The following is a 64058-nucleotide window of genomic DNA, read 5'->3' on the forward strand; positions in this document are numbered from 1 at the left end:
TTCACCAGTTTCAAAAAGCCTTTCCCCTCCACTCTGGTTCATTAAGCCTTCCCTTCAGTCTGCCCATCATCCAGCCATACTTCCTTCCATTCACATCCAACAGGGCAAACATCACAGTACTTCCATACCATCCATTTTTCTATCTTTGTCCTCTGATACACTCATCCTACACTTCTCCGTTCCTCTCTCCTACTGGGCATCCATTTAGCCATCTATCCACTCTTTGATCATTATATCCTTTCATCCATCTCTCAGTGCATTTATTTCTTCATCCTTCCCTTCACCAGTACAGGCAACCTTCTACATATTTGCCATTGCCACCCTCCCATTCACTTATCCATCAATTCACCCACATCCCATGATTCTTCTCCATTTGTCCACCCATCCTGCTGTCCATCCATCCATCCCCCCAACCATTCATCCTCCTTTCCATCATTCGGTAATACATCCTTCCACCCAGTCTTTGTTTGAATCTATCCCTACGAGCTTTGATCCTTCCCTCTCTCCATGTCACCTTCATCAGGACATTCCACACTAACTGATTCACTTTCCCTCCCTTTCAGTGTGACCCTATCACTGAGTCCTGAGCTATCTTTTTTTTTTTTTTTTTTTTTTTTTAGGAATGAGAAGGTTGAGGTCTGGTCTCTTTGTCCAATTTTAGAAGAAAAGAGGAAGAGGGGTAAGGACCAATGAGCTGGGCTCTTATGGGGAGAAGGCACAGCAAGAAGAATAAAAAAACGGGATTCCAGGCGGTTCCAGATGACCTAGGCTGGGCTTTTCCTCATCACTCATACACCGGTCTCATCCCAACACATATGCTCACTCCCTATCACTGCCTGAGCCACCACTCTATGTTCTCTACTGGAAGGGCTCCTATCCCGGGTTTCAGCCTCCTGGGCTGTGAGGGATAGAAAGAGAGTAAAGAAGAAGGGGCCCCCTCAAAGATCTGATACAAGGGTCTGTCGCTGCCCCCACTCCACTCTTCCTACAGCATGGCTGGCCATGAAGCTGGGCACATGAAGGAAAGAGGGAGATTCCTAAAAGAAGAATCTAAGATAGCTCCTAGCATGTCCCCAATCCTGGCTTTTGAGTGAGAAGAAACAAAACCAGACCTTAAGGTGCTAGCAGATGCAACTGGTCAGCAGGGAACATGGGAAGATCTTTCACTATTTCTTGAATTTTCTGCAAAAAATTCAAGAAGAATGGGGAAAAAGAGCAGATCCAGGAGGAGGCTGGTTTCCTGCTGGAGGTGTCCCAGGAGACTATGTGCATGGGGTGCAGTAAAGGGTCAGAAGAAGGATATGGTATTGTGTTGGGTTGAATAGTACATATCCTCCAATTTATGCCCATCCAGAGCCTCAAAATGTGATCTTATTTGGAAGCAGGGTCTGTGCAGATACAGTTACTTAAGATATGGTCCTACTGGACTAGAGTAGGCCCTAATCCAATGGCTGGCATCCTATAAGAAGAGAAAACAGAGACACAGACACAGAGAGGAGAATACAATGTGTAGTCATGCACACACAGGGAGAATGTCATGTGATGATGGAGGTGGAGATTGGAATAATGCCAAGGATCACCAAGAATTGCTAGCAATCACCAGAAGCTAGGAATAGTTAAGCAATAATCATCTCTTAGGGCGTTCAGAGAGGACATGGCACTGTTGATACCTTGATTTTGGTTTGTTTGTTTGTTTGTTTGAGTGTAGTATATAGTGGAGTATTTTTGTATATTCTTTTATTGGAGTTCGATTTGCCTACATATAGTATAACACCCAGTGCTCATCCCATCAAGTGCCCCCCTCAGTGCCCGTCACCCAGTCACGCCATCCCCCTGCCCACCTCCCTTTCCACTACCCCTTGTTCGTTTCCCAGAGTTAGGAGTCTCTCATGTTCTGTCACCCTCTCTGATTTTACCCACTCATTTTCTCTCCTTTCCCCTATAATCCCTTTCACTATTTTTATATTCCCCATATGAGTGAAACCATAATGATTGTCCTTCTCCGATTGACTTACTTCACTCAGCATAACACCCTCCAGTTCCATCCACATCAAAGCAAATGGTGGGTATTCATTATTTCTAATGGCTGAGTAATATTCCATTATATATATATATATATATATATATATATATATATATATATCACATCTTCTTTATCTGATACCTTGCTTTTGGACTTGCCTCCAGAACTGTGAGAGAATAAATATCTGTTGTATTAAATCACCTCGTTTGTAGTACTTATTAGATAGAGCATGCCTAGGAAACTAATATAGGGATTATGGGTTCAGCTCTGAGAAGCTTAAATCACATGATAGGAGTCCCATTGAGTCTGAGGCAGGCTGATCTCTTGGGAAGTTCTGGGCTGGTGTTCCTAGATACAACCTAGAGCCCCTGGCTGCCTCTTTATAGGAGAGGTCATTAACATTCCTCTTGCCAGGAAAATATTTACCTAGGGTCCATAACTAGAATTAGAAGGTCTCTGTGGAATCCCTGAAATTGTGTGCAAAACCCTCTTAGCAGAAATACCCATTGATGTTATGCTATATGTTGGCAAATTGAACTCCAATAAAAAATTTAAAAAGAAAGAAAGAAAGAAAGAAAGAAAGAAAGAAAGAAAGAAAGAAAGAAAGAAAGAAATACCCATGCAGTCCAGTTTGGAAATAGTGTCACATTCCGGAAAGCATCATCCTGCTTCAAAATAAATTAATAGCATGTTGAAACTATTATTTATCTTTCTATCAGGACAGTAAAAAAATACCGTGATGAAAAGAAAAAGAGGGGCACCTGGGTGGCTCAGTCAGTTAAGCATCTGACTTCAGCTTAGGTCCTGATCTCAGGTCCTGAGACCAAGCCCCGAGTCAGGCTCAGCACAGAGTCTGCTTATCCATCTGCACCTCCTCTGGCTTGTGCTTTCTTTCTCAAATAAATAAAATCTTTTTTTAAAAAAGAAAATTATGAGGGGCCTGGGTAGCTCAGTTGGTTAACAATCTGCCTTGGGCTCAGGTCTCAGGTCACAATTCTAGGGTCCTGGGATTGAGCCCCACATAGGATGCCCTGCTCAGCAGGAAGCCTGCTTCTCTCTCTCCCTCTGCCCTTCCCCCACTCTTGCTTATGTGCTCTCTGAAATAAATAAATAAATAAATAAATAAATAAATAAATAAATAAAATCTTTAAAGAAAAGAAAAGAAAAAGAAAAAAAGGCATTGTGACAGAAATTGACTAAGTGTTCACCAACCCCATTTCTTTCTCATGGGTATATAAAGTTACATTGCCCAATATCCTTTGTAGCTAGCTTAGGACCAGGGACATCAGAATGTGTTTCATGTAAGTAAGAAATAAACCTTCTTGTCTTGAGTTAACGAGATTTTGGACTTGTTTGTTACAGCAGCGAGGGGAATAACTTGCAGATCCAAGCACATAGCCGTTTGGATCAAAACTAGCATTACTTCCCACATAATGGTTATGATATTTAAAAATGTAAGTTTTTATTCAATTAAATTGAATCATTATTCTGAAAAACTTTATTTCAATAGTAATAATGTCTTTTGTATGTTATTTTGAAGTAATTTCTGAAGTCTTGAAACCTTGGACTTACATTAAAATTTAATGGATAGTCACAATCTTGCTGAAGTGGTTACTAAGCATGATTGTAAAAGTATGTAAATTTTATTTTTATTTTTATATGCTATGGAGCTATTATGACTTATAGCCACTTTATTTTTATTTTTTTAAAGATTTTATTTATTCATTCATAACAGACAGAGAGAGAGAGAGAAAGGCAGAGACATAGGCAGAGGGAGAAGCAGGCTCCAGGCAGGACTCGAGCCTCGACTTGACCCCGGGACCCCAGGATCACACCCTGGGCCGAAGGCAGGTACTAAACCTTTAAGCCACCCAGGGATCCCCTTACAGCCACTTTAATAAACAGGTTCATTTTGTAACTTTTTAATTTTTTTGAAGTAAGTTCCACACCCAGTGTGGAGCCCAACATGGGGCTTGACCTCCAAATCCTGAGATTAAGACCCTGGGATCAAGACCTGAGCCAAGATCAAGAGTTAGATGCTTAACCAACTGAGCCACGCTGGCACCCCTGTTTTGTCACTTAAAAAGATGTAAAAGGGATGTACAGCGTTGTAGGAAGTTGTATTGAAAGCTTTACTGATCGGCTGAAATGCCGATATGAGAGAGACAGTTCTCAACTATCTCTTTCCCCACAGCCAGTTTTCTCTGTGAAATAGACAGTAGTTGCTTTAGTTAAAAATTAGAATTAATATGAATAGTTCGGACTAGGGACAGTAATGACAGAGAAATACAATTGTGTATGTGTTTTTGGGTGTTTTTTAGGGAAAAAAGTAATTTTGTTCAAAAGCGATGGTTCTCAGGTTACTATTTATTTAGTCTCTTACTGAGGAACCCAAAGAGCTTTAGTTTATGTGGGTGAGGTCTATTTTTATTTACTGTAGTGACAATTGAGATGGAGAAAATTTTAAAATATTTATGAATCCATTTAAGATAACAATAATGAGAGCATTACGTATTTGCATAAATAATATCTTGGTATTGTTTGACCTGTGGACCGCCTCAGAGAGACTTATTGTCTTCAGTATCAGTTTGCTCCAGAATAAAATCTTTTTAAAAACCAACTCTCCATTTCTCCTTTCCTTAAAAATTATTTTAATTTGAGTATAGTGGACACACATCATTATGTTAGGTTTCAGGCGTACAATATAGTGATTCAACAAGTTTATATATTATGCTATCCTCACCATGTGTACAGCTACCATCTGTCACCATGTATCACTATTACAATTTTTGCCTTATTTTTTTTTAAGATTTCATTTATTTATGCATGAGACACACACACACACACACACACACACACAGAGGCAGAGACACAGGCAGAGGGAGAAGCAGGCTCCATGCAGGGAGTCTGATGTGGGACTTGATCCCAGGTCTCCAGGATCACACCCTAGGCTGAAGGCAGCGCCAAACTGCTGAGCCACCTGGGCTGTCCTCTGCCTTATTTATGAATGATGTATTTGCTATATATAGAATTCTTGCCTGACAGTTTTTTCTTCCAACACTCAAAAAGGTGTCCCTCCATTTTTTTCTTTTTTGCATGATTTCTAAGAGAAGTTTGTTATGATACTTATCCTTGTTCCTCATAGGTAAGGTGCATGTTTTCTTCTGGTTACCTATAAAATTTTCTCTTTGTCTTCGGTTTCCTGAAATTTGAATATAATATGCTTACATGTGTTTTTTTTTTTTTAATCCATTGGTGGTTTTTGATCTTCTTGGATCTGTGGTTTGGTGTCTGTCATCACATTTGGAAAAAACCCAACTGTCCTTCCTTGTAATATTACTACTGTCCTATTATGTCTCTCTTCTTTGTCTTCCTTTGGCATTCCAGTTGTGCACATGTAACACTATTTGATGGAAGGAGGGATAGAGGAAGGAGGAGGAGGAAGAAAGAAAGAAAGAGGAGAGAAATGACAAAATGAGGGAAGCAGTACATTGAGAGAGTGAATTAAGGAAGAAAGAAGGAAGATAGAGAGGGGAGGGTATTTGAAAGAGGAAAGAGAGGGGGAGTAGGGGATAGAGAGAGAAAAAGATGAGAAGAAAACAGAGGTAATAGAGTGAAGAGGGGAAAGTGAAGGGAGACAAGAAGGAAGAGAAGAAGAAAATGAGGGAAATAAAGGAAGGATAATTTTCAAATGATAAAAACATAATTCTCAAAATAGATGAATATGTGCCAAAGATTATTTAATCCATTAGCTAGGGAACTAGATATAAACAAAGCTGATTCAAAAGACAAATGAGGAATGCTTGGGTAGCCCAGCAGTTGTATGTCTGCCTTCAGCTCAGAGCGTTATCCCGGGGTTTTGGGGTGGAGTCCTGCATAGGGCTCCCTGCAGGAAGCCTGCTTCTCCCTCTGCCTATGTCTTTGCCTCTCTCTGTGTGTGTCTCTCATGAATAAATAAATAAAATCTTGGGATGCCTGGATGGCTCAGAGGTTGGGCATCTGCCTTTGGCTCAGGTCCTGATCCCGGAATCCGGGATCAAGTCCCACATCGGGCTCCTTGCATGGAGCCTGCTTCTCCCTCTGCCTATGTCTCTGCCTCTGTCTCTCATGAATAAATAAATAAACTGTTTTTAAAAAAATAAAAATAATAAAATCTTTAAAAAGAAAAAGACAAATGAAACACTAGGATTTTTTATAGGAAAAAAAGAAGTTCTGAGTTAAATATAAAACTAGCTAATGTCTGATTTAATGGCATTATTATTTTTTAAAATTTTGGTGGAAGGTCACCTTCTCTACCAAACAGAAAAGATAGTCATCGTGACTTAGCAGTTTTGCAGAACTGTAAAAAGCGTAGACCTTGATTAATTGTGCAAACAAAGTAACATTCCATTTTGGGGATGAGATTATCTTTAAATGGGCCTGTTAGAAAATATGCCTAACTTGACATGAAAAGGGCCCATAAATCATTTTTTTCTTTATTTACATGTTTCAAATAATTTTTCTTAGCAGAAGGAAAGAAATTTGGAGCTCCATTAACTATCCTTCCCACTTTCCAATAGAAAAAATGATCTCTGTGCCGCATTCACCATCCAGGATTTGGTTCCAGAGATTCTACAAGTTTATTTTGGTTGTGACTGAGAACAACAGGTATGTACCTGCTGTACCTTTCTGCTCTGATGAAAACATCCAGAATGGAATGAGAGGTCATCCTTCCCCTTTCTCCACATTCCTCCCTTTTCTTTTAGGATTTTATTTAGTTATTCATGAGAGACTCAGAGAGAGTCAGAGACACAGGCAAAGGGAGAAGCTGGCTCCATGTAGGCGGCCCCACATGGGACTTGATCGCAGGTCTCCAGGACCACCCACCAGGCTGAAGGCAGGCACCAAAAACTGCCCAGCCACCCAGGCGTCCCAACTCCTCCCTTTTCTAAAGCTCATCCCTACTCCCAGAATCTATACACTGAAAGCTGAAAATCATAGAATTCTGGAATCCTCAAACATTAGAACAACAGATTCTGAGAACCATGGAATCTTTAAAAAAAAAAAAAAAAGCCAGCTTCAAGAAGCTCAGTCTTGGAATGATCCCATAAAACATCTCCTATAATGGGTCTTCTTAGACAATGCATGAAATTCTCCAGGCCCTAATCTTATCTCCTTAGAAAAAAGTATTCAATTCTAGGTACTCTCCCTTGTACTACAGCCAAAAGAGAGGCTAATAGATTTCTTCAGGTTCCCGTGTCCTTTCTCCACTCAGCTTTTCCTACTCCTGGCTTCATGCCCAGCGGCGCTCTAATTTTCATTTGAACTGATATTTATTAAGTGCTTGTTGTGTGCCATAACTCACCAAGTAGTCCCCCAAACCCAAAAGATCAAACAATCATTTGCCCCATTTCCTAGATAAAAAAACTGAGGCACAGATACTGTCCAAGGTGTATTCAGGGAATCTTAGAATCATGCCATTTTATAACTGCAGATGATGCTAAAAACTTCTTTATCCTGGGCCAAATTTTAAAAACCCTATGAGGGAAGTACTATTGTCATCTCCCAAATACAGAGGACAAAGGCTCCAAGAGGGAGGTTCACTTTCCTAGGGGCTTCATGTCTGTCAGTCTCCAGACACATTAGAGTGCTGCCCCCTGTATAGCATTGTCCATATGCCCTATCCTGTAAGCTGGACATTTGCATTAGAAGGTACCCTGCTTGTCAAACACACAGCTCAGTGCCTGGCACAGGATGACAATAAATAAATAATGACATACTCAGTAGCATCACGGTATTTCTTGGTCCCAGAGGAGAGCCATGTGACTAGACATAAAATGATCCAGGCTCCATTTCATGCTCATATCCCATGAACCACAAATCATTCTCTCTCCATTCACTTTGCTCTGTGTTTGTCTCTCTTCGTATCTCTTTGTGTCTTTGTCTCTCTCTCTCCCTGTTCATCTCTACCTCTGAGTCAATGGTTTTTTAATAATGAGAGAGGGAGGAAAAGAGGAGAGAGAGCACTAGCTCTCTGGGTTCCTCTTGTCTCTTCTTCCTTGACCATATGTCTCTTTCTCAGTCTCACTGAAGCTTTTTTTTTTTCTTCCTGCCCTATATATATTTTTTCCTGATTGTGTCTCCCTCTCTTGGTTTCTTTGAATTTTCTTTGTCTCTGTGTCTTCTTTGATACCTATCTTTGACTCATTCTCTCTCCCACTCTCCCCCTCTCTCTGCTCTATTTTGGTCTCACTCTAGTTCTAGTTCTCTGCACACTTCTTTTCTTTTTTTTCTTTTCTTTTCTTTCTTTTCTTTTCTATTTTCTTTTCTTCTCTTTTAATATTTTACTTATTTTTTTTTTATTTGAGAGAGTGTGTACATGCATGGGTGGTGCGGGGAGTAGGGGGAGAATAAGCCAATTCCAGGCTGAGCATAGAGCTGACGCCAGGGCTCCCCTGTACCCTTCTTTTTTCTTTTTTTCTCTCTAGTCTTGGTCTCTATCTCCATCACATGAAACCTGGCACAATCAGCCTCTCCTTATGTTTCTCTGCAGCTATTTTGACTCTTTAACTTGCTTACACCATTGAGTTCAAGCGCCTTCACTCCTGGCTTCTTGCCTAGAGTGGGATGGTGAGAGGGACTGCTCTAAGGACACCTCTCCTTTCCTGTCTGAATGGGAAGACAAGACTCAACCACCACCATCACAGACAATTAAGGAACTAGTCCTGAAGGTGTAAGTGTGTGTGTGTTGTGGGGGAGGTCAGAATGGAAGGGAGAAGCCAGAGCTGGGAGGGTCCTAGGAGGCAGCCTAGAGCTAACTCTTATCCCAGAAAAGACATCACAGCAGCCCATTGAAAATCTAGAAGATGGTGCTGTGTGAGTCACTGTTTTCCCAGAATCCCTACCACTTCTCTTGGACACAAGATGCCTCAAATCAGCCAGCCAGGCCTTATTCCAAAACTGGCAGGTTCCCTAAGGGATTCATTTTCCATATCTGAGAATCAGGACATAAGAGAAGGGCATTTGATTTTAACAACACATATAGGTAGGTTATAACACCCTAGAATTTTGTTTCAGGAGAGTACAAATTTACAAATATTTGGTACAAAAAGAGTTAAAAATCATTTACTTATATTAATACAGAGAACAATCAGTTCACCATGATTCTAGAGTTGGTCTTCCCCTCTGGAGACTGGGATTCAGAGATCGTCTCTATATCTTAGACTTTGGAAATCAATGTACGCACACACCCACATACCAGCAAGGTCCTGATAAACAAACATGAGTAATCTTTGATTATCACTATTTAATATCACCTTGAGGAGAAACAAGACTAAATAAAACCCTTTCAGGGTGCCTGGGTGACTCAATCGATTGAGCATCGGATTCTTGGTTTTGGCTCAGGTCATGATCTCAGGGGGTGAGATCGAGCTCCACATTGGGCTCTGTGCTTGGTGTGGAATCTGCTTGAGATTATTTCTCCTCCCCCTCCCATCCCTTCTGCTCCTCCTCCTGCTTGCACTCTGTCTTTCTCTTTCTAAAAATAAATAAAATCTTTTTTAAAAATCCTTTCAATTGAGTTATTTCTTTTGCTATTCTGAATCTTCATCTTACTATATTTTTTAATTATTAATTAGGGTCTGGCAAAGAGAAAGGAGTCATCTTTGTTCTTTACCAAGAACTTTTTTTAAAGATTTTGTTTATTTATTCATGAAAGACACCCAGAGAGAGGCAGAGACATAGCAGAAGGAGAAGCAGGCCTCCCACAGGGAGCATGATACAGGACTTGATCCCAGGACCCCAGGATCATGAACTGAGACAAAGACAGACACTCAACCACTGAGCCACCCAGATGTCCCTACAAAAACTTTCTAAAACAGTATGACTACCTTATTTTTGATAGATTCCAGAAACTGAGGCCAAGAGGGTTAGGCAACTCACCAATGAAGAAAAGGTGAAGCGGAATTTTGAACCCAGATTGTCTGATTCCTAAATGCAATAGCCTAAAAATGATGTTCAACAGCCTCCCATATCCTGCCAAGACTTTTTGCACTAGGGATCAAGCTGAGAGACTGGAAATATGAAGAAAGAGGGATGGCCCCAGTGGATTTCCCTGGGTGAATTCAATCCATCTTTATTCAGGTGGGAGATTATAAGTTATATAACCACCACCTACCCCAGATAAAGCAATATCCTCTCTAATGGCCTCCATACCCGGAAAACATGAATCTCAGGGTGTTCAGATTTCTGTACAGCTGATTTCCCAGAACATATTTAAGCAGGATCTGGTGTCCTGGACACAACCCCTCAACCTGGCACCATGGAGCTAGGAGGGGCCTTCACCATCTTCTTGGCACTCTCCTTGTCTTGTCTACTCATCCTCATTGCCTGGAAACGGAACAGCAAGGGGGGGAAGCTTCCCCCTGGTCCCACACCAATACCCTTCCTGGGGAATGTGCTGCAAGTCCGCACTGATGCCACTTTTCAGTCTTTTATGAAGGTAAGTCTAATTGCTCTTCTCACAGAATTGGAAGCAACTAATTATATAGACACACACACGTATAACCTTCTAGCATCTAAAACACAGACTCTTGGAAACTAGACTCCATAAACTTTAGAATACTGAAACTCTGAAATCTTAAACTCTAGGAATACAGACTCCTGGCACACTGGACCTTAAGACTCTCACAAACTCAGGACTTTGGAATCATAGCACCTTACACCCTTAAACACAAGAACTTGTGCACTCCTTTGGACTTAGAACTTTGACACTTAGTATCATGAAATCTTAGGGTTCTAGAAATTGAGCAATGCAGAGAAAGAAGCATACATCTTGGAGTTCAGCTCATCCAGGTCCACCATATTACAGATGAGGAAACTAAGACTTTAGAGGCATTGGGGGTCTTACCCAGCATCATAGAAGCCAATGCATCTGTGCTTTTTTTCTCAATGGTCCTTCCAAGCCCAAGACTCACCTACATTTGTACCTCTTGAAATTTCCACCCTAAAGTCCTTGATTGGTCTGTACTTGGTGCTCCAATCAGTTCCCTTCTCTTATGCCTTCCTTCACTCTCAGCTCAGGGAGAAGTATGGCCCAATCTTCACCGTGTACATGGGTCCCCGGCCAGTAGTTGTTTTATGTGGACATGAGGCAGTGAAGGAGGCCTTAGTAGACCGAGCAGATGAGTTCAGTGGCCGTGGAGAACTGGCTTCAATAGAGCGAAACTTCCAAGGTCATGGTAAGTAAAAACAACAACAGCAACAACAACAACAGCAACAAAATGATTATAATATACTTCATGTCCCAGGTTCTTTGATGAGTACTCTGCAGTGTTGCATAGCCTGCATTATTGCATTGACTCCTTTGAAAGAACTATTAATGTCTTACTAATTTTGCAAATGAGGAAGTGAGGGTGGAAATGTTAGGTAATACTACACAGTAAGTGGAGAACCATTTTGTTTTCAACCCAAACCATCTGATTCTTCAGTATCTGCTGCATTATTTGTTTTTAATGGATTAGTGACACTGTGTAGCCCTTACAGCCAACCTTACTTCTGAAGCCCTTACAGCCAACCTTACTTCTCATTTCTCTATACATACACACATACCCAGCCCATAGATCTCTGCCACCTCCATTTAGGTTGATATCTTTCTAGTGTGTCCTATATATCCATCTCTAACTGCTCACACCCTGCAATTCCAAGCAGCCTCATGTTATTCTTTCCCTACTTCCATCCACCCATCTATTGCTATATATTTCCTTCCATTTATCTAATTTTCCATTGATCCATACATCCGCCAAAAACATCCACTTATTAATTTGCCTTTCTGTACAAATTTCTTTCTATCCAATTTATCTGTACATCTATGAATTAATTTTCCATTTACCCATCTATCCATCATTCCACCCATCCATTCATTAACTCTTACATTATTTACCGATCTTTTAGTCTTTCAATGCACAGATCTTTCCAATCATTTATCCATTCATCGCAAACTATCTATCCATTAATCCTTTACTCATCCATTGAGCCTTTCATCCACTATCAGTCATTATCAGCCATCCCAGTCAAAAATTCTTCCTTCCATTCATTAATCCACCAAAATAATTTCATTAAATTTCCAAACATTAATTATCAATCCATGTACATCTGGTAACTTCTAAATGTTTCTTACTACAGGGTAGCTCCTTTTGGGTAGATCTATTGATGTACAGGTGTGAGCTTCTGCATACATGTATGCATATATCTACAGAATCCAAGTGGTATATAGAAAATAGAAGTAGTTCTCCATTCCAGGGTACCGTATATGACATTTTATTTATACCTTCCCCCACATTCCTATGCATCTAACCAGTTATTTATCCAGTTCTAGGTCTTTATCCTATAAGAAATTCTCCTTGATCTCTCCCAATCACTACTAGCCTGACTTCCTTTCCTGCTTTTGAGAGTCTTGTAGGGAGGGAACCATAATCAATCCATCAAGCCTGGGAGGTTGGGAGGGGCTTCCTTGAGACAAGAGTTTAATATGTGTTTCTAATATTGCTTTCATAATTTGTCCTCCTTGTGTAGCATACAGTTGGACACAGGAAGGGGAGGGTAGGCAGGAGGCTAACACAGAGATTTTGGCAGGTGTAGCTCTGGCTAATGGAGAACGATGGAGGATCCTCCGACGCTTCTCCCTGACCATTCTTCGGGATTTCGGAATGGGAAAGCGGAGCATTGAGGAGAGGATCCAGGAGGAGGCTGGCTTCTTACTAGAGGAATTACGGAAGACCAAAGGTATGGGGGCCACCAGGGGCAGGGCTAAAAGGTGACTGAATGGCTATATATAGCTCAGTAGTGAGAAGATAGGCCTTGGCAGAGGAAAGCTCTAGAATGGTAGAGGATGAAAAAGACTAAGGGTTTACTGAGATTTCCAGCTAGGTTCCACGTTAAAATTAACATGAAAGCCCCTTAAAGACCACTAGTTCAGAAGATTTAATCAGTGGATTTCAAGGATTTTATGAGCTCCTGAAATCATGTGCAGACTTCTGCAATATGTAAATTAGTGCCTTTTTCTGGTGACAGGATCAAATTTAATTACATATATATGTATACATAAAATACATACATGCAATTATCATAAAAACCACATAATATAAAATTTTACCATCCTAACCATTCCTAAGTGTCTTTGTCAGTGTACTTGCATTGTTGTGAAACAGATCTTTAGAACTTTTTCATCTTGCAAATCTGAAATTCTATGCCCATTTGATTCTATTTTTTAAGGAATCTGATCCTTGCCCCCAAATAAGGTCTGGAACCAATGGGATTTAGAGGAAAAAAGACAGAGCAGCTAAGCAATATAGATATGAATAAATAAGGTATAGAGAGATAAATTTCTCTAAATCAGATTTTTTCTCCTAGTTTTCATGGATGCTGATTAAACAGTCTATGTAAAGGCTTTGAATGTCCATGTACCCCAGAAATTATTTGCAAAATTGTGTATCTGTGAATATAAGCATTGTTCTGGAGAAATTGATCCCTGATCTAGGATCCTGTTTTAGATGTGCAGCCGAGGCCAACGGAAGAATTTTCTTAATAGCTCAAATGGAATCATTGATAGAGATACTCAGAATCCAGCCATCCTTTTTTAAAAAATGTGTCCCATGGCATGACTTCTTTCCCAAATCTGTGACTCTACAGCACAAATACAGTTAAATACTAATACCAAAAAAGTAATGATTAAACTCCATCAACATTTCCTGAGTGCTTACTTAAACATGACAAGGACTGTGAAAGCATTTAACATGGATAATTACATCGAAGCCTCAGGTTGAGTGGTTACTAAACCAATTTGCAGACTGGGAGATCTAGACTCAAAACACAAAAATGAAGTAACTAACACATGCTATTAGGCAGTGGAGCCAGGACTCATATCCATCCCTGAATGATTCCCCATCCCATGCTTCTAATCACTGTCTCCAACCTAGATAATTTCCATCATCCAGGTTCTCCCATCGAACCCACCTTCTTCCTGAGCCGCACTGTCTCCAACGTCATCAGTTCTGTCGTCTTTGGAAGCCGCTTTGACTACGAAGACAAGCAGTTCCTGAAGCTGCTGCAAATGATCAACGAGAGTTTCATTGAGATGAGCACACCCTGGGCACAGGTGCCCACCAACTACCTCCCTGCCCACCCCCAATCTCAGTTAACTAAGCACCTGCCAATACCTCACTTAATCCTCCCCCCACAATCCTGGGAGGCAAGTGTCAATACATCCCAAGTCTCCAAGAAGCAAATGGACTCACCCAATCCTCAGACCCAGAACTGGATGTTCAGCCCAGGTCACTGACTCCAGATGCCTATGCTGGCCCCAGGCGCCCATTGCTGACAAACCCCCTTTGCCTATTCCCCACAGCTATATGACATGTATTCTGGAATCATGCAATATTTGCCAGGAAGACACAATCGCATCTACTACTTGATAGAAGAACTCAAGGACTTCATTGCCTCTAGAGTGAAGATCAATGAAGCATCTCTTGATCCACAAAACCCTAGGGACTTCATTGACTGTTTCCTCATCAAGATGCACCAGGTACCTCTTCCCCTTTCTCCAATCCTTTTTTTCTCATCATCTTATTCCCTAGCACCTGCAACTTTAATTTGCAAACATGTTGGAGACAAAGGAGCAAGCATTGTTTCACATGGTTGACTTTTATTTATAAATGAGATCTAGAAACTGTAAAGGCATACTAAAGTCTTACACTTTTAAAATAAACTTTGAATCTCAAAACTGCAGGAGCAAGGATCCTTGAAACTTAAGCCTTTTAAATCATTTGTGATTACAACTGCCAGAGACTTACAAATAAAGAAAACCAGAATGAGTATTTATAGTCTTAGAATCTGTGAAGCTTAGACTTTAAGAATTTGAGAAGCTTAAGAGTTTAAGCTTTAAATTTAAAAGTCTTAGAGATATAGAAATTTAGAAGCTTAATACTTCTGTATCATAAAGTCTTAGAATTTTAGAAATTTTTATGTATATTTTTATTATACAAACCTTTCTTGATTTTTTTGCTATAAATTTGGAAGTGTATAATTATATAGATTAATGTCCTAGAACTTTCAAATCTCTACTTTTTTTCTCCTCACATTCTCTCCACTGTCTACTCCAACCACTACTGACCTCCTCCTTGCTGTTCCGCTACATACCAGGCACACTCCTGCCCCAGGACCTTTGCTCGGCTATTTCTTCTCCCAGATAGTCATTTGGTTTACCCATCTATTGTGTTTTAACAAAGGGAGAAAATAAGAAGATAATGACAGAAGAGGGTGATTCTGTGTCCTATCCCTCTTGTTTTCAGGATACAAATAATCCCCACACAGAATTCAACCTCAAGAACTTGGTCCTGACCACTCTCAACCTCTTCTTTGCTGGCACAGAGACTGTGAGCTCTACACTACGTTATGGATTACTGCTAATGATGAAGCATCCTGAGGTAGAAGGTGAGTGTCCACCTCAGCTGCTTACCTGGTGACTCTCGCTCCCAAGGAGGAAGAATACATAATCTTGAAACCTTAGAAACCCAGGGCCCTACACTCTTCACACTTAAGAATCTCAGGCTATGGGATCTTACAATCTCTGATTTAGAAGGTCATTTAATTAATCTTCTACATTGTGCCTGTGTTAGTTTCCTATGGCTACTGTAATAAATTACCAGAAACTTAGTAGCCTAAAGTAGCATAGATTTATTATCCTATAGTTCTGGATTTCAGAAGTTCATATGGGCTTTCACTAGGTGGAACCAAGATTCCTTGCCTTTTCAGCATCAAGAATGTATTCCTTGCATTCTTGGGCTCATGACCCTTCTTCCATCTTCAAAGCCAGCAGCGTAGTATCTTCAAATCTCTCTGCCTCAATTGCCACATCTCCTCTGACTCTGACCTTTCTGCTTTGCACTTATACAGACACTTGTAATTATATTTAGGGCCAACCTGGATAATCTCCCCATCTTAAGAGCCTTAACTTGATGATGTTTTCAAAGTCCCTTTTGTCCTCTATGGTAACATGCACAAGTTCCAGAGATTAGGAGGTAGGTATCTTTGATGGTCATTATTTAGCTGACTGTAGTGCCAGAATCCAATAGGATCCATCTCCGATAAATTAAAATCTGATCTTGTTGGTTAACTAGTGATGAGGAACTCATTCTTTGCTTAAGGAAAACCCCCAATTTTGACAGCTCTCTCTTCTAATGCAGAAACTTACAAATAAAGTCTTCCCCCAAAACAAGCCAACAGATTTCTCCTGGTATAGAAGATGGAAAAGACTAACTTGTTTCCATCAAACTTTACTAGTTTTTCTCCCATTGTCCAAGTTGTGTTTTACTAAGTATCTAAATAATAATAATATTCATAACAATAACTAAATATCTAAATAATCAGATATTTAATGGACACCTGGTATGTGCTAGGCACTGTTCTAGTTACTTGCACACTGGATTTTATGTAAATTTTACAATTCTATGAGCTTGTTGGACCATCACATCCATTTAAAGGGTAAAGAAACAGAGACTCAGAAGGTAAAGTCATTTGCCTCAAAGTCACTCATCCAGGAAGCACACAGGGAGGGGTAACTACACCAATAGTGTCCTTAATTCCTGTTTCATAATTGCTGTCACTTGCTTCAGTCCTGTCCTGGTTTTGTACCTTTTTCCCATCCTGCTAAAAACCTGTATGACAGCCCATCTGGGACCAGGACACTGCCCTGCTCCTTAGATCTTTTAAGATAAAGATCAAACATCCCAGCAGGCACGGAAGGCTCCCAAGCTGTGTGCCTCCTAGTAGGCTGATGAGTATTTTTTAACCCCACCAATGTCTCAGGTGTTAAGAATAAAGAGGCAATGCAAACATACACGGTGTGGTCCCTTGGGATCCACAGGTACTAAAGATACAAACCCGTAGCCTAGCCTTGACCTCCATAAACACCTCCTGTGCCCTTGTCTGCTATGTTTTCTGGCCCCTTCCAGCCAAGATCCATGAAGAGATTGACCAGGTGATTGGACCACACCGGATCCCAAGTGTGGATGACAGAGCCAAGATGCCCTACACAGATGCTGTGATCCATGAGATACAGAGACTGACAGATATCGTACCCATGGGTGTCCCCCATAATGTTATCCGAGACACTCATTTCCGAGGCTACCTTCTGCCCAAGGTGGAGTTGGGTCTCATTGTTACCCTTTCCTTCTCCCTCCACCTCCCTCCCCTCTCTTCCTAGTTCCCTGCTCCATCTTCCAACATTGGTTTCTCCTAACTGTCCCCCTTTTTCACCCCAGGGTACTGATGTGTTCCCCCTGCTTGGCTCTGTTCTCAAAGACCCCAAATACTTCCGCTACCCAGATGCCTTCTATCCACAACACTTCCTGGATGAGCAGGGCCGCTTCAAGAAGAATGAAGCCTTTGTACCTTTTTCTTCTGGTAGGTTTCTATGGTCTGAGTCCCCTGCTCCCCACCCCCAGGAACATGCTAGATATAACCCTCACCCCAACCATTGGTCTGTATTTGACATTCAGGTTTGAATGGGAAGTTGAATGTTATTTCCCAGAATCCCAGAATCATATTAAAACCACTGACTCTGATAATTAGAAAAGGAATAGCACTAAACAGAGATCAGCAAACTTTTTCTGTTAAGGATCAAATAGAAAATATTTTAATGTTCACCACCCATAATGCCTCAGTCTGAACTATGCAATCTGAACTATTCAGCTGCCCCATAGTACTGCAGAAGTGGCCATGGACAGTATGAAAATGCATGAGAATGTCTGTGATGCCAAAAACCTTCACTTATAGACATAGAAACTTGAGTTTCATTGAATTCACACATGTCACAAAATACTATTTTTCTTTCAATTGTTTTCAACCATTTAAAGATGAGAAAAGCTTCCTTAGTTTTGTTAAAGAACAAATACTCAATTGAGTAAATTTGAATATATAATTGGCTTCATTAAATGATTCATGAATCAATCAGCATTCCACCTGGTTAGTAGAGGGGAGCCTCAGGAGTTGTAGAAATGGAAGTTCTTTATGGGAAGGGGGAGCAAAAAGTTATTAGCAAAAGAAACGAAAGGCTTGTTAAAGGAAAGGTCACATTCCCCTGGAGGAAGGGCAGGAGCTCTTTTTTTTTTAAGTTTAGTTAATTAATGTATAGTGTGTCATTAGTTTCAGAGGTAAAGTTCAGTGATTCATCAGTTGCATATAACATCCAGTGCTCATTAATCAAATGCCCTCCTTTTTTTAAAAAAAAAGATTTTATTTATTTGAAAGAGAGAGACAGGGATCCCTGGGTGGCGCAGGGGTTTGGCGCCTGCCTTTGGCCCAGGGCGCGACCCTGGAGACCCGGGATCGAATCCCACCTCGGGCTCCCGGTGCATGGAGCCTGTTTCTCCCTCTGCCTCTTTCTTTCTCTCTCTCTCTCTCTCTCTCCTTCTCTCTCTCTCTCTCTCTCTCTCTCTCTCTCTGTGACTATCATAAATAAATAAAAATTAAAAAAAAGAGAGAGAGAGATAGCGACTGAGAGAGCACAAGCATGGAGGATAGGGAGAAGTAGGCTCCACATTGAGCAGGGAGCCCGATGTGGGGCTCTATCCCAGGACCGAAGGATCATGACCTGAATTGAAGACAGATGGTTAACCAACTGAGCCACCCAAGTGCCCCCATATGCCCCTCTTAATGCCCATCACCCTCTTACTGCATGCCCTCTAATTCCCTCCCCTCCAGCAACCCTCAGTTTGTTTCCTAGAATTCAGTGTCTCTTGTAGTTTGTCTCCCTCTCTGATTTCATATTATTTTATTTTTTCCTCCCTTGCCCTATGATCCTCTGTTTTGTTTCCTAAATTCTACATATGAATGAAGTCATGTGATATTTGTCTTTCTCCGAATGACTTATTTTGCTTAGCATGATACCCTCTAGTTCCATCCATGTCATTGCAGATGGCAAGATCTTATTAGATGGATTACCTCATCTTCCTTTGGGTTGGAGAGGGCCCATGTGACAGATCACTTCATTGATGTTGATCAAAAAATCTCTGACTAAATAGTTAAGACTACATTTCTGGGCGAGGTTGAAACTGCCATAAGGTTAGATTTTGATTCTGGTTTGATGACTTGATCTAACATAAGTGACTTTATTTGGGACCTGTGGTTTTCTTTTTAACAGTTTGCAGGCAGTACAAAAACAGGCAGCAGGTGGATTTGCCTAATGAACAGTAGCTTGTGACCCATGACATAATCCCTTACAATAGTATTTTAAGTATAAGCCATATTGAGTCAGTGCAGTGGTTAGGAAACAGGACTACCCCTCCCCTCTCTTTACAAAGTGTAGAGTCATAGGTGAGTTACTTCCATTCTCTGTCTGTAAAATGGAGATTTATTTCTCCAAACCATTGAGAGGGTGACCAACAAATAGTAAGCATTATTTAAGTGTGAGCTTTCTTTTCTATTCTTTTTTTCCTCAACAGTGTCTGGCACCTAGTAGGCATTTGATAAACCTTTGAAAAATTTAAATGAACAGAAACTTCATATTCAATAATTTTTTTTCTTTTTTTATTCATGAGAGACACAGAGAAAGAGGCAGAGACACAGGCAGAGGGAGAAGCAGGCTCCCTGCGGGGAGCCAAATGGGTGACTCCATCCCAGAACACCGGAATCACAACCTGAGCCAAAAGGCAAATGCTCTACCACTGAGCCACCCAGGTGTCCCTAAATTCGAGGATTTTTTTAGAACCATTCCATCGTGGGATCTGATGAAACCAAGCCATTAGAGAAGTAGCTGCCACGTGTTGAGCCCCTATAACTGGCAGATCCTAGCGGAGCCCACTGAGTCTTTATAATAACCCCACAAAGTAGGTATGGTATTATCATGACCCCAGAGATGCTGCGGACGTTCTGAGATGTGATGGGGCCAGAACGCTCCCCAGGCCCTCCTCATAGCAATACAGATATGAGCCGTCCTCCCACCCTCTCTTGCGTCCACAGGAAAGCGTATCTGCCTTGGTGAGGCCATGGCCCGCATGGAACTCTTTCTCTACTTCACCTCCATCCTTCAGAACTTCTCTCTACACTCGCTGGTGCCGCCTGCCGACATCGACATCACACCCAGGGTCTCAGGCTTTGGCAACATCCCTCCGACTTACGAGCTCTGCCTCAAGGCCCGCTGAGCGCCCCCTACTGGGCGCAGAAGGAACCGTCAGAGAACAGAGCTCTGTCCACCGGTACAAGTGCACCACCTCATTATCTCCATAAATTCCCACAACAGGGGCACCTGGGTGGCTCAGTGGTTGAGCGGCTGTCTTTGGCTAGGGTCGTGATCCCGGGGTCCTGGGATCGAGTCCCTCTGCCTATGTCTCTTCCTCTTTCTGTCTCTCATGAATAAATAAAATCTAAAAAAAAAAATCCCAACAATAGCTCAAAGAGAAGGCACTATTCCTACTGTCATGGGACTGCGGGTCAGTGAGGGTCACCTGCAAATATAGAGAGGTGCATCAGCTGCATCCAGTGGAAAAGGAATGCACTGTCCAAGATTTCAGCCCCCTCTAAGTGTGTTTCTGGTATCCACCAAATTCTTGTTGTAGATTCTGTCTTTATGTGATAGTGACCCAAATGTAGTTGACCATTCTTCCTAATTATCATCTCCCACACAAAACAAAATAAAATAAAAGCTACCATGGTATCAAGGCTGTTGTGAGTAGCAGGTTTCTTGTGTGTTGTGTGTATCATCACTGTAGGGCATAGAAAAAACTAAAATGACCTTTTAGACATCCCTGTTATTATCCTTCCTAGCAGTCCACTACCAGAGATTACCCACTTGATGGTCCACTCCCTTAATACTCCATTCTCAACCATATTCCTGCCTCCTTACTTCCCACCCCCATCACTCATCTCTCCCTCTAAAACTGCCTTCCTGGTCTGGAGAGAACTTCTATCATAACTCCCAGTTCCAAATTCTTCTCATTCTATTTTGAAGAAGAGTTTAGCCACTCCAACTTCTATTATCATATTTCCAAACTCCATCAACATGCTTTCCTCATGCATCGTTTTATTTGACCAATGTTTACTGAATACCCAACTTGTGCCAATACTCTCTTCAAGTGCTTAGGATCCATCAGTGAACAAAGCAGACCAAAACTCCTGTCATGGTGGAACTTCATTCTAGTGGGAGAGGTAGAGAATGAAGAATAAACATAATAAACAAATAAATGATATAGTATGTTACAACAGAAGAGATTCTGGAATTGGAATTAGAATCAAGACAGGGTAGGTCTCACAAGATGTTGGAGGAGCAAGTTATGCAGGTATCTGGAAAGGAAGCGTTTCTGGAATGGAGATTAAAAATAACAAAGTTGTAAAGCAGGAGGCTATGTGTGCATGTTCTAGAATCCACAAGGGGATTCTGGCTGGAGTGGAAGAGGAAGAGTAGAGCTAAATGGGAAGAAGGCAGAGGATTACAGAGCCAGATTGTGTAAAGCTTTGTGGTCCTCAGTAAGGACTTGGGGCTTTTATTTTAGCCTGAGTGAGATGATGGTTCATGGTGAGCATAGGGTGACTACACTGACTCATATTTTAAAAGCAAATTCTAGCTGCTGCATAAAAATAGGCTGAGAGTAAGGAAGCAGAGATACCTGTTTATTTAAAAAAAAAGATTTTTATCTGTTTATTCATGAGAGACAGAGGGAGAGAAAGGGGGGGCAGAGATGGAGGCAGAGGGAGAAGCAGGCTCCCTGCAGGGGGCCCGATGCGGGACTTGATCCTGGGTCTTCAGGATCACACCCTGGGCCAAAGGCAGCACTAAACCTCTGAGCCACCCAGGCTGCCCAGAGATACCTGTTGTACAGGCAGGGAGAAGTGAGTGGATTTGGAATCTGCTGTGAAGATGGAGCCAGCAGGGTTTGCTGATGAATAGGATGAGGGGTGGGAAAGAAAGAGGGCAAAGATGACACCTCATCCTTTGGAATCTCTTTTAACTTCAGGTGTTCTGGGCACATGAGTCCCCATAATAATTGGCTTTGTAATTTTAGGGAACATGAACAAAATTTGGCTACTTAAGTATATAAGGCTGCTGGCTGCTATCAATAAGTTCATATTATTTTGTGAATTCTAGAGACCTTGGCTCAGAATATGAGTGGGGAAAAAAAGAGTTAACAGCCAGCAGCTGCTGCTGCCACTGCCCCCCTGCCCATAACCCCTGTGACCCTGGACACCGAACCACTGCTATGGGACTCTTGACTCATTGCTGCCACTATGGACAACTTCCTCATTGTATTTGTGATTTTGTGTTACTTCCTCATGATTCGAAGTTCCAGGAAGGACTTACTATCCAATTAGTCACATGTTAAAGCCTTAGGGCTCAGGGTTTGGTGAAGAAGAGTAAATGGCCCCTTTAGCCGCTGTGGTGGATGACAAAGCCTGGCCCTTGACCAAGAATCTCACAATAGGAGATTCTTCCAGAATTGGAAGGGATTTTGAGATGGGGTAGGGAAGTAACAACAAATGTCATTCCTTACACACAATATGTCCATTGGGTCTTCTGGGAAACAGATGTTGGCTTGATGTTAAGAGGGAAAGTGTTTCATGGAGGGATAAGAGAGGTAAGAAACAGAATGGGTCGGAAAGATCTTCAAACACAGGTGTAGATGCAACACATTTGTGGAATGAAAAATGAAGGAAAATTGGGCAAGAAGAGACACGGATCTCCATGCAGAGCTGACAGTCTCATTCCATCAAAAAAGTACATCGGGATTGAAGATTGTCTTTTAGGGGTGCCTCATGTTGGGCACAAATGGTCATGCCCCATGCCCCAACTGTCTTCAGTCACTGGCTGGGGCTTCCTTGGAAGAGCGTGGACTCTGCTCCAAGCTAAGGTAGATCCTGATGGTGCTGGAGCAGGAGGCTGTCAGATTACTGCTCTCCTTGCAGCTGAACGGTAAGTTCTTCTTGAAGGGGGATTGGGATGCACATCTCCATGCTTACCACAGACATAGATACACAAACACACATCACTCTAGCCCTACTGCTCTTTCCATGAGTAGTTTTAGAGCTATCAACACACCTAGCAAGTATATAGTCCAAGGGTCATTACACATTCTTAGCTGTGAAAATCCTGTGCCAAATATTCCTGTGGGCAAGTCCAATACATGAAATAGGTGAAGTACAGAAGAGCTGTAGACCCTCAAAGGCCCTTTACTTTCTTTCATGAGGAGACATCCCCAGGGTAACAAGCCACCCAGTGATTCCAGACACATTCCTTCTTCAGTCCTACATACTGTTGGGATCTACTGACACTAAGGTAATCAGGATACAGCCAGTCACTGGCCACACGGCTCACAGTCCAGCATGTTACTTACTGGTCTCAAGGAAAACCAGTAATTAGATGGGTTTCATCTAACAAAGGCAAAGACTAGAGTTATATAACAGAAAGGTGATAGAGGCAGATGGAAAAGTTACACAATGTGGGGACTCTGAACTTTGTTTTTCTTTTCTTGAATGGGCTGCTGATGAGCTGGCAGCTATTAGAGGCTGGTTCTGCCCTTGGGTAGTTAGATGGATCACCAATAAAAACAAACTGAATTCTTTTTTTTAAGATTTTATTCATGAGAGAGAGAGAGAGAGAGAGAGAGAGAGAGAGAGAGAGAGAGAGAGGCACAGGCAGAGGGAGAAACAGACTCCATGCAGGGAGCCCGACATGGGACTTGATCCCAGTTCTCCAGGATCACACCCTGGGCTGAAGGCAGCACTAAACCGCTGAGCCACCCGGGCTGCCCAACAAATTGAATTATTTATGGAGTCATCCAGGAGATCTTGAGACTTGAACTCTGTCATGTGTGAAAGGCTCTTGCTATCCATATCTGTCACTGTCTTTACCACCTTCATGTTTGGTATTTATCATTTCCTTACCTGAACTTTCCATACTGCTCCCTTATGAGACACATGTATTGTTCTCAAAATTTGTAAATTGAATGATCAAGAAAAGATGATACACTATGGTTTAAGTTTTTGTCTCTTTGATTAGTAATGAGGACTTTTGTGTGTGTATTCTTGCATTTCTACTTTTATGAGTTGTTAGTTTATGTCCTTCACCCATGTACCTACTCTATATTTAGAACTTTTCTCATTGGTTCTATAAACCTGTCATGCAAAGAAGATGCTGACCTTTATTCTTGGTTTTGGGTAAAGAAATTTCATCATGCATTTTCCCTTGGATTCAGGTTTTTAAAAAATAATGAAATTACTACTTTTGAAATAAAATTCTAATTTTTGGTGATTTGTCTAATTATCTCTGGTTTTAGAAATATCTTCTCTGTACATACATTTTGACCCAACAGTTATACTTCAGAAAAATGTGCAAAGATGGAAACACAAGAATGTTTGTTTCAACTGTGTTTATAAAGACAAAAATAAATAATCCACATATGCATTTTCTAACAGAGCAGCATGCATTGGTTATCAATCCCAAGGGAGCAGAACACCATGCACTGGTTACCAATCTCAGGAAAGGACTCCAACTACATGAACGTTAGGAAAAACCATTGCCATGACAACCACCAAGAATAAAAGTCCAAACAACACGTTTGCCAACTGAATCTTGGTATCAGAGTTGCTAAGGAAAATACAGTGCAGTCAAGTACTGGATGGAACAATGGTGAATTGACATAGAGGAGAGACATTAAGATGCCCATTCATCCCCCATGGCCAGCAGATGTCTTCTAGCAGGTGATACAAGACGATTCACCTCTGGTTCACCTCTCTTGTGCCATATGGAAAGACCTTGTCCCCATCCAGTGGAGACAGATACAGCAGTGGGGTTGGCCAGGGTCATCTGACACATGCTTAAGCAGAACAAAGGAGTATTCATTGAACTTAAACAGAAACAGATATTCCTAGCCAAGGTGATAAGCCCAGCACAAGCTATTTAGGCTCCCTATCTCTTAGTAAGGAAGTGTCCAAGCCCAAGAATCATTTTATGCTGACTGGAGGTCAAAAGACTGCATGTTGAGACAGGCTCTTCCAACATCCATCTATAGGGGACTGAAATATCTCATACAATAAGATACTAAGCAACAAATAAAAAGTCGAAACTGCAATTTAGACACGTAAAATTACATCATTATTTGTAGTGTAATATTTGTGTTATGAAACTATCTTCTGGAAATATTTGGACCAACAGAAGACTCCATTTTTCTTACCAAGCCGTAACTAAATTAATCTGTGCTTTTCCTCCAATAAGAAAAAGATCTAGAACTTGAAAAAAAATTACTAAAAATGTTTCAACAAAGTCTCTTTTATTTTCCACTTGGTATAATAATAAGTGAAAAGGAGATATTACCTGAGCAACTTTCTTGGTTCTCAGCAGCTGGGGTTTCTTCCCTCCGCTTCAACATTCTGAGCATTAGTGAACTCTCCCAATGTAAGAGGGGTGTGCAAAACAGACTCGTTGAGAGAGGATGACCACATCACCACTCCCAAGGGGTGAGCTATCAAGACTTTCTTTAACCACTGAAAAAAATGACTTTAATGTTACCTAATCACAAACTTCCCTTTCCCATATTGGCCAAGAGAACAGGAGTGGAGGTGTTACTTAGTCTACCTCTAGATCTGTGCTGTCCAGCATGATTGCCACTAGCTATATGTGACAAGTGAGTGCTTGGAATGTAGCTAGTGAGAAGAAATCACAATTGATGAGGGAGTTTTGCTACCTTGTTATTAATTCCAGTCCATAGTTTCATTAGGGTTTACTCTAACTGAAAAAGATAAATATTGCATGATCTCACTCACACGTGGAATCTAAAAAAGCCCAATTTCTAGAAACACGGGTTAGACTGGTGATTCCAGAAGCTGGAGACCAGGGGAAATGGGGAGATGTTGATCAGAAGGTACAAACTTCCAGTTATAAGACAAGCAAGTTTTGCAGATCTCATGTATGGCATTGTGACTACACTTAACAGTACATTATATTACATACTTGAAAGTTGATAAGACAATAAATCTTGAATGCTCTTACCACCAAAGAAAATAGTGATTATATGGGGCAATGTGTTAATTTGCTCTATCCTAGTAATCATTTTGCAGTATATATGTGCACCAAATCATCATGTAGTACATCTTCCATTTACACAGTGCTACACGTCAATTATAAATGAAGCTGCAAAAGAAAAGAAAACCAACTTCAGATGAACCTTGAATATTATGAAGCAGCCTGTCACAAGATGCTGGGGAACAAGGTTTCAGGCAAAGGGAACAGTAAATGTAATTGTGTACTAACATATATTTATGTGCACTCAGGAAGTTCTGGAAGAGAGTTCATCTAAATAGAAAGTCTTATATCTATGAGAGGGGATTTAGGGTTGACCTGCTTACCTTTTCCTGGGTAACAAAGCACAATATTTCATTCCAGGATAAGTATTTATTGAACTTGGGTTTCTGAGGGTTAGCTGGGGGTTTGTCAATATGGGCTCAGCTTGGCTAGGTGGCTCCCCTCCCTATGGCCATCACTTCCTCATGCCCAGTGGCCTAGCCCAGCCCCGTTCTCATGGTGATGGCAGAGATGCAAGAGTGAAAATTAAACTATACAAGTGCCTTTCATATCTTTGATCACTCCACATCTGTGACTCAAAGCAAGTCACTGGGCCACACCCAAGGTCAAAATGTGAAGACATACACTCTATCCATGAGGATGCGGAGAAGGAGTAAATGTTTCTGAAGGATAACTTACTCTGAGTTTTACTTTTTTCTTTAGCCTTTTCTGTGTTTAAATTACCTTAATAACCAGTGTGTATCATTTCAACATTAAGGGAAAAAAGTAATAAAGTCATTCAATTTAAAACAAAAGAGAACAGGGATGCCTGGGTGGCTCAGTCAGTCGAGTGTCCAACTCTTGATTTTGGCTCAGGTCTTGATTCTGGGGTTGTGGAATTGAGCCATGCTGGGCCTGAGCTTGCTTGGGAGTCTCCCCCTCGCCCCATGCATACTCTCTCTCTCTAAAAAATAAAAATTAAATAAAGATTTAGAAAATAAACAAAAGAGAACAGAGATGCCCAATAACATACATATATTTATTATTGTCTAGTTTTTAAATGGTTACTTTTTTGGCAAAGCTTACTGAATGAGTTCTTAAGACTGCCATAATGCATTGCAAGCCTCTGGTCTAGCTTCCACCAGCTGCCTACAACCCCTGGCAGTCCTCAACTTGTTAGCTACATCACTCCAATCTTTTCCTGTCTTCTCATTGCCTCCTCCTCTGTGTGTCTGTCTTCAATTCTGTCTGCCTCATCCCTCTCTCTGCTTTTCTTTTATAAAGAAACTTGTCATTGGATTTATGGCCCACTCAAATAATCCACAATGTTCTCCTCATTTCAAGATCCTTAAATTAATTACACTTGCAAAGTCTTTCTTCCAAACAAGGTAACATTCACAAGATCTGGATATTAGAACACAAGACTTACCTTTTAAGGGCCACCATTCAACCCATTACACCTATCATACATACTAATTATTGTATAAAATATACAAGAACTTTTTCAAGAAAAGAAAATGAACACTTCCTTCACCCAGGAAATAAAACATTACAACTTTAGAAATCCACTCTGTCCCTTTCCAATCATATCTCTTGCCTTCCCTGATAAACAATTTCCATTCTGAAATTCCTATTTATCATTCTCTTGTCCTTCTTTAAAGTTTTCCCACATATGAATCATCCTTAATACGTGGTGATATTACATTAGTTTTACCTGTTTTAAACTTTACATAAACAGAATCATAGGATACATATTCTTCTGTGATTCCCCCCTGCTCAATACTGTTTCTGCAATTCCATGTTGTTTTGTATGACTGTAATTCATTTTTATTTATGGATAAATATGCCATTGGAATGAGCCCACTTTATGAAAATATCACAGTCTATTTGTCCATCCTATTGTTTTTTTTTAAAGATTTTTATTTATTTATTCATGAGAGACACACAGAGAGAGAAAGGGGCAGAGACACAGGCAGAGGGAGAAGCAGGCTCCATGCAGGGAGCCCGACGTGGGACTCGATCCCGGGTCTCCAGGATCACGCCAGGCGGCGCTAAACCGCTGCGCCACCAGAGCTGCCTCTGTCCATCCTATTGTTGATGGGCATTTGGAGTGGTTTCATGATGCTTTTTATTTTTTATTGAAGTTCAATTTGCCAACATATACTGTAACACCCAGTGCTCATCCCATCAAGGGCCCTCCTCAGTGCCCTTCATCCAGTTACCCCAACCCCCTGCCCACCTCTCCTTTTGCAACCCTTTGTTTGTTTCTCAGTTAGGAGTCTCTTGTGGTTTGTCTCCCTCTCTAATTTTTCTCACTCAGTTCCCTTCCTTTCCCTTATAATCCCTTTCACTATTTCTTACATTCCCAGTATGAGTGAAACCATATGATGATAGTCCTTCTCCGACTGACTTACTTCACTCAGCATAATACTTTCCAGTTCCATCTACACTGAACCAAATGGTGGGTATTCGTCCTTCCTGATGGCTGGATAATATTCCATTGTATATATACACCACACCTTCTTTATCCATTCACCTCTCCAAGGACACCGAGGCTCCTTCCACAGTTTGGCTATTGTGGACATTGCGCTATGAACATTGGGGTGCAGGTGTCCTGGCGTTTCACTGCATCTGTATCTTTGGGGTAAATCCCCAGCAGTGCAATTGTTGGGTCATAGGGTAGCTCTATGTTTAACTTTTTGAGGAACTGCCATACTGTTTTCTAGAGTGGCTGCACCAGCTGGCATTCCCACCAACAGTACAAGAGGGTTCCCCCTTCTCCACATCCTCTCCACATTTGTTTTCTGTCTTGTTAATTTTCACCATTCTCACTGGTGTGAGGTGGTATCTCATTATGTTTTTGATTTGTATTTCCCTGATGGCAAGTGACACAGAGCATTTTCTCATGTGCTTGTTGGCCATGTGTATGTCTCCTTTGGTGAGATTTCTGTTCACGTCTTTTGCCCATTTCATGATTGGATTGTTTGTTTCTTGGCGGCTGAGTTTAATAAGTTCTTTATAGATCTTGGATACTAGCCTTTTATCTGATATGTCATTTGCAAATATCTTCTCCCATTCTGTAGGTTGTCTTTTAGTTTTGTTAGCTTTTGCTGTGCAGAAGCTTTTTGTCCTGATTAAGTCCCAATAGTTCATTTTTTTGCTTTTGTTTCCTTTGCCTTCATAGATGTGTCTTACAAGAAGTTACTGTGGCCAAGTTAAAAAAGGTTGTTGCTTGTGTTCTCTAGGATTTTGATGGATTGTCTCACATTTAGATCTTTCAACCATTTTGAATTATCTTTGTGTGTGGTATAAGAAAATCGTCTAGTTTCATTCATCTGCATGTGGCTAATTTTCCCAACACCATTTATTGAAGAGACTGTCCTTTTTTTTAAGATTATTTATTTATTTATTCATGAGGAGGAGAGAGAAAGAGAGAGAGAGAGAGAGAGAGAGAGAGAGAGAGGCAGAGATGGAGGCAGAGGGAGAAGCAGGCTCCATGCAGGATGCCCAATGCGGGACTCGATCCCAGGACTCCAGGATCATGCCCTGGGCCGAAGGCAGGCACCAAACTGCTGAGCCACCCAGGGATCCCCAAGACTATCCTTTTTCCAGTGGATATTCTTCCCTGCCTTGTCAAATATTAGTTGACCATAGAGTTGAGGGTCCACTTTTGGGTTCTCTATTCTGTTCCATTGATTTAGGTGTCTATTTTTGTGCCAATACCACACTGTCTTGATGATCACAGCTTTGTAGTACAACTTGAAATCCGTCATTGTGACGCCCCTGGCTCTGGTTTTCTTTTTCAATATTCCTCTGGCTATTCGGGATCTTTTCCGATTCCATGATTTCATGATATTTTTATACATTTCCTGGTGCAAACTTGCACAAATATCTTCAGGATATACACATGTAGGAGGAAGATTGAGTCAAATTTCCTCAGTAAAGCAAACTTTTCCAACATCACATAATTTATAGTTCTACCCTCTGTGAAAAGAGTTTCCATCCTGCCATATCCATCAGTTGCCATTATCAGGCACTTTCAGAATTTGCTGATTTAGTGGGCACCAAAACGGTGTCTCAATTTGATTATAGGTTTTAGTTTGCCTGATTATTAGTAAGGTTAAGTATCTTTCCATACTTTATGGGCTATTTATATTTCCTTTTCTGTGAAATAACTGTGTCTTTTGCCCATCTCCACAGGCATGAGCTGTCCCAACAACCTGAAAGAAAGGAGCTTGCTTTCTTCTGCTCCTTGACTTTCTGCTGACCCCATTTCAGCCACACTCCCCCAGCCCACCCTGATCTTTGCTACCACCTGAAACCTGAACACAAACACTTCTTTCTCCAGCCACACTCCTTGTTCTGCTCACTCTCTGCCTTATTGCGGTGACTCTGCTTGGCCGGGTATTTGGTTACTCTTCCAAAGAATGCCAACTCAACAGAAGGTCAAGTCTCCCTCCTATTGAAAGAACTGTGTTATTTTAATTTCTTATTTCACACTCATAATTTTCTGTTTTAGGCTTATAGGGAAGCATTTCAAGAACCACAGGATTATCAGGAACAGTTTCCTGATGTCTCATAAAGAATCAAGGTGAGGTTTGGCAGTCCAGAGTGGTGATTAAGAGCATGAAATCTAGAGTCAACACAAGCCCATGCCGCTCTACCCTGATCAGTCATGGAGCCCCAAATAACTCACTTCCATCTCTTTGGGTCTTGTTTAACTCATCTGCAACTGGGGGTGCAGGCTTGCTGTGAGGGCTTTAAAAAGATAATGCTCATAGGAAACTTCACACAGTAAGATAATAAGCTCACTGAATGCTATCATTATCAGCAATACAAGCATTTACATTTGAACCAAGAAGGCTTACCTCAGATTCTCACTTGGGAATGTTTTAGAACTATTGGAGGTGGCTGGTTTTTCAACTCCATGAATGTACTAAATGCCACTGAACTGTTTCCATTGAAAAGGTTCATTTTTTAATAAATATTTGTTGGGAGACTCCCTGGATGGCTCAGTGGTTTGGCGCCTGCCTTCAGCCAAGGGTGTGGTCCTGGGGTCCCAGGATCCAGTCCCATGTCCCCATGTCGGGCTCCCTGCATGAAGCCTCCTTCTCCCTCTGCCTGTTTCTCTGCCTCTCTCTCTCTCTCTCTCTCTCTGTGTGTGTGTGTGTGTGTCACTCATGAATAAATAAATAAAATCTTTAAAAATAAATAAATATTTGTTGATTTATTTTTTTAACTTACATATTTATTTATTTAAGCCATACATCCAATGTGGAGCTTGAACTCACAAACCCTAAGATCAAGAGTTGCATGTTTTACTGACTGAGCCAGCCAGGCACCCCTTCACTTCAATTAGAAAAAACATTCTCATTTGGGAGAGGTCATAGATTTCAGCTGCATTTGTGGGCATGAGCCAAGTTTTCCTGAGAGTTTTGGGTCAGGATAAGGGGTAGAAGACAGCAAGTTGACTGGTGAGGTTGACAGAGGGAGCAGGGGGTGTAGCAGTCACATATGTCTGTTCTGTCCCATCATCTCACAAGTCTAAATGTGGCTTGCCAGAGTCTCTCTGCCATGCCCTCTTTCATCCCCCACCTGTGAAACCCATCCTGCAAGACCCAGTTCAAATGACACCACCTCTAGGAAGCCCTCCCAATCCTCAATCCCAAGTACTCAATCATTACAAATAATTACTAATGAATACTAATGGGATCATTGAAGACTTCAGTTTATCAAGGTCTGCTGTCCCACTAGTCTAAGAAAGCCCTAGAAGGAGGGATTGTGCCCAGTTCCCACCATGTCTAAAGTGGAATTCATTATCTCCTTCCTCAAACTTGCTCCTGATCTGTGTCCCCAGACCAATAGACAACATTACCATCTACCCCCACACTGGGCTCCTCCCTCGCACAGCCAACACATAACCAAGTAAGAATAGGTTCTTCTTTCTGTATATTTTCCAAACCACGCCTCCTCCCCATGCTCATGGCCTGGTCCTCTGTGTCCTGGAGCCTATAGAAGCCACTTCTGTATCTTTGGACCTGCAGTCTCATCTCCAAAAATCTGAACAATCTCCCTGAAACTCAAATTTGAACATTTTGTTCTGCTGCCTAAGACCTTTCTGAGGCTCCCCATCATCTTAGGACAGCGTCTACACTCCCCACCAAGTCACATAAGGTCCAGCAGGTGACTCCTGCTGATGACTACAGCCTCATCATTGCCCAGCCCAGATCCTTCCAGCCTAACAGCACCTGACCATGCTCCCCTGCCTTGGCACTTGGATTCCTCTGCCCAGCATGCTCCCTCCCTAATCTCCCCCTCCTGCCTCAAAAACTCTTATTTAGTCCTCTAGTGGCTCATCCTGAACTTACAAGGTTGAAGCAAACGCCATTTCTGGGTCCCTACAGATGCTTGTGCCCCCATCCCCATCCTGATCCCTCTCTCTGATCCACCATCCCCATCCTGACCCCTCTGCCTAGGTCTCCATCCCTCTGATGCCTTTACCTGACCTGCCCTGACCTTTCTGCCTGTGTCCCTGTGCCCACGTCGACCTGTCTTCCCTGCCCTCCCCGACCCCTCTGTCGGTGCCTTCTCACACCAGCCCTGTACATCCTGAGCTTCACCAACTTGTGGCTACTCTTTCTCCCTGTGGAGTGAGAGCTTCATGAGGGCAGGGCCCAGGGTCACCCCTGTGTCCTCAGCATCCCTCAGCACAGGCTGGCATGGAATGACCAGTTGACTGAGCGTAGGTCAGATGACTGGCTTAAGTGTGTTGAAGGCTTAGGAGGCTGGGGGACACCGTGGGAGAGAGAATTTTCAGAGTGGATATTTGAGTTGATCCTCAGAATACTCTCAGGACACACCTATCACATGCAGGCCTTTTCTGTCTACTGTGACCTTTGAAAACTGAGAGAGGCAATATCCTGGAAAAAAGAAATACTTGATTTTTCTGGAGGGAAATGGAGCTGGGTCAGGATTGTGTTTGAAAGCAAACACAGGCACGAGCAGATTTCAGACACACATAGCGTGGCCCACATGCCTACATCTCATGCCAGAATGCACATGCAGGATGCCCAACCACACACATACATACATAGTCACCAGTACTACGTGCATACATACACATGTGAATGCACAGTCAGATGTCAGGGTGGACACACAGACACACATGCAGACGCCCTCCAACAGGCATACTGCAAAGCATGTACTCAGTTGCTCACAAACAGATACAGAGACTGGCGTGCATTCAGGCACACTGGCCTGCACACACGCACCCTGTCATAAGCTCACACAGGTGTACACGTCTAGACATAAACAGGTATGGATACCCTCTTGTGTGCGCACGCACACTCCACAAAGACAGGGGTGTTCATCAATACAGGTATCAACATGGACACGCTGATACATACGTGCGCTCAGACGGGCAGAGACCCCCAGCATGTGCCCAGAATGACACACATACACAGATGTATAAATAAGAAGAAACATGACACAGGCCTCCAGGAGAACCTGCTGCACACACTGGCATGAACAGAAAGATCCAGAAGCACACAAGAGGGCTGAAAGGCTGACTTGCAGGATGAACATGACAAGGGGAGACACAAAGATATGGGTGGACAAGGTGCTGTGCCCCCATCAACCCCCAAACAAGCTGAGGGTTTGCCCCTGACGCACCCTCCTCACACTCCACCGTCCCTCCAGGAGGCCACCTCTGAGGTCAAAGCTCCATTCGAAGCTCCAGGAGAAAGGCTCAGCTGTGCCCCAGAAGGAAGGGCAGGCAGATTCGCACAAGGCTTTCTCTCCCTTCCCCCTTTCCCAGAGGGGAAGTATTCAGAACTTCAGACCAGAGAACATAAAGTCCAGAAGGGGGTTTAGAGAACCGCTTCCTCATGTCCTTCATCCTGAAGATTAATAGGAATAGCTATTACTTATTGGCACTTACTGCCATGTACTTCACAGCCATTAACCCACTGACTCTTCCCATAATGGGGGAAGAGGCAGGTCCTGTCATTGGCCTCAGGAGGCTCAGAGATGAGGTGAGTTGTTCAAGGTTCCACTGCAAGAACGGATAAGGGATTCCAATCCACGCCTTAACTGTGCTCTTAACTGCTGTGCAACCTGCTGGTTGGGATTAGGGGAACTGACACTTGCCAGGCTTGTGCTAATAGTCCAGCCATGCTTTTCATGACAAACAGGAGTACCTGGGTGGCTCAGATGGTTAAGCATCTGCCTTCACCTCAGGTCATGATCCTGGGGTCCTAAGATTAGCCTCACATCAGCAGCTTCTCATTCTCCCTTGCCTCTGCTACTTTTGTATGTACGCTCTCTCTCAAGTAAATAAAATCTTAAAAAAAGAAAACAAACCAACAAACATTCCTAGCCAATGAACAAAATCAAAACAAAGCAAAGCAAAAACCACCAACAAACAACTTTTCTATCTCTGCTTTGTTCTCTGCCCTCTGTTTCCGCCCCAGAGGACTAAGGCTCAGCGGCAACATGCCAGTCTGAGTGCCAACCTCACCCACCTGCACTCATCCAAAGTTAGCTCTGGCATCTGAACAGGTGAGAGGAAGTTTTGACCATCAGATGCTGCCTCGTGCCTTATGGGGCCCACAGAAGATCAATCCAAGACCCACATGGTGCTTATGTCAGAGCCAGCTGGGACCAGCCTCAGGGCTACATGGTGCCACCCTTGTGACCCCCTGAAGTCAGCCCCAGTGGCTGCCAGGGCCTACCGTCAGACCCTCCTGGCACCAGGGCTGGCTCCGTTAGTGTTCTCTTGGTATCAAGCTCAGTGTCAACTGGCTTTCAATGCTAGTGTCTAGTGGGGGCCAGCTGATGCCAGCAGCAGAAGTTGCTAGCGCATCTCTGTGCACTAGCAACTATTTATTAGCACTTACTGCCATGTACTTCACAGGCATTAACCCACTGACTCCCACATGCCAATCCCATGCCACCCCTTGCTACACTTGGCCTCCACTTGGCCCTCACGGTGGGCTAGGCCAGTCAGTGGAGGTAGGAGAGGACAGGGTTCAAATCCCAGCTCCCTACCTGCCACCCGTGTGACCTCAAGCAAGTGCCAGTAGAGAGGCTTGCTCTTCTGAACAGCAAAAGGAAGATGATATGAACAAGCCCCACTGCTAGAAGGATTCCATGAGCTCACACATCCACACACTGGATCTTCACAATTAGTGCTCACCAAAGGATAGTGCCCTATTGTTAAGAAAGACGGTCACTGAGGAAGGACAGCAAGGCCACCATGTGTTCTCACTCCCACCCTCAGTCTCCAGGGCTTGGCTCTCTCCCCACTCAGTTTTCCCAAACCTCTCCCACTGTGGGTCCCTCTGTGTGCTGCCAGTAGCCCTGCCAAACCTGCAATCACCCCAAAGGGACCTCACACGCCCTCCCCCTCCACCTTCTCTTCTCAGGTACTCCCTTTCCACTGGCGGGGAAACCCAGCCCCAGAAAGGGGAGTAAGCATGCAGAGGAGACACAGGAGCCCCTGCCCACCCTCTGTTGTCTCTCCTCAGTATCCCACATACGAAATCGGGAACACTAGTAACCCCACTACTAACAACAACAATGGGAATGATGATCCTAGTGAGCTCCCCAGGGACCTGGGTAGAACCAGTGAGGTTTTCTGTAAATTACACCCCTTGAGACACTTGGGACTTTTGGGCACCGTACTGGTGGATGTCATTACCATTTCAAGTCTTGCTCAGTCCCTCTGCCACTCAGACCACAAGTTACTCTTCTTTACTAAGGGAAGTTCCACTTAAATGTGGCTCTGGACTTCTACCTCTTTCCCAATCACAGAGAGGCAGGGACACTGATCCTGACCTTGCTTTGAAGTCCTCTAGGGATTCTCTGTTCAAAGCAATGGCAGGGCAAAGCCTGGGGCAAGTGCTACTCTTTGATCCTGCCAGACTCCCATATACTCCTCCTCCCAGGAACCCTATCACAGCCAGGGGTCCTCCCTCATCACAAGACCCTCAAATCCAGTCCCTGGGATCTCTCATCCCATGGCCTTTAACCATACATCCCTCTTCCCTCAAAAAATCCCAAATCTACAACCATACATGCTGTCCCATTCCAACAAAAACCCAATTCTCTGGATTCTTGTCTCCAAAGATGCCCTAATCCATAATTTTTGGATCACTTCTCACTCTACCTCAAATCCAAAGTCCAGGAGTCTGAATCCATATTTCCAAAATCTTAAGAATCAGAATTTGCTTACTGCTTCACCCAAGTCTATAGACTTCAGGTGACCCTTCCTAAGGGCCCTTCCACTCTGTTAATCTCCCAGGTGTCCCATCCTTCTGACTTGCTGTCTTGTCCCAAACTCAGCTGTGAGTCCAGGGGTGGAGGTGGGGAGGCACTATATCTGGGAAATGAAATGGCACAATTAACAAACAGAACCAAAGTCCACCCTTCTCTCCCAGGTGTATAAAGGCAAACCACCCCAGCCAGCACCATCTGACTGTCCTGCCCAGTGCCACCATGGTGGTCTCAGGGATCCTTCTGGTGGCTTTGCTCACCTGCTTGACAGTAATGGTCTTGATGTCTGTCTGGAGGCAGTGGAAGCTCTTGGAGAAGCTCCCTCCAGGACCTACTCCATTGCCCTTCATCGGGAACTATCTGCAGCTGAACATACAGCAGATGTCTGATTCCTTCATGAAGGTGTCAGGACATAATGAATGGGCAGAATGGAGTGGGGCTGGGGGGCTTGCCTAATTGATCTGGGACTTTGTGGCAGGGGATGGGCAAGGTTGGGTCATTCTTAAGAAAGTAGAAATGTGCAGGTTGGGCGTCAGGGTCCTGGACAAGAAAGAGCAGATTTTGGGATGTCCAGCCCCTTGAGTAACAGAATGTGGGGGAATGCATGCAGTAGGTAAGGACTGCTCTCAGGGCCAGGTCCCAGTGGGGGGCCGCAGCCTCTAAGCACTCCCACCTCCATCAGATCAGCAAACGCTATGGCCCTGTGTTCACCATCCACCTGGGGCCTAGGCGTGTCGTGGTGCTGTGTGGATACGAGGCGGTGAAGGAAGCTCTGGTGGACCAGGCTGAAGAATTCAGTGGGCGAGGCGCACAGGCCACCTTTGACACTCTCTTCAAAGGCTATGGTGAGGGGGCTCTGGGTGAGGGCCCGTGGTCAGGCACACTTGATGCCTCAATTTCTCCACTCTTCTTCTGACTCGCCTGCCCAGAGCTATGGCCAAGTTCTACCTCTGCTCCCCTCTGTCCTGTTCTTGGTTATTGTGGCCTCTCCCTGGTCTTCTCTAGCTTGACTCAGGGTGTCTGTGTCTCTGCTCCTCCTGGTTCTCGGCCTATCTCCCTGTTCTCTCTCACCCATGCCTCTTCTTCCTCTGGGTTTGGGAGGACATCTTGCTTAAAACCTAGGTCATCCATCTCTGCGTCCTTTACTCTCTCCTGATTGTTTTCTTCCAACCTGGTCTCTAAATCTTTCAGTATTTCTCTAACTCTGACTTGTATTTCTCCTTGTCTCCCCACCAATTGCTCCCCAACCCATCTTTCCCTGCCTCTTGCTCTCTGACTACCTCTGTCCACCTCTGTCCACACCCCTACCCACATCCTCTCACCCCTATGCTCCCTCCCCAGGGGTGACGTTCAGCAACGGGGAGCGGGCCAAGCAGCTCAGGCGCTTCTCCATCACCACACTGCGGGACTTTGGAGTGGGAAAGCGCGGCATTGAAGAGCGCATCCAGGAGGAGGCAGGCTTCCTCATTGAGGCCCTCCGGGACACACGAGGTGAGTGAGCAGGAGGGAGAGAGAAGGAGGGCTACACTCACACAGGCATGTGCTTTCTCCTCCAGGAAGGGGACTGGATTGGGAGAAGGGATCCAGGCTCTGGGATCCTGTGCTAGAAGTTTGGCTCCTCACTCCAGGGCTCTCCCCCAATTCTCAGGCTGGCATCAGAGCACCCAGTTGATGCTTTCCAAAATTGCTGTCTCTCCCCACCCCCAACCCATTCCCCAGGTGCCTTCATCGATCCCACCTTCTTCCTGAGCCGAACAGTGTCCAATGTCATCAGCTCCATTGTTTTTGGGGATCGCTTTGACTATGAGGACAAAGAGTTCCTGTCATTGCTGCGTATGATGCTGGGGAGCTTCCAGTTCACAGCTACATCTATGGGGCAGGTAACCCATCTCAATCTGGCTCTACAACACTACTACTGCCAAATGCTCCCCCACGTGGAAAACATCTGCCCCAAACTGCATCCTCCTCTAGTAGGGTATTCTCAAAAACAGCCCCCATTCTTGGACAATTGAACGTTGCATCAGAACCCAGGACATGTGTCCAGGACCCAGTTTCCAAAGACACCTGGATATCTCAACAGTAGATCCTCCCCAAAAAAAGGAGGAGCAGGAAAATGAAGAGGGGAAGAAGGAGAAAGAGGAGGAAGAGAAGGAACAGGAGAAAGGGAAGGAGGAGAGGGAAGGAATAGGAAGAAGAGGAGTTGGAAGGGACAGTAAAGTGGAAATAGATGGAGGACGAGGAGAAGAGGAGAAGGAGGAGGAGGAGGAAGAGGACGAGGAGGGAAGGGGAAGAGGAGGAGGAAAGGAGGGAAGGGGGAGGAGGAGGAACAGAGGAAGAAGAAGAAAGAAGAAGAAGACCATCAGAGCCTGTAGACAAGAAACACATCCTCATACCAGCTCTCTCACCTGGGTAGGTGTTCTCATCCCGACCTAACCTTAATATCTAATATTGCTCCCTATTAAGATATTCCATCTTTCCGTCTGAGTACTTAGCACCTGGACAAATAAGCACCTCAGCCCATTTCCCGAACACCCAAACACCAGGTACTATAAAATCCAGCCCATTAAAATAATTTGATATTTACACAGATGTCCCACACTGGCCCACTAGAATAGCTAGTAAGTGCCACCTACAAGCCCAGATAAATATCTGAACATCATGACAGGTTCCAGTAATGATCCCCTAAATGTGTAAACACACCTGGGTAAACTGATCCCCAAACACTGAAAAAGTATCCCCCAATCCAGCTCACTCAAACACCTGCAGATATGCCCCCTATCAGCCCATATGAATAACTCACACACATGAACAGATGTCTCCATCCACATTTAAAACACCTGCACACCAGCCCCACTTAATACCTCAAACCTAGACAGAAGCCCTCAATTCAGATCCACTATGAATAATTGTCTCACACTTGTGAGATCATATGAATGCTTAAACAACTAGACATGTGTTTCCCATCAAATCTTGAATACTTGAAACCTGGATGTGTCCCAGTCCAACTCACCTACATTCTTTTTTTTAATGATTTATTTATTTATTTATTTATTTATTTATTTATTTATTTATTTATTTATTCATGATAGACAGAGAGAGAGAGAGAGAGAGAGAGAGAGGCAGAGACACAGGCAGAGGGAGAAGCAGGCTCCATGAGCCAGGAGCCCGACACGGGACTCCATCCCAGGACTCCAGGATCACGCCCGGGGCCAAAGGCAGGCGCTAAACCGCTGAGCCACGCAGGGATCCCCTCTCACCTACATTCTGAGACAGGAGCCCTCACACTGAACTCACATGAAAATGTATATATCTCCTCCGATCAAGCCTCATATATAACCTAAACACTTGGACAGGTGCCTTTAACCCACTGCCTTCCTTGCCCCAAGAAAGGTCCTGCTCCTATCAGGACCTACCCACTGACGCCTGTCCTTCCCGTCCTTTCTTCTCTCCCCATCCTCAGCTCTGTGAAATGTTTCATTCAGTTATAAAATACCTGCCAGGACCACAGCAACAGGCAATTAAGGAGCTGCAGGGTCTGGAAGACTTCATAACCAAGAAGGTGGAGCAGAACCAACGCACACTAGACCCCAACTCTCCTCGAGACTTCATTGACTCCTTCCTCATCCGCATGCAGGAGGTACAACCCAGCAGCATTCCTCTTTTGCGGACAGCCTGCAAAGCCAGGCAGAGGGAAACAGGCTGGGATGGGGAGAGCAGAGGCCCATTCTTATCATCCCCCTCATAACATCCTCACCATCCCAAGTGTAATAACCCTGGCTGCTCCATCTATGAGCACTTGCCCATGGGTAGGACCTGCATGTGAACCATTAAACAACACTTGTGTACCGTGTGCTTGATGTCTGCATCCCTCTCCTTCTAATATTCTTTACCATAAAACTGTGACACTGGGGCTGATGAGTAAAGGACAGATAGGGAGCCAGGTAAAGAATGTGGAAGGGTGTTTTGGGCAGAGCCAGCAGCCTGAACAAAGCCTTGGCTGGACTGAGGTCTTCTCCCCACCTCTGGTTTGGATCTAAGAGAGGTGGGTCCAGACGGAAAGATCCCGGAAGGGCTCTGAGGGCCCTGAGGGGAGTGGGTCTGGCCTGAAGCCCTCTCTCCCTGCAGGAGCAGAACAACCCTAACACGGAGTTTCACTTGAAGAACCTGGTGTTGACCACACTGAACCTCTTCTTTGCGGGCACTGAGACAGTCAGTACAACCCTGCGGTATGGCTTCTTGCTGCTCATGAAGCACCCAGATGTGGAGGGTAAGCCGGGGAAGGGGGGCAGGCAGTGCAACAGTGGCCACAGATCCCAACACTTCCTGAGTCCACTGTGATGTCCCCACCTTTCCCAGGGCCCAGGACCCTAAGGATGCTCTGTTATCCAGCTATAGGTGATATTCTGCTGATAAGCATCAGCTGAGTTTCACTCGCTGTGAAAATGTTGAAAATACCTGAACTGACTGGCAGATAGTTCCTGTGCCGAGCCAACTGTATGTTAGAGACCACATACAGCTTGAGACCAGGTGAATAGAATGCTTCACCAACAATGTTTATGGCCAAATCTGTTTTGAATGGTCTACATCCATGTTACAGATAGATATACATAATTGGACTATCATCCCCACCCTGAGACCCCCAGATAGCTAAACACTTTCCCCCTCCTCCCACAGCCAAAGTCCATGAGGAGATTGATCGGGTGATTGGCAAGAACCGTCAGCCCAAGTTTGAGGACCGGGCCAAGATGCCCTACACAGAGGCAGTGATCCATGAGATCCAAAGATTTGGAGACATAATCCCTTTGAGTCTGGCCCGCAGAGTCATCAAGGACACCAAGTTTCGGGAGTTTCTCCTCCCCAAGGTACTTTCCTGTCTGGCCTACAGGGACCTCCAGCCTGCTCCTTGTGACCTAGCATCTCCCATTCCCCTTAGAAGCTTCCCAGCCCCTGTCCCACTGTCTCAATCAAACACTCCCCCAACCACCATTTCCCTTCAACCCACCCACTCAGAGATTCTTGAATCCTTTATCTTCCTCAGAGCTCCTGCCACAGGGCATATGAACCCCATGTCCCCAAACTTTCTCTTTCAAAAGACATGAATCTATTTCTAGACCCCTCTCTCAAGGGCATGAATCTCATGTCCCCCAGACATCTCACCTAGAGAGGCACAAACTTGATATCTCTCAAACTTCCTGTCTCTGGGAGCATGAACCCATATCCTTTCAACTTCCTGCCTTGGAAGACATGAGCGGCACATCCCCCATACCTTCTGTCCTAAGAGACACAGAATCTGTGCTTTTCAAACTTCTCTTGTCAGGAGACATGAACCCCATGTCTGCCAAGCTTCCTTCTAAGCACCCACAATCCCACACCTCCCATTTCTCATCACCTAGGGCAGGCACTCCAATTGTACCTCCAACCTCCATGCGCTTTCAGCACACGATACCCCCACTCTACCTTATCAGATCCCTCTCTCCTCCTCACCAGGGCACCGAAGTGTTCCCTATGCTGGGCTCTGTGCTGAGAGATGCCAAGTTCTTCTCCAACCCCCAAGACTTCCACCCCCAGCACTTCCTGGATGAGAAGGGGCAGTTTAAGAAGAGTGATGCTTTTGTGCCCTTCTCCATTGGTAAGAGACCACTGTCTGCTGCCAAGCCACTGCTCCCACCAACAGGGCCTCCTTCATCCCAGCTCCCTCTCTAAGGTGCAGCCTGGTGTCTTTCTCCAGCTTGGAAGTCCCTCTCATGCTCTACCTTGCAGCCCATCAGTTGCAACCTCCAGAGCTACTTGAGCTCAAGCAAAAGGATAGGGGTGATCATACCCGTTTCAGAGAAGCAGAAAAATCAAAGCCCTTAGTGAATCAGAGATTTGTCCAGAGTCATTTACATTCTTCTTTAGGTTCCTTGGGTGGAGATGAGAGCCCAGCAGCCATATACTTGGATACTTGGAGGGAAGGGGCATCTAAATTTCCCATTGCTACAGACTGCTAGCTCACCCCCATCTCCTGTGCAAGGGAAACTGGTGCTCAGAGAGGATTAGAGATGTCTCTGAAAGTCTCTGAGGCCACGATATTGCAGCACCTCCTCCCTGGGTAATGCAGCTGGGGATGGACAGTGGGGCAAGAGGGCAGTGAGAGCAGGCCTTACCTCCAGCTCTCCCATTTTGTGTCTTCAGGAAAGCGATACTGTTTCGGAGAAGGCCTGGCTAGGATGGAGCTCTTTCTCTTCCTCACCACCATCTTGCAGAACTTCCGCTTCAAGTCCCTGCAGCTGCCCCAAGACATCGACGTGTCCCCCAAGCTCGTGGGCTTAGCCACCATCCCACGAAATTACACCATGAGCTTCCAGCCCCGCTGAACAAGGGCTTTGGGAGGGTAGGGCTGGTTGGGGGAGCAATGCAGAGGTAGGTACAGGGGCGTGGCTACTGAGTCTAGCGGGGTTATTGGAGGGTGGGGCTAGCAGGAGGGAGGTGGAGTAATGAAATAAGAGGGGCAGAGTGGGGATCCCTGGGTGGCGCAGCAGTTTGGCGCCTGCCTTTGGCCCAGGGCGCGATCCTGGAGACCCGGGATCGAATCCCACGTCGGGCTCCCGGTGCATGGAGCCTGCTTCTCCCTCTGCCTATGTCCCTGCCTCTCTCTCTGTGACTATCATAAATAAAAATTTTAAAAAAAGAGGGGCAGAGTGGATGGGAGAGGAAGAGGAAAGGAATGGGCTTTATTCACCTTGGAAAACATAGATTCTTCATCGGTGGGATGAGAGGAAGGGAAATTATTGAGCAAATATTCTCTGTCAGGTCCATGCAAAAGTGTTAACACATTTACTTCACCTAATGCTCACATGGCTATGCAACAGAAAACTGTTTATGCCCATTTTACAGGTGGCAAATCTTAAATAATTCGCAAGGAATCTACAACAATGACCAAAAAAAAAAAAAAACTCCTAATAAATGACTTTAGCAAAGTCACTAAACATACCAAAATTTTTTTGTGTGTTGTTGCTTTCTATACACTAGCAAGAACTCTATGAAATCAAAATTAACACAATACCATTTACAGTCACTCCAAAAAAATTAATATATGTAACTATCTAACAACACATGCACAGAATCTAACAACACATTCACAGAACTTAAATGCTGAAAGCTACATAACACTGAAGAAAGATCAAAATTTTTTTAAGATTTTATTTATTTATTCATGAGAGACAGACAGAGAGAGAGAGAGAGGCAGAGACACAGGCAGAGGGAGAAGCAGGCTCCATGCAAGGAGCCCAACATGGGACTCGAGCCCGGGGCCCCAGGATCACACCCTGGGCCGAAGGTAGGGCTAAACTGCTGAGCCACCCAGGGATCCCCAAAGGATCAAAATTTTTATATAGACAATCTGAATATCCATTGATAGATGAATGGATAAAGGAAATGTGTGTGTATGCAATATGCAATAGAATATTAGTCAGTCATAAGAGGGAAGAAAATCCTTGCATATGTGACAACATAAATGAAACTTAAGTATTTTATTGAGTGAAATAAGCCAATCAAAGAAGAACTAATAATATGTGAATCCACTTGTAGGGTGAATCTAAAATAGTCAAACTCATAGAAGCAGAGAGTAGAGTGGTGGTTGCCAGGGGCTGGAGGAAGGGGAAAAAGAGGCATTGGTCTTCAGTGGGAATAGTTTCTGTTGCCGAAGCTGAGTAAATTCTAGAAATCTGAGGCAGGACGTTGTGTCTATAGTTGGCAATACAGTAGACTTAATTTGTTAAGAAGGTAGTTCTGTTGAATGTTCTTTCCACAACTAAAAAAAAAGAAAAGAAAAAATCTAACAACAAAGTATAAACTAAAAAGCAGAAGGATTTACTGACACCCTAAAAAAGAGGATTAAAAGTCACCCCAGGGGCACCTGGGTGGCTCAGTGGTTGAGCGTCTGCCTTCGGTCCAGGTCATCATCCTGGGGTACTAAGACTGAGTCCCGCACAGGCTTCTGGAGCCTGCATCTCCCTCTGCCTATGTTTCTGCCTTTATGTGTCTCTCATGGATAAATAAGTAAAATCTTTAAAAAGAAAAGTTACCTCGGGGATCCCTGGGTGGCTCAGCGGTTTAGCGCCTGCCTTTGGCCCAGGGCGCGATCCTGGAGTCCCGAGATCGAGTCCCGAGATCGAGTCCCGCGTTGGGCTCCCGGCATGGAGCCTGCTTCTCCCTCCTCCTGTGTCTCTGCCTCTCTCTCTCTATCATAAATAAATAAATCTGTTTTTTAAAAAAGTTACCTCAAAGTGATGAATAACCTGGCCTTTGTGATTGCTCAGGTCAACCTAATAAATCGCATAGAGTTTGGTAAGACCAAAATGACATTTATTTTACATATATTTAATTTAGGTGACAGTATGCATACCAGTGAGAATGATTCGGTTGAAAATATAGAAATTATGGCATAAAAGTTAGTCTGGAAATAAAAGTCATGATGTAGGAATGAGTTAGGGGCAGACGGGGGCTAGGCAGGGAAAGATAAGGAAAAGTCCCCAGAGTCAGGCTCCTATCCACTCCAAGAAAACAGAGATAAGACAGTAAAAACAGAAAAAAATAAACCCAGCTCTCTAGCTCCAAAATGTTAGGGAGTATCCCCCTTTAGGCTACTAAGTAATCACAGAAATCCCAGATGTAGAGAAATGTTACGGAGGAGATATAGACCTAGAGAAGGGAACACTTTGTGCTCACGACATTTACAAAAAAAAATCTTGTTGTTACAAGCCCACCTTTTTTTTTCTAAATATAGACATGATACTTACAAATCCACCCTGATATTGATGAGAAATTTACCAAGTTCCCTTGTCATTTTCCTATAAAAGACAGACCATAAAAGTCCTCAGTGGCAACCCTATGGGGACCCCTCTCACTTTTGAGAATTTTCTCTGTATCTCTGCTTAATAAACCTCTATGGCTTTGCTCGCTTTCTTGTTGGTGAGATTCATTCTTAACTCCGTGAAACAAGAATCAAGTTCTCCTGTATCAGTCACATGCAAATAAATGTCCTATTATAGTTTGAAGAAAGTACCTTCTTCTTATACTTTACTCAGCTCAACCTCCTCAGAAAAGAATGCTCACAACTGGAAGCAACACATAATGAAGGTGGGACAGCTATCACAAGGATAATTTTTAGATGTTTAGAAATGTTTTATAAATCCTTTTTTAAAAAGGACTTTATTTATTTATTCATGAGAGACACAGAGAGGCAGAGACATAGGCAGTCTCCATGTCAGGAGCCTGATGTGGGACTCAATCCCTGGGATTCCAGGATCATGCCCTGGGCAGAAGGCAGGTGCTCAACCACTGAGCCACCCAGGAGGCCCTTATAAATCCTTTTGAATAATTTCTGTAAGCTACGAAGATATCTGTGTATCTAATACTTGAATGTGTAGGAAAATTTTGGAGATTATACTGTACTTTGAATTCCTGAGAATATTAATGAGTACCAAACTGTCAGATCTTTTCAATTGTGATGTAATATTGTTTGAAAAGGTTACTGGACTTGGGTCCTTGGACCTAGGAACGAGAGAAACCAGGCTGAACCCAAAATTTAAAGGCACAAGCAAAGCTTTATCAGAGCTTATGCTGGAGCACCAAGGAGGCAACACAAAGGAAAGAATCCTCAGGCTGACTCTCTGAGGTCAGGAAGTTTTTTTAAAGAAACTTAGGTGGGAAAAGCATGACTTCTATGCAGGTAGAAGTGGGGATTTATTAGTACCTGCATACTAAAAGGTTATGTTTCTTCATATATTACATGTCTAATTAACATGTTAAATCTTATCCTTCAGGGTGCCGAGTGGCTTAGTCAGTTAAGTGTTGGACTCTTAGCTTCAATTCAGGTCATGGTCTGGGTGTCTTGAGGTCAAGCCCATGTAGAGCTCTGCACTCAGCAGGGAGTCTGCTTGAGATTCTCTCTCTCCCTTTCCTTCTGTCCCTCCACCCACTAGCACTCACACACGTGTGCGTGCTCTCTCTCTCTCTCTCAAATACATAAATAAACCAAAAAATAAAAAACTCTACCCTTGTGTGATTTTTAGTATTATAATGAAGGGAAAAGTTGCTGAAATTTCGGCACTGGGGGGTCCTTCTTGGTGCAAACTTGTTTGGCCTGGTCTTAGTAGTGAGCATCCTCCCTCCCCATTCCTGCAAGATATCCTAATCAAGAAGCACAGAGTTTTAGCTTTTTCTTCTTCTTCTTCTTCTTCTTCTTCTTCTTCTTCTTCTTCTTCTTCTTCTTCTTCTTCTTCTTCTTCCTCTGGAGGTAGCTATTAGGGGTACCCGGCTGGCTCAGTTGGTGGAGCATGTGACTCCTGATCTCTGAATTATGAGTTTAAGCCCCACATTGGGTGTAGAGCTGACTTAAAAGATAAAATCTTAATAATAATAATAAAAAAAAGAATGCTGGATTTTGTGGTCAGGATTGAGGGGACCCAAGTCTAGTCCCTACCCTGTCTCCAAAAGACTGTATGTTTCTGAGGAGACAAAAAGGGCTCTTACTCAAATAAATATGTTACCCAAAATAAGTCAGAGGGTTGCCTGGGTGGCTCAGTTGGTGGAGCATCTGCCTTCCGCTCAGGTCATGATCCCAGGGCCCTCAGACCTGTGTTGGGCTCCCTGCTCAGCTCAGAGCCTGCTTCTCCCTTGCCCCCTGCTCCTACTTTCTCTCTTTATCTCTCTCTCAAATAGATAAATAAACCCTTAAAAAATCAAGCCAGAGTTCAAAGAGAAAAAAAAGCAAGAAGTTCGTCAACATAACTCTACTAACTAGTAGAGTGCCCAGCACCTATTAGCTGTAGGGTGATGTTTTAAACATTAACCATCTGGTATGACAAGGTGCTGACCAATGAAAATGAATACTATTTGCCTTTGTTTTTTCTTTTTTTAAAGATTTTTTTATTTACTTGATAGAAAGAGAGTGCACAAGAGCAAGCACAAGCAGGGCAGATAGGCAGAAGGAGAAGCAAACTCCCCTCTGAGAAAGGACCCTAATGGGGGACTTGATCCCAGGACCCGGGAATCATGACCTGAGGGGAAGGCATACACTTAACCAACTGAACCATGAAGGTGCCCTGCCTTTTCTTTTCCTATTGAGAAGCAGGGGTTAATATCATGGACACTGGTGTCAGACAAGTTGGGTTTTTAAATCCCAGCCCTGACTGTGTAACCCTGCAAGTGATTCAGTCCCTGGGTGGCTCATTTTCTCATGAGTCTGTCTGGGGATATATGTTTCAAGCATTTCGAATCCTAGGGGATTCATTAGGGGTAACAGGTGACTTCTTATTCTCTTTCTGTTGTGTCAATTTTTCGCTTTCTGTTTCTCGATTTCCACGTGCCTCTTTCTCTGCCTCTCCCTCTGTCTCCTATCCTCTCTCTAACCAGAATATCTTGTAGGTTGCTGTTCCCTGCCCGCCCCCTCGCCCCGCTTCCACCTTGGTTCTCCTTTCTCTGCCCTTCCTCTTTAGTCCTTCACCGTCCTTACCACCACCCCACCCCAGCCTGCCTCCATGGACCCCGATTCTGCACCATGGCTTTCCTCAGGTGAGAGCACGAGTTCCAGCTGTGCTCCACGAGATCCCTCTCCCTGCAGCCAGAACCGGCAGAGGTGCCCTCACTCTCTTTGGCGACAGATGATCCTCCTTTCTTAAACTCAGGCCTACTGTGTCGTGTTCCTTCCCAAGGTAACTTTACTAGGAAACGAAACAAAAGCTCCAGAGAAAGATGAGAGACACAAGTTTCAGGGTATCCAAGTGGCTAAAACATAGTTTTCTCCTCCTCGGGGTCTTTTGTTGACTTCAGGGTGGCGAGTCACCATGGGAAGGGGGCAGAACATGTGGAAGACTGATTGTGGAGAGGGTAGGAGGTTTTAATGGCAAAGATGATGCAGCCAAGAGAGTGTGACAAGAGGGAAAGTAGCCAATGGGGGGGGGGGGCGGTGATGGAAACCTCAGCCCTTGGCGCAGGCGCATTTAAGAGCCTAGGCGAGCCTGTTGCGGCAAGAATCAATTGGGGCCACGTCGATGTCCTTGGGCGCCCCCTGCGGCTGCAGCGAGAAGCTGTGCAGAATGACGGTGAGGTAGGCAGTCGAAGAACTCCATGTGCGTCAGCGACTTGCCCAAGCCACGTGGGCACATCCGACTCCCTGGCGTGAGAACAGGGTCTGAGTTGAAATGACACATAAGAAGAGAGGTTGTGACTTGCTCAAAGCCATACAGCTAGAAGTTACTGTGGCCAAGTTCAAAAAGGGTGTTGCCTGTGTTCTCCTCTAGGATTTTGATGGAATCTTGTCTCACATTTAGATCTTTCATCCATTTTGAGTTTATCTTTGTGTATGGTGCAAGAGAGTGGTCTAGTTTCATTCTTCTGCATGTGGATGTCCAATTTTCCCAGCACCATTTATTGAAGAGACTGTCTTTCTTCCAATGGATAGTCTTTCCTCCTTTATCGAATATTAGTTGACCATAAAGTTGAGGGTCCACTTCTGGATTCTCTATTCTGTTCCATTGATCTATGTGTCTGTTTTTGTGCCAGTACCACACTGTCCTGATGACCACAGCTTTGTAGTACAACCTGAAATCTGGCATTGTGATGCCCCCAGCTATGGTTTTCTTTTTTTAAATTCCCCTGGCTATTCGGGGTCTTTTCTGATTCCAAACAAATCTTAAAATAATTTGTTCCAACTCTCTGAAGAAAATCCCTATTTTGATAGGGATTGCATTAAACGTGTAAATTGCCCTGGGTAACATTGACATTTTCACAATATTAATTCTTCCAATCCATGAGCATGGAATATTTTTCCATCTCTTTGTGTCTTCCTCAGTTTCTTTCAGAAGTGTTCTGTAGTTTTTAGGGTATAGATACTTTACCTCTTTGGTTAGGTTTATTCCTAGGTATCTTATGCCACAGTAACTTCCTGCAAGATACATCCATGGAGGCAAGAGAAACAAAAGCAAAAATGAACTATTGGGACTTCATCAAGATAAGAAGCTTTTGCACAGCAAAAGATACAGTCAACAAAACTAAAAGACAACCTACAGAATGGGAGAAGATATTTGCAAATGACGTATCAGATAAAGGGCTAGTTTCCAAGATCTATAAAGAACTTATTAAACTCAACACCAAAGAAACAAACAATCCAATCATGAAATGGGCAAAAGACATGAACAGAAATCTCACAGAGGAAGGCATAGACATGGCCAACAAGCACATGAGAAAATGCTCCGCATCACGTGCCATCAGGGAAATACAAATCAAAACCACAATGAGATACCACCTCACACCAGTGAGAATGGGAAAAATTAACAAGGCAAGAAACCACAAATGTTGGAGAGGATGTGGAGAAAGGAGAACCCTCCTGCACTGTTGGTGGGAATGTGAACTGGTGCAGCCACTCTGGAAAACTGTGTGGAGGTTCCTCAAAGAGTTAAAAATAGATCTGCCCTACGACCCAGCAATTGCACTGCTGGGGATTTACCCCAAAGATACAGATGCAATGAAACGCCAGGACACCTGCACCCCGATGTTTATAGCAGCAATGTCCACAATAGCCAAATTGTGGAAGGAGCCTCGGTGTCCATCGAAAGATGAATGGATAAAGAAGATGTGGTTTATGTATACAATGGAATATTACTCAGCCATTAGAAACGACAAATACCCACCATTTGCTTCGACGTGGATGGACCTGGAGGGTATTATGCTGAGTGAAGTAAGTCAATCGGAGAAGGACAAACATTATATGGTCTCATTCATCTGGGGAATATAAAAAAATAGTGACGGGGAATAAAGGGGAAAGGAAAGAAAATGAATGGGAAATATCAGAAAGGGAGACAGAATATGAGAGACTCCTAACTCTGGGAAACGAACTAGGGGTGGTGGAAGGGGAGGTGGGCGGGGGGTGAGGGTGACTGGGTGACGGGCACTGAGGGGGACACTTGATGAGATGAGCACTGGGTATTATTCTATATGTTGGCAAATTGAACACCAATAAAAAATAAATTTACAAAAAAAAAAAAAAAGGCATACAGCTAACAGCGACAGGGCCAAGATGCAGAAGCAGAGACCTGACCTCTATAGTCTTTCTCGTATGTGCTAGGTGCACACAGCTAGCAATATCGTGTTACCTCTTACAATTATTCCATCTTTCTGCAACTATGTAAACATCAATATTTTTTCCCAATCTAGTAGTGTACTAAATATGAAAAACTATAACCAGTTCTATTGCACCAGATGACAATGTTCATGTAAGCTCTACCTCAAAGTTGTCATTCCCTGCCTGTAACTACAAAACTGGACAGTCAGGCTGGAGGTGTCTCTGAGCACAGCAAGCAGACACTGTTTGAAGCTTTCTGTGTTTCCCTAGCTTGAAATGAAGCAGTGAGAGTGGAGAATGGAATCAGAGCTGGGGTGGAGGTAGGAGAATGGGAATCTGGACATTCCAAGGCTGTGACTCCCACCCTGACCACACTCACCAGCTGAGAATGGCATGAAGGCAGGGATCTTCTTGAAAGACTGACTAGCATCCAGAAAGTGCTCACAGTTGAACTACTGGGGCATCGAGAATTGGCTGAGGTTGTGGCAAACAGTACCAAGGAGGGTGATGACATCTGAGCTCTGCAATAGAGGAGGAGGAAATCAGTGGTATGATGTGAGGGACAAGCTCCCGGAAGCAGAGCTCTCATATTTGCCAGGGCTGGAGGTCTTGGGACTTGAGAGGGGAATGGAGCATGTGACCTGAGCAGAGTGTCAAGGGAGCTGGTGTCTGGGTCTCAAGACCTGCTGTGTGCAGGGCTAAAGCTGAGATGTATGAGTGGGGGGGTCTGAGGTGTGAGTCTGAGCTCCCCCTCCTGAAGAAAGGCATCTGGGTACCTGAGTTGGTCTCCTGGGGTAGTGGAGAAGACTCAGAATACCTGGGGATAGTCCATGGGCCCCAAGTTCTGGAGAAAGGTCCTGAGAAAAGAAACCTGGCCTTGTGGAGGCGTGAGATTTCAGAATGGGTTCCAGGTTGCTCAGCACAGGAGGGGATCCGGGGAAGAGTATGGTTGCTATGTTTCAGGATGCCAGTTGCCAAGGCCCCGGGAGGCCCGGCATGCTAGGTGCCAAGGCCCAGGTTCCAGTTGACAGGTTCCCAGTGGAGGCTGGTACATGACACACATTGGGCAGCATGAAGCCGAGGAATACCGTGTCCCTGGAGACACAGATGGAAAGTTCAGAGTGATGACATCTGCAAGCCCTGTACCTCTTGATTTATCTTAGGATCAATGTAAGGCAAGACCTGGTGGTCCTCAGCACCCATAGCTCTGCATACCCCACCATGGGGTGGATCTCCTGCTGCTTAAGAACTGTGGGTGGAGGCCTGGAGGAGGCAGGTGGTGTCATTGAGGTTGGGCCTCTCTTCAGGGACATGTAGGGTAGCTAGGGGGAATCTGTACTTGTTTTTAGAAGCAGGAGGCGGGCCCATAGGAACTTGTTGGGATTTGCCACAGACTGGGAGGGAAGGGATGGTGCTGACTGGGTTAATGGATTCACAAATGGTATGGTGGTAGGTGGTTGCATTGGGTCACAGTGCTGAGAAACCAGGTTGTTTCTAGGGAGTGTGTATGGGTGGACAGGTCATAAAGTCCTGGAAATATGGGTGAGTTTGGGGAGCTTAGAATTGGGTATGTGGGTGGGGCTTCTGGACAAGGAAGTGTCAGATACTTCACTTGGCTGTGGGCAGAATCTGAAGAAGTCCTGGGGAATATGGGGTGTGATAAGGGGGCATGTTAGAAGGGAAAAGCAGGAGCCTTTGAAATTCTAGGTGTGTGGTAGGGGAGCTGGGAAGGCCCCCTGAGTGGGAGACTTGTAACTGTCTCCATGCTGTGTGGGTGGGGCTTCTGCACTTCTAGTGCTTCCTGAGGGATAAATAAACAAAGTCTTTTAGCACGCACACACACACCCCTTTCCTTGGCGCAATTGAGGCATGTGTATGGCTAAATACATCCCACTCAAAGGGTGCCTTAATGACTTCTTCATCAGGTATGAATTGGTAAACCAGGACCAGGGTGATTTGGCTGATTTTTCCAGAACCAAATGGCTAGATGTTCGGGCTCCGCCTGAGGGTAGTGAGAAGGAAGATCTCAAAACGCTTCATCCTGTTTTCTGAGCTTGCTCAACCTGAGGTTGGGTTCCCAGTCCCCTCCCTGTGGCAGAGCCTGCAGACAGAGATGGGACTGCCAAACAGTTAATACCTGTGCAATGTTGGCAAGGAAGCAGTGGATGGAGTCCCAGGGAGAGGGTAGACAGAGGCCTGAGGTTCAAGAACACTGAGTGATGAGGTGCTTCAGGCACTCCCAGTTCTGGAAGAGGTGATGACGTGGCCTGGGCCGCCAGCCTAGGAGGCTGAGGGAAGAGGCTGTACATCTGGGGGTGGGGCAGGGGCAAGAGAGGCAGATGGGAACACAAGGGATCCAAAAAAAAAAAAAAAAAAAGAAGGGTTCTGTCATATTAAAAAGGGTGGGGGCAGGGAGAGAGTGGAAAGGTAAGACATGGAAAGAGGTGCTGGAATATCAGGTGGGGAATGGTGAGGTCAGTCAGAATGTTAGAAGTGAGGTGCAAGAAGTGATCATTGAGGTGTCTCCAACACCTGCTCTGTGGGGTTAATCTTCACTCCACCTCAGACTCTGGTGTCTCCCTACCCCAGTATCACCTGATCCTTAGTGCCTTCTCCCCCTACCTTAAACTCTCTGTTCCCCATTCTTGATTGCCCTACCCCACAGTCCCATAACTTTTGTCCTCAAGTTCTCAAAGATCTCCAACCTTTCCTGGACAGAAGATCAGAAGATGGTCAGTCTTGCCCTAGAGGTTGTTGATGATCTGGAAGTTGTCTTAGAGGAGCCAGTGATCAACACCAGATGCTTATTTTCACGGTCAAAGCATCCGCTGAAGAACACAGAGCAGATGGCGTTGCACAGAGTGATTCAGCACTAAAGTGGAGTCTAAGGTTGGCCTATGGGTGGGAGATAAGGAAAGTGGGATGCTGTTTGGTTTCCCCATCACTCAGGAGGCCCAGTGTGCAACAAAACAGTCTGTGCAGCCACAAAACTGGTTCATATAATATAGGACTAATCTACAGAAATATCACTGGCAGCACAGAACATGCACATGGCTGTGCAAGATATAGCCCAACAAAGCCTCGTAAGTATGTAGTACCTCAGAAGGCCCCACAAAACATCATAAGAACACATAGAAACCAAACACAGCAAATATGACAACTGTGTATTTTGGCACACAACAAAACCCAACAGTAAGAGTAACCACAGGGAAGCCTAGAACACTTCATAAGACACAGTGTCACAGTACAAAATACAGAGCTGAATAATAACAGCATGTGGCTGGAATAATCTGTCACACAGTGCAAAACCAAAAGACAATTTGTGATGTAATGACATCAAAATGACACACAACAATGAAACATCACTTAACTAAACCCTACAGGGTCACCTGATACATTTGTCTACCCACAAGTTATGAAGGATCAAAGATCAAGGCACAGAGATATAAATTTCTTTATCTAATTTTCTTCTTTAAAATGAGGCTAGAGGGATGCCTGGGTGGCTCAGCAGTTGAGCATCTGCCTTCAGCTCAGGGCATGATCCTATGGTCTCGGGATCGAGTGCTACATCGGGCTGGCTCCCTGCATGGAGCTTGCTTCTCCCTCTGCCTGTGTCTTTGCCTCTGTGTGTGTGTGTGTGTGTGTGTGTGTGTGTGTCTCATGAATAAATGAGTAAAATCTTTAATAAAATAAGGCTAGAGGGGCACCTGAGTGGCTCTGTTGAGCATCCAACTCTTGATTTTGCCTCAGGTCATGACCTCGGGGTCATGGGATCAGACCTGCATTGGGCTCATGCTCAGTTTGGAGTCTTCTTGTGCCTCTCCCTCTGTTCCTCTCTCTGCTTGTACTCCCCTAATAAGTAAATAAATTAAAATAAATAAATAAATAAATAAATAAATAAATAAATAAATAAATAAATAAATGTTTAAAATGAGGCTGGGGTGCCTGGCTGGCTCAGTTGGTAGAGCCTGAGACTCTTCATCTCGGGGTCATGAGTTTGGGCCCCATATTGGATGTGGAACCTACTTAAGAAATAAAATGAGGGTAAAAGTAGTATCTACCTTATATGTTATGGTGATGATTCATTTTATAAATGTAAAACCCTAAGGGTAATTCATAATACACGGTAGTCCTATTTACTAGTTGTTAATCTGGTTTTCCAAGTGTTTGCTTTAGGTTTATATTATCTATCTTGAACATATCACAGTCTTCCTTCAGGTAATATGTACCATATTTGCATGCTGTAAGAACATAGTATTGTGAAATTATCTTCCTCCTGGCCTTTGTGCTATTGTCAAGACTTTTGCATGTGTTCGAAATCTTACATATATCATCATTATTTTTTGCCTTTAACACACAAATACTTTTTAAAGAGTTTTAAAAATAAGAAGTCGGGGTGTCTGGGTTGCTCAGTCGGTTGAGTGTCGGACTCCTGAGTGTCAGACTCTTGATCTCAGCTCAGGTCTTGATCTCAGGGTTGTAAGTTCAAAACCCATGTTGGGTTCCATGCTAAGCATGGAGCCTACTTAAAAAGAAGAAGAAGAAGAAAAAAAAAAAGAAGTCCTTTATATCTACATACATATTTACCATTTCTGCAGTTCTTATGACCTTTGTAGACACATATCTTCATTAGTACCACTTTCCTTCTGCCTGAAAGATTTCCTTTGATAATTTTTTGTAGTGCAAATCTGCTGGTGATGATTTCATTCCAATTTTGTAGACTTTACAAAGTCTACTTTCCTTCATTTTTTGACACTTTTCTTTGGGCCTTAAATTCTAGATAGATGGCCTTTGGTTTTTCTGGGTCTTGTGGGGGTTTCATGACTTTTTCCTTTCAGGACTTTAAAGATGTTACTCTACAGTCCAGGGGCTTGCATTGTTTCCAACTATAAGCGGGCTTTCCTCTTGTTTAGTCTTCTGTATGTAACGGGTATTTTTCCCTCTGGCTACTTTCAAGATTTTTCTTTTTTTTTAAGATTTTTTATTTATTTATTCATGAGAGACACAGAGAGAGAAAGATAGAGACATAGGCAGAGGGAGAAGTAGGCTCCATGCAGGGGTCCTGACGTGGGACTCAATCCTGGGCTGAAGGCGGCACTAAAGCCACGGGGGCTGCCCAAGATTTTCCTCTTTATCACTAGTTTTAAGCAATTTGATTGTGTTGTGCCTTGATGTAGTTTTCTCTCTATACCCTGTGCTTGAGGCTTACGATGAGTTTTCAGTTTGAGCGATTATGGAATATTTTATCCATATTTTTTGCATTTAACTTTTCTTTGTTTTCTCTTTTATTTTTTTTTTAAATTTTATTTATTTATTATAGTCACACAGAGAGAGAGAGAGAGAGAGAGAGAGAGAGAGAGAGGCAGAGACACAGGCAGAGGGAGAAGCAGGCTCCATGCACCGGGAGCCCGACGTGGGATTCGATCCCGGGTCTCCAGGATCGCGCCCTGGGCCAAAGGCAGGCGCCAAACCACCGCGCCACCCAGGGATCCCTGTTTTCTCTTTTATTTAGAGACTTTCAATTTCACATGTTAATCATCTCACAGTTTAGCACCATGTTTATTTTTATAGTTTTGATAAATATGGCTTTGAGTGTTCTAATCTTTTCTTCTGCACTTTTTTTTAAGCTTTTATTTATTTATTTGAGAGAAACAGAGCATGAGTGGGGTGGAGGGGCAGAGGGAGAGGGAGAAGCAGACTCCTACTGAGCAGCAGGGAGCCCAGCATGGGACTTGATCCCAGGACCCTGAGATTATGACTTGAGCCAAAGGCAGATGCTTAACCAACTGAGCCACCCAGGTGCCCCTCTTATACACTCTCTAATCTGGTATAAATCCCTTCTGTTGTGTTCTTTATTTCAGACATTGTAATTTTCAACTGATAAAGTTCAATTTGAACTCTTTCACATGTAACATGTCTCTCCTTAGCATACCTATGAAGTTGAATTTCAGTTTGATTTGAGGTTGGGTTGTTACACAATGTGTTGGATTTGGTGATTGGATCTGTAGAATTTATTTTATTTTTTTTCAAAGATTTTATTTATTTATTCGTGAGAGACACAAAGAGAGAGGCAGAGACATAGGCAGAAGGAAAAGCAGGCTCCCTGTGGGGAGCCGGGTAGGTGACTCCATCCCAGGACCCTGGGATCACAGCCTGAGCCAAAGGCAGACGCTCAACCACTGAGCCACCCAGGCACCCTGGATCTATAGAATTTAGATGGAGAATAAGTATTGGAGACTGGCCAAATTGGAGAGTATTTGGGATAGAAGATGGAGCCAGAAATTGGAAGAAAATTGCGAGTGTATTTTGACGAATAGGATTGGGATGGGGGGATCCCTGGGTGGCGCAGCGGTTTGGCCTTTGGCCCAGGACGCGATCCTGGAGACCCGGGATCAAATCCCACATCGGGCTCCCGGTGCATGGAGTCTGCTTCTCCCTCTGCCTGTGTCTCTGCCTCTCTCTCTCTCTGTGACTATCATAAATAAATAAAAATTAAAAAAAAAGAGTACAGAGGGATTTGTTGTACTATTCTTGCAACTTAATATTTTTAATGTTTCACAATAAATATTTTTAATGTTTCAAAATAAAAAATTAGGGAGAAGAACCATCCTTACACATATCTTTTTTTTCCCTTACACATATCTCATTGCACACATGAAACTCTAGGTTATATACTATAAGTGTAATTTCTAGGTCATAAAATATGAGCATCTTTAGCTTTATTAGATATTGCTAAATTACTCTCCAAGGTAGTCGTCCCAGTTTATACTTCCACCACATTTCACCACATCTTCACACAACACTGTTAATGCTCATTTCTGCCAATCTGATGGGTGTAAGATAGCATCTCATTGCAGCTTTTTTCCCAAATATTTTATTATGAAAAAAATTAAACAGAAATTCTAAAAAATTATGCAGTGAATTCAGGTGGCAGCTATGAGCATTTGCCCTTTTTGCATTATCATGTATTTACACCCAGGAAATTTCTTACAAAATGGTTGGCTACAGAGGTGATGAGCTATGGCCTGAAGGTACTGAGAAAGACCCTGAGAACCACACAGCAGTGACCAGGTCTATTAGGTTCTTGAATCACCACCAACAGCTGCCCCCAGGTTTTATCAGGGCCTTTTGCATCAAGCCCAAGGGAGATGATGGGGAGGGAGGTCCTAGGTGCCTCCAACTGAGTCATTGTTCCTGGCCATGCTGGGCTTATTAGTTTACTAGGGCTTCAGGAACTAAGTACTACACCTGAGTTGCATAATCATTAGAAATCCATCCAGCCCGGTTGTAGTAGCTGTCTTTCGGTACACCTTAGGCACTGTGTTGTTGGAGTCTGCCTGTTTTCTTCCCTCTTAGCTTATCCTTTTCCTAAATTCTATTACGTATTTTTCTCTCCATCACATCCCATTCAGCTGCCTCATCTAGATAATTGGGCTGTGTTGTCTCCTCCATGGAGTTGCATGGATACATGTGGGAATCCCCACTTTAGGTGCTATGGGGGCCTCCACTCCTCCAGCATTTTCTGAGTCACTCTGTTTCAAATCCACTGCTCTTTGGCCCAGCTCTTCTCTTGCCTGACCAGCTGTTCAGAGCTGAGTAAACAAACCACATGCTCGATATGGCCATGATCCTTTGACAAATGCTATAGGGACAGGAGGTATGAAATCCCACGGCCCTCAGGAGAAAACGTGGAGAAGTAAGAATGGATTTTTTCCTCCCTCAGGACACTCTCTGTGCCTAGAAATAGAAGAGAAGGTTCTAGTAGTAAGTGGGATAGAAGTTAGACTCAGAAAAGAAGTTGGTGAATGTGGTGCCTTTTCTGCTCCAGTCTTCTGCTCCAGGTATTTCTGGGTGTGAGTTAATTGAGGGTTGTGAGTTCCTAAAAGGGAATCCCCCTTCTTTCTCCTGTTTGCCAGAGTGGATTTGGGTATTCTAGGAGCTGGACTGGTTTGGGGCCAACTCAAGTTTTGCTTTCCTCCCTCTCTTTGCCCTTTTATCATGCTAATCACTAAATCAAAAGACAGGCTGAGGACTGGCACACAAGATAAGTTGATGGTAAGCAGAGCTGTACTGTCTTATGTTGCACTGTTGAGTACTATTGAGACTCTGATATAGCTGACCTAAGTTGAAAGTCCCACTAACAGCCATTTCAGGACAGGACTATGGCAACAGGGTCTCCTTAAGTGGCTATGGACCATGTGTCTTGGCCTGGGTTTATTTGTGCGTCTCAGAATGAAGCTGTGATTCATGTGAGACTCAGGGGAAAGACTATATCCTGTAACTGATTAGTTGTATGTCCCAACCAGGCTTTGGCCCCAGATATAGAGCACTCAGAGGAAGGGACTATACTCTGTGATGTGTGGATCCATTGAGTGACCACTCAGGGAAGAGTCATCTCTGGGGAGCTAAAAAAGAGAGAGAGGGAAAAGAGGAAATAAGCCGCTTTAGGTGGCATACTGAGGTCCACACTCTAAGAGTGGACTGCTCACCAGAACCCTCACGTTCCTATGCTACTGCTGCCCATGCCTCTGTTACTGCAAGGATCCTGATCCTCTGGGTTATAGGGTAAAACGTCCAGTGCACCCCTTGGCACATGAAGAGATTAATTCAACCTGACTGAAGTGTTATAAAGTAATCACCGCCATGGTTCTTTACCCATTCATCTGTCACAGACATTTAGGTTGTTTCCATATCTCGACTACTATGAATTATGCTGCGATGAACCCAATAATTCAGATATCTCTTGGATATCTTGGAAATAGTGTTTTCATTTCCTCTTTATATAAACCCAGAAGTGGGATTTCTGAATTGCATGGTAATTCTATTTTTGACATTTTGAGGAACCACCATTCTGTTTTCCATCATGGAAATAAATTGATAGTTTACCAATTTACATTCATACCAATGGTGTCACAAGGGTTCCAGTTCACATCATCATCAATATTTGTTATCTCTTATCTCTATGATAGCCATAAGGTTTGAAATAATATCTCATTGTGGTTTTGATTTGCATTTCTCTTATAAATAGTGATATTGAACACCTTTTCATACATCTGTTGGCTATTTGTATGTCTTTTTTTTTTAAGTAGCCTCCATGCCCAGCATAGAACCCAATACAAGGCTTGAACTCACAACCTGAGATCAAGACCTAAGCTGAGATCAAGAGTCAGTTGCTTAACTGACTGAGCCACCCAGGCACCACTGTATGTCTTTTTTTGAATAACATCTATTCATGTCCTCTGTCCAATTTTTAATCTGGTGGGTATTTTTTGTTTTGGGGGGTTCTTTTTTATTTTGAGGGGTTTTTTGCTACTGAGTATGAGAGAGGCTGAGTGACATTCCATGGTGTGTGTGTGTGTGTGTGTGTGTGTGTATTTTCCATTCACTGAGTTGCAAAGCAAAAATCAATAAGTTGAAGTACATCACTGAAAAGTTTCTGCACAACAAACAGATAATGAATAAAATGAAAAGGGAACCTCCAGAATGGGAGAAAATATGTTGTAAACCATATACCTGATAAGGGGTAAATATCCAAAATATTTCCTCCCTTCAGGATCTAATCTAAAACCATGCATTACATTTATTTTTTTTAAGATTTTATTTATTTATTCATGCTCTCCACAGAGAGAGAGGCAGAGACACAGGCAGAGAGAGAAGCAGACCCCATGCAGGGAGGCCAAAGCAGAACTCGATTCCGGGTCTCCAGGATCAGGCCCCGGGCCGAAGGTGGCACTAAACCGCTGAGCCACCTGGGCTACCCCATGCATTACATTTAGTTGTAATGTCTTTGGTCTTCTTTAATCTGGAATAGATTCTCAGCTTTTGTTTTTCTTGACCTTGATATTTTGAATAGCATTGAATAATTATTTTGGAAATTGTCCAGACTTCAATTTGGAGTTGCTTGATGTTTTCTTGTACATTTTTTCTAGCACAATTTTCATTCCTTTGGAAGGACACTTAACATGGCATCACACCAAAGCCTAACCTTTGGCTTCCATAAACTCTATTGAAGTGAGCTTTGGAGGAAGTCCTTTCAATTTCCAATATCTGTTGTCTCACAGTTTCATGAGGTTCTATAGTCAAGCCTTTATAGATAGGATTATTAAATGCCACATGTCAGGGCACCTGGGTGGTGCAGACTGTTAAGCATCTGACTCTTGGTTTCAGGGCTCTCCTCTCAGGGTGGTGAGACTGAGCCTCATGTCGGGTGCCATGCTCAGCACAGAGTCTGCTTAAGATTCTCTCTACCTCTGTCCCTCCCCCTGTGCATTCTCTCTCTAATAAACAAATAAATAGGGATCCCTGGGTGGCGCAGCGGTTTGGCACCTGCCTTTGGCCCAGGGCGCGATCCTGGAGACCCGGGATCGAGTCCCATGTTGGGCTCCCGGTGCATGCAGCCTGCTTCTCCCTCTGCCTGTGTCTCTGCCTCTCTCTCTCTCTCCCTGTGTGACTATCATAAATAAATAAATAAAAATTTAAAAAAATAAAAATAAACAAATAAATCATTTTTAAAAACTCACATGACTGGGGGCACCTGGGTGGCTCAATGGTTTAGCATCTGCCTTTGGCTCAGGACATGATTCCAGAGTCCTGGGATTGATTCCCACATCAGGCTCCCCAGAGGGAGTCTGCTGCTCCCTCTGCCTGTGTCTCTGCCTCTCTTTCTGTGTCTCTCGTGAATTAAAAAAAAAAAAAAAAAAGTCACATGACTCAAGTGACCTCAACTAACAGAACGTTTTAGATCATCTGCAGCTAAGATTTTTGCCCCATAATCTCCCCACAGATTTGGCTCACTTAAAAAAAAGTCCTAGTTACTCTTTAAAAAATATATATTTTCACATGCAGTAAAACTTGCTTTTTACTATGGGGTTTCACAAATGCATAGATTCTTATCACTACCACCACAGACAGGATGCTGAATAATTTCAACAGCCCAAAGCATTATCTTGTGTTATATTTTTATTCAAATCTTTACCCCACCTCTACCTTCTGACAGCCATAGATGTATTCTCTGCATCAATATTTTTGCCTTTTCCAGAATTTCATATAAATGGAATAATACAGTATATAACCTTTTCAGACTGGGTTCTTTGACCTAGCACAATGCCTTTGTAATTCATCCAAGTTGTGTATCAACATATGTTAGTTTTATTGCTGATTAGTTTTGTTGCCTGAATGTGGCACAGTCAGCTCCTCTGTTCAACGCTGAAGAACATCTGGGTTGTTTCTAGTTTGTGGAAAAGTTGCTATAAGTATTCGAGTACAAGTTTTGTGTGCACATAAACTTTTACTTTTTAAGAATAAATACCTGGAAATGGAATTCCAAGTCATCTGAATTAAATGTACATTTAGCTTTTAAAGAAACCACCAAATTGTTATCTAGAGTTAACTGTACTATTTTGCATTTCCATCAGCAATAATAATAATTCCAGCAGCTCCACATCTTTGCCAATATGAGGTATTATTAGTATTTTTTATTTTAGTCATTCTAATAGGTGTGTGGGTATCTCATTAGGTTTAAATTTGCATTTCCTTAATGACTATGATGTTGAACATTGATTTGTGAGCTTGTCATTCATATATCTTTTTAGTGAAGCGCATGTCCAAAAATTTAGCCCATTTTTAAACTGGGTTGTTTTCTTATGCTGTCATTTGAAAGTTCTTTACATACCCTGTATATCAGACCTTTGTTTTTATATGAGTGGTGGTTACCTGAATCTACAGGTATGATAAAATTGCATGGAAACACACACACAGTGCATATAAAACTTGTAAACTGAACAAGTTCTGTAGACCTACCAACATCAATTTCCTGGCTTTTGATATTGTATTATAGTCATGCAAAATGTTACCATTGGGGGAAGCTGGAGAAAGGATACAGAGAACTTCCCTGTACTTTTTTTTTTTTTACAACTTCTTATGAGTCTGTAACTATATCAAAATAAAAGAAGGGAATCTGTAGTGTAGCCAAGTTGACAATAGATATTGAATCCATACTCCTCATAACAACCTAAAAGTTTTTCTCCATTAACTTCTGCATTAATATTTATTGTCTCCTTCCTTACACTATCTTTGAGTTTTCTGTATTGTTCTTTTCCTAACTTTTAAAGATGGACACTAAGTACATTAATTTTTAAACTTCCTTCCTCTCCAATATGAAAATATAAGGCTACAAACTTATCTCTAACCAGAGCTTTTACTGATTCCCAAGGGAACAAATTGGAAAGTGTGATTCTCCACTTCATCCTTCTTTAAAATTGTTTTAGCTCTCTTCCTTTGCCTTTCCATATAATTTTTTAAAGATTTTATTTATTTATTCATGACAGACACAGAGAGAGAGAGGCAGAGACACAGGCAAAGGGAGAAGCAGGCTCCATGCAGGGAGCCTAATGTGGGACTCCATCCGGGGTCTCCAGGATCACACTCCGGGTGGGGGGAAGGCAGCGCTAAACCGCTGGGCCACCAGGGCTGCCCTTTCCATATAAATTTTCAAATAAATGTCTAAATCCATACCAAAAAAATCTTGCTGTCGTTTCTATGGTAATTATCTTACACCTATACATCAGGTTTCTTCTTTCTTCTTTACTGTACTGATCTGCCAATCAATGAACATGGTATCTTTTTTAATTTAAAAAATATTTTAAAAAAATAAAAAATAAATAATAAATAAATAAATAAATAATATTTTATTTCCTTCATCGGTATTTTGTATTTTTCGCCGTACAGGCTTGGCACATGTGTTGTCAGATTTATACTTAAGTATTTCAGTGACTATACGTGTTATTGTGTAATTTTTATGTCCTAAAATATACAGAAAAACAACAACAGAAAAAGACTTTTATGTGCTTAGTGACCTTACTAAACTCATTTATTAAAAGAATTTTTCGTTCTTGCTGTAGATTCCTTGGGAACCAGTTAAGTTTTGTCACTTGTAAAATGGGCATGAACACTGGCAGATGGGTTTGTGAGCATTAAGTGATGTAAGTGTGTGACGCTTTTAGCACAGAACTAACACAGAGTTTGATTCAATAAATAATACACATTATTATTATTAACAATATAGTATAAAGTTTCCCTTCCTCTTACCCAACCTCTTAAGGATCCATCTCTAACAAGATCAATAGATGGAGTCAATTCCTTTCCTCTTCCTCTCCTATTCACCTTGCCCTATCATTCCCCAAAAGCCACCTCCCTCCTACTAGCCCCACCCCCGCAGCCCCCCAGTAGCTACACCCCTGTTCCCCACCCCCCTTTGCTTCTCCCCATACCCCGGCGCTTGCACAGCCCTTGTTCAGCGGGGCTGGAAGCTCATGGTGTAATTTCGTGGGATGGTCGCAAAACCCACATGTTTGGGGGACACATCGATGTCTTGGGGCAGCTGCAGGGACTTGAAGCGGAAGTTCTGCAAGATGGTGGTGAGGAAGAGAAAGAGCTCCATCCTAGCCAGGCCTTCTCCGAAACAGTATCGCTTTCCTGAAGACACAGAATGGGAGAGCTGGAGGTAAGGCCTGCTCTCACTGCCCTCTTGCCCCACTGTCCATCCCCAGCTGCATTACCCAGGGAGGAGGTGCTGCAATATCGTGGCCTCAGAGACTTTCAGAGACATCTCTAATCCTCTCTGAGCACCAGTT

At 43.5% G+C, this 64058-nt stretch overlaps 3 protein-coding genes across 3 annotated transcripts in view; 2 read left to right on the forward strand and 1 right to left on the reverse strand.

The window, feature by feature from the left end:
- Window positions 1-10322: 10322 nt before the first annotated feature.
- LOC129500750 (cytochrome P450 2G1) lies at window positions 10323-20199 on the forward strand. The gene is made up of 9 exons (XM_055311505.1): window positions 10323-10502; window positions 11079-11241; window positions 12635-12784; window positions 13996-14156; window positions 14406-14582; window positions 15349-15490; window positions 17011-17198; window positions 17320-17461; window positions 20018-20199. The coding sequence occupies exons 1-9, from the start codon at window positions 10323-10325 to the stop codon at window positions 20197-20199; spliced, it is 1485 nt and encodes a 494-aa protein (XP_055167480.1).
- A 16337-nt stretch (window positions 20200-36536) lies between these two features.
- On the forward strand, window positions 36537-43547 carry LOC129499697 (cytochrome P450 2A13-like). Its single transcript, XM_055309545.1, has 9 exons — window positions 36537-36725; window positions 37006-37168; window positions 37665-37814; window positions 38043-38203; window positions 39784-39960; window positions 40449-40590; window positions 40998-41185; window positions 41811-41952; window positions 42498-43547. Exons 1-9 carry the CDS (start codon window positions 36546-36548, stop codon window positions 42677-42679), a joined length of 1485 nt encoding a protein of 494 aa, XP_055165520.1. The 5' UTR covers window positions 36537-36545; the 3' UTR covers window positions 42680-43547.
- A 19545-nt stretch (window positions 43548-63092) lies between these two features.
- Window positions 63093-64058, reverse strand: part of LOC129501018 (cytochrome P450 2A13-like) — a 6637-nt gene continuing 5671 nt past the window's right edge. Inside the window, 1 exon segment of the mRNA XM_055312008.1 lies at window positions 63093-63900. Within this exon segment, the coding sequence (XP_055167983.1) occupies window positions 63719-63900 (182 nt within the window). The 3' untranslated portion in view covers window positions 63093-63718.

Source organism: Nyctereutes procyonoides, unplaced genomic scaffold, assembly GCF_905146905.1.
Source record: "Nyctereutes procyonoides isolate TBG_1078 unplaced genomic scaffold, NYPRO_anot_genome, whole genome shotgun sequence".
Taxonomy (NCBI): Eukaryota; Metazoa; Chordata; class Mammalia; order Carnivora; family Canidae; genus Nyctereutes; species Nyctereutes procyonoides.

What these genes read in the sequence shown, in the direction of transcription:
- LOC129500750 (XM_055311505.1), top strand. Translation starts at nt 10,323, where the DNA reads ATGGAGCTAGGAGGGGCCTTCACCATCTTCTTGGCACTCTCCTTGTCT. An exon ending in GAAGCATCCTGAGGTAGAAG is followed by an intron (nt 15,491 to 17,010) that starts GTGAGTGTCCAC and finishes GGCCCCTTCCAG; the next exon opens with CCAAGATCCATGAAGAGATT. An exon ending in GAGGCTACCTTCTGCCCAAG is followed by an intron (nt 17,199 to 17,319) that starts GTGGAGTTGGGT and finishes TTTTCACCCCAG; the next exon opens with GGTACTGATGTGTTCCCCCT.
- LOC129499697 (XM_055309545.1), top strand. Translation starts at nt 36,546, where the DNA reads ATGGTGGTCTCAGGGATCCTTCTGGTGGCTTTGCTCACCTGCTTGACA. An exon ending in CAGCTACATCTATGGGGCAG is followed by an intron (nt 38,204 to 39,783) that starts GTAACCCATCTC and finishes CCCCATCCTCAG; the next exon opens with CTCTGTGAAATGTTTCATTC. An exon ending in GAAGCACCCAGATGTGGAGG is followed by an intron (nt 40,591 to 40,997) that starts GTAAGCCGGGGA and finishes CTCCTCCCACAG; the next exon opens with CCAAAGTCCATGAGGAGATT.